This window comes from Heterodontus francisci, chromosome 16 (assembly GCF_036365525.1).
Source record: "Heterodontus francisci isolate sHetFra1 chromosome 16, sHetFra1.hap1, whole genome shotgun sequence".
Classification (NCBI taxonomy): domain Eukaryota; kingdom Metazoa; phylum Chordata; class Chondrichthyes; order Heterodontiformes; family Heterodontidae; genus Heterodontus; species Heterodontus francisci.
Genome location: NC_090386.1, coordinates 14,890,130 through 14,961,816, shown reverse-complemented (window position 1 = coordinate 14,961,816; position 71,687 = coordinate 14,890,130).

Genomic DNA, 71,687 nt, shown 5'->3' with positions numbered 1-71,687 from the left:
GCGGCCCCTCAAACTAAGGCAACCTCTCAAACTAAGGCAACCGCTCAAACTGAGGCAGCCGCTCAAACTAAGGAAGCTGCTCAAACTAAAGCAACCGCTGAAACTACGGCAGCCACTCAAACTAAGGCAGCCGCTCAAACTAAGGCAGCCCCTCAAACTAAGGCAGCCGCTCAAACTAAGGCAACCCCTCAAACTAAGGCAGCCCCTCAAACTAAGGCAGCCGCTCAAACGAAGGCAACCCCTCAAACTAAGTCAACCGCTCAAACTAAGGCAACCCCTCAAACTAAGTCAACCCCTCAAACTAAGGCAGCCGCTCAAACTAAGGCAACCCCTCAAACTAAGGCAACCGCTAAAATTAAGGCATCCGCTCTAACTAAGGGAACCCGTCAAACTAAGTCAACCCCTCAAACTAAGGCAACCCCTCAAACTAAGGCAGACTCTCAAACTAAGGCAACCGCTCAAACTAAGGAAGCCGCTCAAACTAAGGCAACCCCTCAAACTAAGGAAGCCGCTCAAACTAAGGCAACCGCTCAAACTAAGGCAGCCGCTCAAACTAAGGAAGCCGCTCAAACTAAGGCATTCCCTCAAACTAAGGCAGCCTCTCAAACGAAGGAAGCCTCTCAAACTAAGGGAACCCCTCAAACTAAGGCAACCCCTCAAACTAAGGCAGCCCCTCAAACTAAGGCAACCGCTCAAACTGTGGCAGCCGCTCAAACTAAGGAAGCCGCTCAAACTAAGGCAACCCCTCAAACTAAGGCAGCCGCTCAAACTAAGGCAGCCCCTCAAACTAAGGCAGCCGCTCAAACTAAGGCAACCCCTCAATCTAAGGCAACCGCTCAAACTAAGGCAGCCGCTCAAACTAAGGCAACCCGTCAAACTAAGGCAACCGAAACTAAGGCAGCCGCTCAAACTAAGGCAACCCCTCAATCTAAGGCAACCGCTCAAACTAAGGCAGCCCCTCAAAGTAAGGCACCCCTCAAATTAAGGCAGCCCCTCAACCTGAGGCAACGGCTCAAACTGAGGCAGCCGCTCAAACTAAGGAAGCTGCTCAAACTTAGGCAACCGCTCAAATTAAGGCAGCCCCTCAAACTAAGGCAGCCGCTCAAACTAAGGCAGCCCCTCAAACTAAGGCAGCCGCCCAAACTAAGGCAGCCCCTCAAACTAAAGCAGCCGCTCAAACAAAGGCAACCCCTCAAACTAAGGCTGCCCCTCAAACGAAGACAACCCCTCAAACTAAGGCAACCGCTCAAACTGAGGCAGCCGCTCAAACTAAGGAAGCTGCTCAAACTAAGGCAACCGCTCAAACTAAGGCAGCCCCTCAAACTAAGGCAGCCCCTCAAACTAAGGCAGCCGCTCAAACTAAGGCAACCCCTCAAACTAAGTCAACCGCTCAAACTAAGGCAGCCGCTCAAATTAAGGCAGCCGCTCAGACAAAGGCAACCGCTCAAACTAAGGCAGCCCCTCAAACCACGGCAACCCCACAAACTTAAGGAATCCTTCAAACTAAGGCCACCGATCAAACTAAGGCATTCGCTCAAACTAAGGCAGCCGCTCAAACTAAAGCAACCACTCAAACTAAGGCCGCCGCTCAAACTAAGGCAACCCCTAAAACTTAGGCAACCGCTCAAACTAATGCAACCCGTCAAACTAAGTCAACCCCTCAAACTAAGGCATCCCCTCAAACTAAAGCAACCGCTCAAACTCAGGCAACCCCTCAAACTAAGGCAACCCCTCAAACTGAGGCAGCCGCTCAAACTAAGGCAACCCCTCAAACTGAGGCAGACTCTCAAACTAAGGCAACCGCTCAAACTAAGGAAGCCGCTCAAACTAAGGCAACCCCTCAAACTAAGGCAGCCGCTCAAACTAAGGAAGCCGCTCAAACTAAGGCAAACCCTCAAACTAAGGCAACCGCTCAAACTAAGGCAACCCCTCAAACTAAGGCAGCCGCTCAAACTAAGGCAACCGCTCAAACTAAGGCAGCCGCTCAAACTGAGGCAGTCGCTCAAACTAAGGCAACCGTTCAAACTAAGGCAGCCGCTCAAACTAAGGCAGACTCTCAAACTAAAGCAGCCGCTCAAACTAAGGCAACCACTCAAACTAAGGCTGCCCCTCAAACTAAGGCAACCCCTCCAACTAAGGCAACCGCTCAAACTGTGGCAGCTGCTCAAACTAAGGCAACCGCTGAAAATAAGGCAGCCCCTCAAACTAAGGCAGCCGCTCAAACTAAGGCAGCCCCTCAAACTAAGGCAGCCGCTCAAACTAAGGCAACCCCTCAAACTAAGTCAACCGCTCAAACTAAGGCATCCGCTCAAACTGAGGCAACCCATCAAACTAAGTCAACCCCTCAAACTAAGGTAGACTCTCAAACTAAGGCAGACTCTCAAACTAAGGCAACCGCTCAAACTAAGCCAACCCCTCAAACTATGGCAAACCCTCAAACTAAGGCAACCGCTCAAAATAAGGCAGCACTTCCACCTGAGGCAACACCTCAAACTAAGGCAACCGCTCAAACTAAGGCAACCACTCAAACTAAGGCAACCGCTCAAACTAAGGCAGCCCTTCAAACTAAGGCAACCGCTCAAACTAAAGCAACCCCACAAACTAAGGCAGCCCCTCAAAATAAGGGAACCGCTCAAACTAAGGCATCCGCTCAAACTAAGGCAGCCGCTCAAACTAAGGCAGCCCATCAAACTAAGGAAGCCCCTCAACCTGAGGCAACCCCTCAAACTAAGGCAACCCCTCAAACTAAGGCAACCACTCAAACTAAGGCAATCGCTCAAACTAAGGCAGCTCCTCAAACTAAGGCAACCGCTCAAACTAAAGCAACCCCACAAACTAAGGCAGCTCCTCAAACTAAGGGAACCGCTCAAACTAAGGCAGCCGCTCAAACTAAGGCAACCCTGCAAACTAAGGCAGCCCCTCAAACTAAGGCAGCCGCTCAAACTAAGGCTACTGCTAAAACTAAGGCAGCTGCTCAAACTTAGGCAGCCGCTCAAACTAAGGCAACCGCTCAAACTAAGGAACCCCCTCAAACTAAGCAGAATATCAAACTAAGGGAACCGCTCAAACTAAGGCATACGCTCAAACTGAGGCAGACGCTCAAACTAAGGCAACCACTCAAACTAAGGCAGACTCTCAAAATAAGGCAACCGCTCTAACTGAGGCAACCGCTCAAACTAAGGGAGCCCCTCAAACTAAGGCAACCCCTGAAATTAAGGCAACCGCTCAAACTAAGGCAGACACTCAAAAAAAAGCAACCGTTCAAAGTAAGGCTACCCCTCAAACTAAGGCAACCCCTCAAATTAAGGCAACCGCTCAAACTAAGGCAGACCATCAAACTAAAGCAAAGGTTCAAACTAAGGCAACCCCTCAAACTAAGGCAACCCCTCAAATTAAGGCAACCGCTCAAACTAAGGCAGACTATCAAACTAAAGCAACCGTTCAAACTAAGGCAACCCCTCAAACTAAGGCAACCCCTCAAACTAAGGCAACCCCTCAAACTAAGGCAACCGCTCAAACTCAGGCAGCCCCTCAAACTAAGCAGAATCTCAAACTCAGGCAAACCCTCAAACTAAGGCAACCGTTCAAACTATGGCAGCCCCTCAAACTAAGGCATCCGCTCAAACTAAGGCAGACCCTCAAACTAAGGCAGCCGCTCAAACGAAGGGAACCGCTCAAACTAAGGCAAACCCTCAAACTCAGGCAACCTTTCAAACAAAGGCAACCCCTCAAACTAAGGCAAACCCTGAAACTGAGGCAACAGTTCAAACTAAGGCAAACCCTCAAACTAAGGCAACCGTTCAAACTAAGGCAACCCCTCAAATTAAGGCAAACCCTCAAACTCAGGCAACCCCTCAAACTAAAGCAAACCATCAAACTAAGGCAACCGTTCAAACTAAGGCAACCCCTCAAACTGAGGCAAACCCTTAAACTGAGGCAACCGTTCAAACTAAGGCTGCCGCTCAAACTAAGGGAACCCCTCAAACTAAGGCAGCCCCTCAAAATAAGGCAACCGCTCTAACGAAGGCAGTCCCTCAAACTAAGGCAGCCGCTCAAACTGAGGCAGCTGCTCCAACTAAGGCAACCCCTCAAACTAAGGCAGCCCCTCAAACTAAGGCAACCGCTCAAACTAATGCAGCAGCTCAAACTAAGGCAGACTCTCAAACTAAAGCAAGCGCTCAAAGTAAGGCAACCCCTCAAACTAAGGCAGCCCCTCAAACTAAGGCAACCCCTCAAACTAAGGCAACCGCTCAAACTAAGGCAGCCCCTCAAACTAAGGCAGCCCCTCAAACTGAGGCAGCCGCTAAAACTAAAGCAGCCCCTCAAACTAAGGCAGCCCCTCAAACTGAGGCAGCCGCTCAAACTAAAGCAGCCCCTCAACGAAGGCAGCCGCTCAAACTAAGGCAACCCCTCAAACTAAGGCAACCGCTCAAACTAAGGCAGACCCTCAAACTAAGGCAGCAGCTCAAACTCAGGCAACCGCTCAAACTAAGGCAGACCCTCAAACTAAAGCAGCCCCTCAAACTAAGGCAACCGCTAAAACTAAGGCAGCCGCTCAAACTGAGGCAGCCGCTCAAACTAAGGCAACCGTTCAAACTAAGGCAGCCGCTCAAACTAAGGCAGACTCTCAAACTAAAGCAGCCGCTCAAACTAAGGCAACCACTCAAACTAAGGCTGCCCCTCAAACTAAGGCAACCCCTCCAACTAAGGCAACCGCTCAAACTGAGGCAGCCGCACAAACTAAGGAAGCTGCTCAAACTAAGGCAACCGCTGAAAATAAGGCAGCCCCTCAAACTAAGGCAGCCGCTCAAACTAAGGCAGCCCCTCAAACTAAGGCAGCCGCTCAAACTAAGGCAACACCTCAAACTAAGTAAACCGCTCAAACTAAGGCAGCCGCTCAAAATAAGGCAACCCCTAAAACTAAGGCATCCGCTCAAACTGAGGCAACCCGTCAAACTAAGTCAACCCCTCAAACTAAGGCAGACTCTCAAACTAAGGCAGACTCTCAAACTAAGGCAACCGCTCAAACTAAGCCAACCCCTCAAACTGAGGCAACCCCTCAAACTAAGGCAACCGCTCAAAATAAGGCAGCACTTCCACCTGAGGCAACACCTCAAACTAAGGCAACCGCTCAAACTAAGGCAACCACTCAAACTAAGGCAACCGCTCAAACTAAGGCAGCCCTTCAAACTAAGGCAACCGCTCAAACTAAAGCAACCCCACAAACTAAGGCAGCCCCTCAAAATAAGGGAACCGCTCAAACTAAGGCATCCGCTCAAACTAAGGCAGCCGCTCAAACTAAGGCAGCCCATCAAACTAAGGAAGCCCCTCAACCTGAGGCAACCCCTCAAACTAAGGCAACCCCTCAAACTAAGGCAACCACTCAAACTAAGGCAATCGCTCAAACTAAGGCAGACCCTCAAACTAAGGCAACCGCTCAAACTAAAGCAACCCCACAAACTAAGGCAGCTCCTCAAACTAAGGGAACCGCTCAAACTAAGGCAGCCGCTCAAACTAAGGCAACCCTTCAAACTAAGGCAGCCCCTCAAACTAAGGCAGCCGCTCAAACTAAGGCTACTGCTAAAACTAAGGCAGCTGCTCAAACTAAGCAGAATCTCAAACCAAGGCAGCCCCTCAAAATAAGGCAACCGCTCTAACTAAGGCAACCCCTCAAACTAAGGCAGCCGCTCAAACTTAGGCAGCCGCTCAAACTAAGGCAACCGCTCAAACTAAGGAACCCCCTCAAACTAAGCAGAATATCAAACTAAGGGAACCGCTCAAACTAAGGCATACGCTCAAACTGAGGCAGACGCTCAAACTAAGGCAACCACTCAAACTAAGGCAGACTCTCAAAATAAGGCAACCGCTCTAACTGAGGCAACCGCTCAAACTAAGGGAGCCCCTCAAACTAAGGCAACCCCTGAAATTAAGGCAACCGCTCAAACTAAGGCAGACTCTCAAACTAAAGCAACCGTTCAAAGTAAGGCAACCCCTCAAACTAAGGCAACCCCTCAAATTAAGGCAACCGCTCAAACTAAGGCAGACTCTCAAACTAAAGCAACCGTTCAAACTAAGGCAACCCCTCAAACTAAGGCAATCCCTCAAATTAAGGCAACCGCTCAAACTAAGGCTGACTCTCAAACTAAAGCAACCGTTCAAACTAAGGCAACCCCTCAAACTAAGGCAACCCCTCAAACTAAGGCAACCCCTCAAACTAAGGCAACCGCTCAAACTAAGGCATCCCCTCAAACTAAGGCAGCCGCTCAAACTAAGGCAACCCTTCAATCTAAGGCAACCCCTCAAACTAAGGCAGCCCCTCCATCTAAGGCAACCGCTCAAACTCAGGCAACCTTTCAAACAAAGGCAACCCCTCAAACTAAGGCAAACCCTGAAACTGAGGCAACAGTTCAAACTAAGGCAAACCCTCAAACTAAGGCAACCGTTCAAACTAAGGCAACCCCTCAAATTAAGGCAAACCCTCAAACTCAGGCAACCCCTCAAACTAAGGCAAACCATCAAACTAAGGCAACCGTTCAAACTAAGGCAACCCCTCAAACTGAGGCAAACCATCAAACTAAGGCAACCGCTCAAACTAAGGCAACTCCTCAAACTAAGGCAGCCCCTCAAAATAAGGCAACCGCTCTAACGAAGGCAGTCCCTCAAACTAAGGCAACCCCTCAAACTAAGGCAGCCCCTCAAACTAAGGCAACCCCTCAAACTAAGGCAACCGCTCAAACTAAGGCAGCCCCTCAAACTAAGGCAGCCCCTCAAACTGAGGCAGCCGCTCAAACTAAAGCAGCCCCTCAAACTAAGGCAGCCCCTCAAACTGAGGCAGCCGCTCAAACTAAAGCAGCCCCTCAACGAAGGCAGCCGCTCAAACTAAGGCAACCCCTCAAACTAAGGCAACCGCTCAAACTAAGGCAGACCCTCAAACTAAGGCAGCAGCTCAAACTCAGGCAACCGCTCAAACTAAGGCAGACCCTCAAACTAAAGCAGCCCCTCAAACTAAGGCATCCGCTCAATCTAAGGCAGCCGCTCAAACGAAGGCAACCGTTCAAATTAAGGCAGGCCCTCAAACTAAGGCAACCGCTCAAACTAAGGCAGACCGCTCAAACTAAGGCAACCCCTCAAACTAAGGCAACCGCTCAAACTAAGGCAGACCCTCAAACTAAGGCAGCAGCTCAAACTCAGGCAACCGCTCAAACTAAGGCAGCCGCTCAAACTAAGGCAACCCCTAAAACTAAGGCATCCGCTCAAACTGAGGCAACCCGTCAAACTAAGTCAACCCCTCAAACTAAGGCAGACTCTCAAACTAAGGCAGTCTCTCAAACTAAGGCAACCGCTCAAACTAAGCCAACCCCTCAAACTAAGGCAACCCCTCAAACTAAGGCAACCGCTCAAAATAAGGCAGCACTTCCACCTGAGGCAACACCTCAAACTAAGGCAACCCCTCAAACTAAGGCAACCACTCAAACTAAGGCAACCGCTCAAACTAAGGCAGCCCCTCAAACTAAGGCAACCGCTCAAACTAAAGCAACCCCACAAACTAAGGCAGCCCCTCAAAATAAGGGAACCGCTCAAACTAAGGCATCCGCTCAAACTAAGGCAGCCGCTCAAACTAAGGCAGCCCATCAAACTAAGGAAGCCCCTCAACCTGAGGCAACCCCTCAAACTAAGGCAACCCCTCAAACTAAGTCAACCGCTCAAACTAAGGCAGCCGCTCAAACTAAGGCAACCCCTAAAACTAAGGCATCCGCTCAAACTGAGGCAACCCGTCAAACTAAGTCAACCCCTCAAACTAAGGCAGACTCTCAAACTAAGGCAGACTCTCAAACTAAGGCAACCGCTCAAACTAAGCCAACCCCTCAAACTAAGGCAACCCCTCAAACTAAGGCAACCGCTCAAAATAAGGCAGCACTTCCACCTGAGGCAACACCTCAAACTAAGGCAACCGCTCAAACTAAGGCAACCACTCAAACTAAGGCAACCGCTCAAACTAAGGCAGCCCTTCAAACTAAGGCAACCGCTCAAACTAAAGCAACCCCACAAACTAAGGCAGCCCCTCAAAATAAGGGAACCGCTCAAACTAAGGCATCCGCTCAAACTAAGGCAGCCGCTCAAACTAAGGCAGCCCATCAAACTAAGGAAGCCCCTCAACCTGAGGCAACCCCTCAAACTAAGGCAACCCCTCAAACTAAGGCAACCACTCAAACTAAGGCAATCGCTCAAACTAAGGCAGCTCCTCAAACTAAGGCAACCGCTCAAACTAAAGCAACCCCACAAACTAAGGCAGCTCCTCAAACTAAGGGAACCGCTCAAACTAAGGCAGCCGCTCAAACTAAGGCAACCCTTCAAACTAAGGCAGCCCCTCAAACTAAGGCAGCCGCTCAAACTAAGGCTACTGCTAAAACTAAGGCAGCTGCTCAAACTAAGGAGAATCTCAAACTAAGGCAGCCCCTCAAAATAAGGTAACCGCTCTAACTAAGGCAACCCCTCAAACTAAGGCAGCCGCTCAAACTAAGGCAGCCGCTCAAACTAAGGCAACCCCTAAAACTAAGGCATCCGCTCAAAATGAGGCAACCCGTCAAACTAAGTCAACCCCTCAAACTAAGGCAGACTCTCAAACTAAGGCAGTCTCTCAAACTAAGGCAACCGCTCAAACTAAGCCAACCCCTCAAACTAAGGCAACCCCTCAAACTAAGGCAACCGCTCAAAATAAGGCAGCACTTCCACCTGAGGCAACACCTCAAACTAAGGCAACCCCTCAAACTAAGGCAACCACTAAAACTAAGGCAACCGCTCAAACTATGGCAGCCCCTCAAACTAAGGCAACCGCTCAAACTAAAGCAACCCCACAAACTAAGGCAGCCCCTCAAAATAAGGGAACCGCTCAAACTAAGGCATCCGCTCAAACTAAGGCAGCCGCTCAAACTAAGGCAGCCCATCAAACTAAGGAAGCCCCTCAACCTGAGGCAACCCCTCAAACTAAGGCAACCCCTCAAACTAAGTCAACCGCTCAAACTAAGGCAGCCGCTCAAACTAAGGCAACCCCTAAAACTAAGGCATCCGCTCAAACTGAGGCAACCCGTCAAACTAAGTCAACCCCTCAAACTAAGGCAGACTCTCGAACTAAGGCAGACTCTCAAACTAAAGCAACCGCTCAAACTAAGCCAACCCCTCAAACTAAGGCAACCCCTCAAACTAAGGCAACCGCTCAAAATAAGGCAGCACTTCCACCTGAGGCAACACCTCAAACTAAGGCAACCGCTCAAACTAAGGCAACCACTCAAACTAAGGCAACCGCTCAAACTAAGGCAGCCCTTCAAACTAAGGCAACCGCTCAAACCAAAGCAACCCCACAAACTAAGGCAGCCCCTCAAAATAAGGGAACCGCTCAAACTAAGGCATCCGCTCAAACTAAGGCAGCCGCTCAAACTAAGGCAGCCCATCAAACTAAGGAAGCCCCTCAACCCAAGGCAACCCCTCAAACTAAGGCAACCCCTCAAACTAAGGCAACCACTCAACCTAAGGCAATCGCTCAAACTAAGGCAGCCCCTCAAACTAAGGCAACCGCTCAAACTAAAGCAACCCCACAAACTAAGGCAGCTCCTCAAACTAAGGGAACCGCTCCAACTAAGGCAGCCGCTCAAACTAAGGCAACCCTTCAAACTAAGGCAGCCCCTCAAACTAAGGCAGCCGCTCAAACTAAGGCGACTGCTAAAACTAAGGCAGCTGCTCAAACTAAGCAGAATCTCAAACTAAGGCAGCCCCTCAAAATAAGGCAACCGCTCTAACTAAGGCAACCCCTCACACTAAGGCAGCCGCTCAAACTTAGGCAGCCGCTCAAACTAAGGCAACCGCTCAAACTAAGGAACCCCCTCAAACTAAGCAGAATATCAAACTAAGGGAACCGCTCAATCTAAGGCATACGCTCAAACTGAGGCAGACGCTCAAACTAAGGCAACCACTCAAACTAAGGCAGACTCTCAAAATAAGGCAACCGCTCTAACTGAGGCAACTGCTCAAACTAAGGGAGCCCCTCAAACTAAGGCAACCCCTGAAATTAAGGCAACCGCTCAAACTAAGGCAGACTCTCAAACTAAAGCAACCGTTCAAAGTAAGGCAACCCCTCAAACTAAGGCAACCCCTCAAATTAAGGCAACCGCTCAAACTAAGGCAGATTCTCAAACTAAAGCAACCGTTCAAACTAAGGCAACCCCTCAAACTAAGGCAACCCCTCAAACTAAGGCAACCCCTCAAACTAAGGCAACCGCTCAAACTAAGGCATCCCCTCAAACTAAGGCAGCCGCTCAAACTAAGGCAACCCTTCAATCTAAGGCAACCCCTCAAACTAAGGCAGCCCCTCCATCTAAGGCAACCGCTCAAACTCAGGCAGCCCCTCAAACTAAGCAGAATCTCAAACTAAGGCAAACCCTCAAACTAAGGCAACCGTTCAAACTATGGCAGCCCCTCAAACTAAGGCATCCGCTCAAACTAAGGCAGACCCTCAAACTAAGGCAGCCGCTCAAACGAAGGGAACCGCTCAAACTAAGGCAAACCCTCAAACTAAGGCAACCTTTCAAACAAAGGCAACCCCTCAAACTAAGGCAAACCCTGAAACTTAGGCAACAGTTCAAACTAAGGCAAACCCTCAAACTAAGGCAACCGTTCAAACTAAGGCAACCCCTCAAATTAAGGCAAACCCTCAAACTCAGGCAACCCCTCAAACTAAGGCAAACCATCAAACTAAGGCAACCGTTCAAACTAAGGCAACCCCTCAAACTGAGGCAAACCCTTAAACTGAGGCAACCGTTCAAACTAAGGCTCACGCTCAAACTAAGGCAACCCCTCAAACTAAGGCAGCCCCTCAAAATAAGGCAACCGCTCTAACTAAGGACGCCGCTCAAACTAAGGCAACCCCTCAAACTAAGGCAGCCGCTCAAACTAAGGAAGCCGCTCAAATTAAGGCATTCCCTCAAACTAAGGCAGCCTCTCAAACGAAAGAAGCCTCTCAAACTAAGGGAACCCCTCAAACTAAGGCAACCCCTCAAACTAAGGCAGTCCCTCAAACTAAGGCAGCCGCTCAAACTAAGGCAACCCCTCAAACTAAGGCAGACGCTCAAACTAAGGAAGCCGCTCAAATTAAGGCATTCCCTCAAACTAAGGCAGCCTCTCAAACGAAAGAAGCCTCTCAAACTAAGGGAACCCCTCAAACTAAGGCAACCCCTCAAACTAAGGCAGCCCCTCAAACTAAGGCAACCGCTCAAACTGTGGCAGCCGCTCAAACTAAGGAAGCCGCTCAAACTAAGGCAACCCCTCAAACTAAGGCAGCCGCTCAAACTAAGGCAGCCCCTCAAACTAAGGCAGCCGCTCAAACTAAGGCAACCCCTCAATCTAAGGCAACCGCTCAAACTAAGGCAGCCGCTCAAACTAAGGCAACCCGTCAAACTAAGGCAACCGAAACTAAGGCAGCCGCTCAAACTAAGGCAACCCCTCAATCTAAGGCAACCGCTCAAAGTAAGGCGGCCCCTCAAAGTAAGGCACCCCTCAAATTAAGGCAGCCCCTCAACCTGAGGCAACGGCTCAAACTGAGGCAGCCGCTCAAACTAAGGAAGCTGCTCAAACTTAGGCAACCGCTCAAATTAAGGCAGCCCCTCAAACGAAGGCAGCCGCTCAAACTAAGGCAGCCCCTCAAACTAAGGCAGCCGCCCAAACTATGGCAGCCCCTCAAACTAAGCAGCCGCTCAAACAAAGGCAACCCCTCAAACTAAGGCTGCCCCTCAAACGAAGACAACCCCTCAAACTAAGGCAACCGCTCAAACTGAGGCAGCCGCTCAAACTAAGGAAGCTGCTCAAACTAAGGCAACCGCTCAAACTAAGGCAGCCCCTCAAACTAAGGCAGCCCCTCAAACTAAGGCAGCCGCTCAAACTAAGGCAACCCCTCAAACTAAGTCAACCGCTCAAACTAAGGCAGCCGCTCAAATTAAGGCAGCCGCTCAGACAAAGGCAACCGCTCAAACTAAGGCAGCCCCTCAAACCACGGCAACCCCTCAAACTTAAGGTACCCTTCAAACTAAGGCCACCGATCAAACTAAGGCATTCGCTCAAACTAAGGCAGCCGCTCAAACTAAAGCAACCACTCAAACTAAGGCCGCCGCTCAAACTAAGGCAACCCCTAAAACTAAGGCAACCGCTCAAACTAATGCAACCCGTCAAACTAAGTCAACCCCTCAAACTAAGGCATCCCCTCAAACTAAAGCAACCGCTCAAACTCAGGCAACCCCTCAAACTAAGGCAACCCCTCAAACTAAGGCAGTCGCTCAAACTAAGGCAACCCCTCAAACTGAGGCAGACTCTCAAACTAAGGCAACCGCTCAAACTAAGGAAGCCGCTCAAACTAAGGCAACCCCTCAAACTAAGGCAACCGCTCAAACTAAGGCAACCCCTCAAACTAAGGCAGCCCCTCAAACTAAGGCAACCGCTCAAACTAAGGCAGCCGCTCAAACTGAGGCAGCCGCTCAAACTAAGGCAACCGTTCAAACTAAGGCAGCCGCTCAAACTAAGGCAACCCCTCAAACTAAGTCAACCGCTCAAACTAAGGCAGCCGCTCAAACTAAGGCAACCCCTAAAACTAAAGCATCCGCTCAAACTGAGGCAACCCGTCAAACTAAGGAAGCTGCTCAAACTAAGGCAGCCGCTCAAACTAAGGCAGCCCCTCAAACTAAGGCAGCCGCTCAAACTAAGGCAACGCCTCAAACTAAGTCAACCGCTCAAATTAAAGCAGCCGCTCAAACTAAGGCAACCCCTAAAACTAAGGCATCCGCTCAAACTGAGGCAACCCGTCAAACTAAGGCAACCGAAACTAAGGCAGCCGCTCAAACTAAGGCAACCCCTCAATCTAAGGCAACCGCTCAAACTAAGGCAGCCCCTCAAAGTATGGCAACCACTCAAACTAAGGCTGCCCCTCAAACTAAGGCAACCCCTCCAACTAAGGCAACCGCTCAAACTGAGGCAGCCGCTCAAACTAAGGAAGCTGCTCAAACTAAGGCAGCCGCTCAAACTAAGGCAGCCCCTCAAACTAAGGCAGCCGCTCAAAATAAGGCAACCCCTCAAACTAAGTCAACCGCTTAAACTAAGGCAGCCGCTCAAACTAAGGCAACCCCTAAAACTAAGGCATCCGCTCAAACTGAGGCAACCCGTCAAACTAAGGCAACCGAAACTAAGGCAGCCGCTCTAACTAAGGCAACCCCTCAATCTAAGGCAACCGCTCAAACTAAGGCAGCCCCTCAAAGTATGGCACCCCTCAAATTAAGGCAGCCCCTCAACCTGAGGCAACGGCTCAAACTGAGGCAGCCGCTCAAACTAAGGAAGCTGCTCAAACTTAGGCAACCGCTCAAATTAAGGCAGCCCCTCAAACTAAGGCAGCCGCTCAAACTAAGGCAGCCCCTCAAACTAAGGCAGCCGCCCAAACTAAGGCAGCCCCTCAAACTAAAGCAGCCGCTCAAACAAAGGCAACCCCTCAAACTAAGGCTGCCCCTCAAACGAAGACAACCCCGCAAACTAAGGCAACCGCTCAAACTGAGGCAGCCGCTCAAACTAAGGAAGCTGCTCAAACTAAGGCAACCGCTCAAACTAAGGCAGCCCCTCAAACTAAGGCAGCCCCTCAAACTAAGGCAGCCGCTCAAACTAAGGCAACCCCTCAAACTAAGTCAACCGCTCAAACTAAGGCAGCCCCTCAAACCACGGCAACCCCTCAAACTTAAGGAACCCTTCAAACTAAGGACACCGATCAAACTAAGGCATTCGCTCAAACTAAGGCAGCCGCTCAAACTAAAGCAACCACTCAAACTAAGGCCGCCGCTCAAACTAAGGCAACCCCTAAAACTAAGGCAACCGCTCATACTAATGCAACCCGTCAAACTAAGTCAACCCCTCAAACTAAGGCATCCCCTCAAACTAAAGCAACCGCTCAAACTCAGGCAACCCCTCAAACTAAGTCAACCCCTCAAACTAAGGCATCCCCTCAAACTAAAGCAACCGCTCAAACTCAGGCAACCCCTCAAACTAAGGCAACCCCTCAAACTAAGGCAGCCGCTCAAACTAAGGCAACCCCTCAAACTGAGGCAGACTCTCAAACTAAGGCAACCGCTCAAACTAAGGAAGCCGCTCAAACTAAGGCAACCCCTCAAACTAAGGCAGCCGCTCAAACTAAGGAAGCCGCTCAAACTAAGGCAAACCCTCAAACTAAGGCAACCGCTCAAACTAAGGCAACCCCTCAAACTAAGGCAGCCCCTCAAACTAAGGCAACCGCTCAAACTAAGGCAGCCGCTCAAACTGAGGCAGCCGCTCAAACTAAGGCAACCGTTCAAACTAAGGCAGCCGCTCAAACTAAGGCAGACTCTCAAACTAAAGAAGCCGCTCAAACTAAGGCAACCACTCAAACTAAGGCTGCCCCTCAAACTAAGGCAACCCCTCCAACTAAGGCAACCGCTCAAACTGAGGCAGCCGCTCAAACTAAGGAAGCTGCTCAAACTAAGGCAACCGCTGAAACTAAGGCAGCCCCTCAAACTAAGGCAGCCGCTCAAACTAAGGCAACCCCTCAAACTAAGTCAACCGCTCAAACTAAGGCAGCCGCTCAAACTAAGGCAACCCCTCAAACTAAGGCATCCGCTCAAACTGAGGCAACCCGTCAAACTAAGTCAACCCCTCAAACTAAGGCAGACTCTCAAACTAAGGCAACCCTTCAATCTAAGGCAACCCCTCAAACTAAGGCAGCCCCTCCATCTAAGGCAACCGCTCAAACTCAGGCAGCCCCTCAAACTAAGCAGAATCTCAAACTAAGGCAAACCCTCAAACTAAGGCAACCGTTCAAACTATGGCAGCCCCTCAAACTAAGGCATCCGCTCAAACTAAGGCAAACCCTCAAACTAAGGCAACCGCTCAAACTAAGGCAACCCCTCAAACTAAGGCAGCCCCTCAAACTAAGGCAACCGCTCAAACTAAGGCAACCGCTCTAACTAAGGCAACCCCTCAAACTAAGGCAGCTGCTCAAACTTAGGCAGCCGCTCAAACTAAGGCAACCGCTCAAACTAAGGAACCCCCTCAAACTAAGCAGAATCTCAAACTAAGGCAACCGCTCAAACTAAGGCATACGCTCAAACTGAGGCAGACGCTCAAACTAAGGCAACCACTCAAACTAAGGCAGACTCTCAAAATAAGGCAACCGCTCTAACTAAGGCAACCGCTCAAACTAAGGGAGCCCCTCAAACTAAGGCAACCCCTGAAATTAAGGCAACCGCTCAAACTCAGGCAGACTCTCAAACTAAAGCAAACGTTCAAAGTAAGGCAACCCCTCAAACTAAGGCAACCCCTCAAATTAAGGCAACTGCTCAAACTAAGGCAGACTCTCAAACTAAAGCAACCGTTCATACTAAGGCAACCCCTCAAACTAAGGCAACCCCTCAAATTAAGGCAACCGCTCAAACTAAGGCAGACTCTCAAACGAAAGCAACCGTTCAAACTAAGGCAACCCCTCAAACTAAGGCAACCCCTCAAACTAAGGCAACCCCTCAAACTAAGGCATCCCCTCAAACTAAGGCAGCCGCTCAAACTAAGGCAACCCTTCAATCAAAGGCAACCCCTCAAACTAAGGCAGTCCCTCCATCTAAGGCAACCGCTCAAACTCAGGCAGCCCCTCAAACTAAGCAGAATCTAAAACTAAGGCAAACCCTCAAACTAAGGCAACCGCTCAAACTAAGGCAGACCCTCAAATTAAGGCAGCCGCTCAAACTAAGGCAACCCCTCAAACTAAGTCAACCGCTCAAACTAAGGCAGCCGCTCAAACTAAGGCAACCCCTAAAACTAAGGCATCCGCTCAAACTGAGGCAACCCGTCAAACTAAGTCAACCCCTCAAACTAAGGCAGACTCTCAAACTAAGGCAGTCTCTCAAACTAAGGCAACCGCTCAAACTAAGCCAACCCCCCAAACAAAGGCAACCCCTCAAACTAAGGCAACCGCTCAAAATAAGGCAGCACTTCCACCTGAGGAAACACCTCAAACTAAGGCAACCCCTCAAACTAAGGCAACCACTCAAACTAAGGCAACCGCTCAAACTAAGGCAGCCCCTCAAACTAAGGCAACCGCTCAAACTAAAGCAACCCCACAAACTAAGGCAGCCCCTCAAAATAAGGGAACCGCTCAAACTAAGGCATCTGCTCAAACTAAGGCAGCCGCTCAAACTAAGGCAGCCCATCAAACTAAGGAAGCCCCTCAACCTGAGGCAACCCCTCAAACTAAGTCAACCCCTCAAACTAAGGCAGACTCTCAAACTAAGGCAACCGCTCAAACTAAGCCAACCCCTCAAACTAAGGCAACCCCTCAAACTAAGGCAACCGCTCAAAATAATGCAGCACTTCCACCTGAGGCAACACCTCAAACTAAGGCAACCGCTCAAACTAAGGCAACCACTCAAACTAAGGCAACCGCTCAAACTAAGGCAGCCTTTCAAACTAAGGCAACCGCTCAAACCAAAGCAACCCCACAAACTAAGGCAGCCCCTCAAAATAAGGGAACCGCTCAAATTAAGGCATCCGCTCAAACTAAGGCAGCCGCTCAAACTAAGGCAGCCCATCAAACTAAGGAAGCCCCTCAACCTGAGGCAACCCCTCAAACTAAGGCAACCCCTCAAACTAAGGCAACCACTCAAACTAAGGCAATCGCTCAAACTAAGGCAGCCCCTCAAACTAAGGCAACCGCTCAAACTGAGGCAACCCGTCAAACTAAGTCAACCCCTCAAACTAAGGCAGACTCTCAAACTAAGGCAACCGCTCAAACTAAGCCAACCCCTCAAACTAAGGCAACCCCTCAAACTAAGGCAACCGCTCAAAATAATGCAGCACTTCCACCTGAGGCAACACCTCAAACTAAGGCAACCGCTCAAACTAAGGCAACCACTCAAACTAAGGCAACCGCTCAAACTAAGGCAGCCTTTCAAACTAAGGCAACCGCTCAAACCAAAGCAACCCCACAAACTAAGGCAGCCCCTCAAAATAAGGGAACCGCTCAAACTAAGGCATCCGCTCAAACTAAGGCAGCCGCTCAAACTAAGGCAGCCCATCAAACTAAGGAAGCCCCTCAACCTGAGGCAACCCCTCAAACTAAGGCAACCCCTCAAACTAAGGCAACCACTCAAACTAAGGCAATCGCTCAAACTAAGGCAGCCCCTCAAACTAAGGCAACCGCTCAAAATAAAGCAACCCCACAAACTAAGGCAGCTCCTCAAACTAAGGGAACCGCTCAAACTAAGGCAGCCGCTCAAACTAAGGCAACCCTTCAAACTAAGGCAGCCCCTCAAACTAAGGCAGCCGCTCAAACTAAGGCGACTGCTAAAACTAAGGCAGCTGCTCAAAATAAGCAGAATCTCAAACTAAGGCAGCCCCTCAAAATAAGGCAACCGCTCTAACTAAGGCAACCCATCACACTAAGGCAGCCGCTCAAACTTAGGCAGCCGCTCAAACTAAGGCAACCGCTCAAACTAAGGAACCCCCTCAAACTAACCAGAATATCAAACTAAGGGAAACGCTCAAACTAAGGCATACGCTCAAACTGAGGCAACCGCTCAAACTAAGGGAGCCCCTCAAACTAAGGCAACCCCTGAAATTAAGGCCACCGCTCAAACTAAGGCAGACTCTCAAACTAAAGCAACCGTTCAAAGTAAGGCAACCCCTCAAACTAAGGCAACCCCTCAAATTAAGGCAACCGCTCAAACTAAGGCAGATTCTCAAACTAAAGCAACCGTTCAAACTAAGGCAACCCCTCAAACTAAGGCAACCCCTCAAATTAAGGCAACCGCTCAAACTAAGGCAGACTCTCAAACTAAAGCAACCGTTCAAACTAAGGCAACCCCTCAAACTAAGGCAACCCCTCAAACTAAGGCAACCCCTCAAACTAAGGCAACCGCTCAAACTAAGGCATCCCCTCAAACTAAGGCAGCCGCTCAAACTAAGGCAACCCTTCAATCTAAGGCAACCCCTCAAACTAAGGCAGCCCCTCCATCTAAGGCAACCGCTCAAACTCAGGCAGCCCCTCAAACTAAGCAGAATCTCAAACTAAGGCAAACCCTCAAACTAAGGCAACCGTTCAAACTATGGCAGCCCCTCAAACTAAGGCATCCGCTCAAACTAAGGCAGACCCTCAAACTAAGGCATCCTTTCAAACGAAGGGAACAGCTCAAACTAAGGCAAACCCTCAAACTAAGGCAACCTTTCAAACAAAGGCAACCCCTCAAACTAAGGCAAACCCTGAAACTGAGGCAACAGTTCAAACTAAGGCAAACCCTCAAACTAAGGCAACCGTTCAAACTAAGGCAACCCCTCAAATTAAGGCAAACCCTCAAACTCAGGCAACCCCTCAAACTAAGGCAAACCATCAAACTAAGGCAACCGTTCAAACTAAGGCAACCCCTCAAACTGAGGCAAACCCTTAAACTGAGGCAACCGTTCAAACTAAGGCTCGCGCTCAAACTAAGGCAACCCCTCAAACTAAGGCAACCCCTCAAACTAAGGCAGGCCCTCAAAATAAGGCAGCCGCTCAAACTAAGGAAGCCGCTCAAACTAAGGAAGCCGCTCAAACTAAGGCAACCCCTCAAACGAAGGCAGTCCCTCAAACTAAGGCAGCCGCTCAAACTAAGGAAGCCGCTCAAACTAAGGCAGCCCCTCAAAATAAGGCAACCGCTCTAACGAAGGCAGTCCCTCAAACTAAGGCAGCCGCTCAAACTAAGGCAACCCCTCAAACTAAGGCAGCCCCTCAAACGAAGGAAGCCTCTCAAACTAAGGGAACCCCTCAAACTAAGGCAACCCCTCAAACTAAGGCAGCCCCTCAAACTAAGGCAACCGCTCAAACTGTGGCAGCCGCTCAAACTAAGGAAGCCGCTCAAACTAAGGCAACCCCTCAAACTAAGGCAGCCGCTCAAACTAAGGCAGCCCCTCAAACTAAGGCAGCCGCTCAAACTAAGGCAACCCCTCAATCTAAGGCAACCGCTCAAACTAAGGCAGCCCCTCAAACTAAGGCAACCCGTCAAACTAAGGCAACCGAAACTAAGGCAGCCGCTCAAACTAAGGCAACCCCTCAATCTAAGGCAACCGCTCAAAGTAAGGCAGCCCCTCAAAGTAAGGCAACCCTCAAATTAAGGCAGCCCCTCAACCTGAGGCAACGGCTCAAACTGAGGCAGCCGCTCAAACTAAGGAAGCTGCTCAAACTTAGGCAACCGCTCAAATTAAGGCAGCCCCTCAAACTAAGACAGCCGCTCAAACTAAGGCAGCCCCTCAAACTAAGGCAGCCGCCCAAACTATGGCAGCCCCTCAAACTAAAGCAGCCGCTCAAACAAAGGCAACCCCTCAAACTAAGGCTGCCCCTCAAACGAAGACAACCCCTCAAACTAAGGCAACCGCTCAAACTGAGGCAGCCGCTCAAACTAAGGAAGCTGCTCAAACTAAGGCAACCGCTCAAACTAAGGCAGCCCCTCAAACTAAGGCAGCCCCTCAAACTAAGGCAGCCGCTCAAACTAAGGCAACCCCTCAAACTAAGTCAACCGCTCAAACTAAGGCAGCCGCTCAAATTAAGGCAGCCGCTCAGACAAAGGCAACCGCTCAAACTAAGGCAGCCCCTCAAACCACGGCAACCCCTCAAACTTAAGGAACCCTTCAAACGAAGGCCACCGATCAAACTAAGGCATTCGCTCAAACTAAGGCAGGCGCTCAAACTAAAGCAACCACTCAAACTAAGGCCGCCGCTCAAACTAAGGCAACCCCTAAAACTAAGGCAACCGCTCAAACTAATGCAACCCGTCAAACTACGTCAACCCCTCAAACTAAGGCATCCCCTCAAACTAAAGCAACCGCTCAAACTCAGGCAACCCCTCAAACTAAGGCAACCCCTCAAACTAAGGCAGCCGCTCAAACTAAGGCAACCCCTCAAACTGAGGCAGACTCTCAAACTAAGGCAACCGCTCAAACTAAGGAAGCCGCTCAAACTAAGGCAACCCCTCAAACTAAGGCAACCGCTCAAACTAAGGCAACCCCTCAAACTAAGGCAGCCCCTCAAATTAAGGCAACCGCTCAAACTAAGGCAGCCGCTCAAACTGAGGCAGCCGCTCAAACTAAGGCAACCGTTCAAACTAAGGCAGCCGCTCAAACTAAGGCAGACTCTCAAACTAAAGCAGCCGCTTAAACTAAGGCAACCATTCAAACTAAGGCTCCCCCTCAAACTAAGGCAACCCCTCCAACTAAGGCAACCGCTCAAACTGAGGCAGCCGCTCAAACTAAGGAAGCTGCTCAAACTAAGGCAGCCGCTCAAACTAAGGCAGCCCCTCCAACTAAGGCAGCCGCTCAAACTAAGGCAACCGTTCAAACTAAGGCAGCCGCTCAAACTAAGGCAGACTCTCAAACTAAAGCAGCCGCTCAAACTAAGGCAACCACTCAAACTAAGGCTGCCCCTCAGACTAAGGCAACCCCTCCAACTAAGGCATCCGCTCAGACTGAGGCAGCCGCTCAAACTAAGGAAGCTGCTCAAACTAAGGCAGCCGCTCAAACTAAGGCAACCCCTAAAACTAAGGCATCCGCTCAAACTGAGGCAACCCGTCAAACTAAGGCAACCGAAACTAAGGCAGCCGCTCAAACTAAGGCAACCCCTCAATCTAAGGCAACCGCTCAAACTAAGGCAGGCCCTCAAAGTATGGCACCCCTCAAATTAAGGCAGCCCCTCAACCTGAGGCAACGGCTCAAACTGAGGCAGCCGCTCAAACTAAGGAAGCTGCTCAAACTTAGGCAACCGCTCAAATTAAGGCAGCCCCTCAAACTAAGGCAGCCGCTCAAACTAAGGCAGCCCCTCAAACTAAGGCAGCAGCCCAAACTAAGGCAGCCCCTCAAACTAAAGCAGCCGCTCAAACAAAGGCAACCCCTCAAACTAAGGCTGCCCCTCAAACGAAGACAACCCCTCAAACTAAGGCAACCGCTCAAACTAAGGCAGCCCCTCAAACTAAGGCAGCCGCTCAAACTAAGGCAACCCCTCAAACTAAGTCAACCGCTCAAACTAAGGCAGCCCCTCAAACCACGGCAACCCCTCAAACTTAAGGAACCCTTCAAACTAAGGCCACCGATCAAACTAAGGCATTCGCTCAAACTAAGGCAGCCGCTCAAACTAAAGCAACCACTCAAACTAAGGCCGCCGCTCAAACTAAGGCAACCCCTAAAACTAAGGCAACCGCTCAAACTAATGCAACCCGTCAAACTAAGTCAACCCCTCAAACTAAGGCATCCCCTCAAACTAAAGCAACCGCTCAAACTCAGGCAACCCCTCAAACTAAGGCAACCCCTCAAACTAAGGCAGCCGCTCAAACTAAGGCAACCCCTCAAACTGAGGCAGACTCTCAAACTAAGGCAACCGCTCAAACTAAGGAAGCCGCTCAAACTAAGGCAACCCCTCAAACTAAGGCAGCCGCTCAAACTAAGGAAGCCGCTCAAACTAAGGCAAACCCTCAAACTAAGGCAACCGCTCAAACTAAGGCAACCCCTCAAACTAAGGCAGCCCCTCAAACTAAGCCAACCGCTCAAACTAAGGCAGCCGCTCAAACTAAGGCAGACTCTCAAACTAAGGCAGACTCTCAAACTAAGGCAACCGCTCAAACTAAGCCAACCCCTCAAACTAAGGCAACCCCTCAAACTGAGGCAACCGATCAAAATAAGGCAGCACTTCCATCTGAGGCAACACCTCAAACTAAGGCAATCCCTCAAACTAAGGCAACCACTCAAACTAAGGCAACCGCTCAAACTAAGGCAGCCCCTCAAGCTAAGGCAACCGCTCAAACTAAAGCAACCCCACAAACTAAGGCAGCCCCTCAAAATAAGGGAACCGCTCAAACTAAGGCATCCGCTCAAACTAAGGCAGCCGCTCAAACTAAGGCAGCCCATCAAACTAAGGAAGCCCCTCAACCTGAGGCAACCCCTCAAACTAAGCAACCATTCAAACTAAGGCAACCACTCAAACTAAGGCAATCGCTCAAACTAAGGCAGCCCCTCAAACTCAGGCAACCGCTCAAACTAAAGGAACCCCACAAACTAAGGCAGCTCCTCAAACTAAGGGAACCGCTCAAACTAAGGCAGCCGCTCAAACTAAGGCAACCCTTCAAACTAAGGCAGCCCCTCAAACTAAGGCAGCCGCTCAAACTAAGGCTACTGCTAAAACTAAGGCAGCTGCTCAAACTAAGCAGAATCTCAAACTAAGGCAGCCCCTCAAAATAAGGCAACCGCTCTAACTAAGGCAACCCCTCAAACTAAGGCAGCCGCTCAAACTTAGGCAGCCGCTCAAACTAAGGCAACCGCTCAAACTAAGGAACCCCCTCAAACTAAGCAGAATCTCAAACTAAGGCAACCGCTCAAACTAAGGCATACGCTCAAACTGAGGCAGACGCTCAAACTAAGGCAACCACTCAAACTAAGGCAGACTCTCAAAATAAGGCAACCGCTCTAACTAAGGCAACCGCTCAAACTAAGGGAGCCCCTCAAACTAAGGCAACCCCTGAAATTAAGGCAACCGCTCAAACTAAGGCAGACTCTCAAACTAAAGCAAACGTTCAAAGTAAGACAACCCCTCAAACTAAGGCAACCCCTCAAATTAAGGCAACCGCTCAAACTAAGGCAGACTCTCAAACTAAAGCAACCGTTCAAACTAAGGCAACCCCTCAAACTAAGGCAACCCCTCAAATTAAGGCAACCGCTCAAACTAAGGCAGACTCTCAAACGAAAGCAACCGTTCAAACTAAGGCAACCCCTCAAACTAAGGCATCCCCTCAAACTAAGGCAGCCGCTCAAACTAAGGCAACCCTTCAATCTAAGGCAACCCCTCAAACTAAGGCAGCCCCTCCATCTAAGGCAACCGCTCAAACTCAGGCAGCCCCTCAAACTAAGCAGAATCTCAAACTAAGGCAAACCCTCAAACTAAGGCAGCCGCTTAAACTAAGGAAACCCTTCAATCTAAGGCAACCCCTCAAACTAAGGCAGCCCCTCCATCTAAGGCAACCGCTCAAACTCAGGCAGCCCCTCAAACTAAGAAGAATCTCAAACTTAAGCAAGCGCTCAAAGTAAGGCAACCCCTCAAACTGAGGCAAACCCTTAAACTGAGGCAACCGTTCAAACTAAGGCTGCCGCTCAAACTAAGGCAACCCCTCAAAATAAGGCAGCCCCTCAAAATAAGGCAACCGCTCTGACGAAGGCAGTCCCTCAAACTAAGGCAACCGTTCAAACTAAGGCAACCCCTCAAATTAAGGCAAACCCTCAAACTCAGGCAACCCCTCAAACTAAGGCAAACCATCAAACTAAGGCAACCGTTCAAACTAAGGCAACCCCTCAAACTGAGGCAAACCCTTAAACTGAGGCAACCGTTCAAACTAAGGCTGCCGCTCAAACTAAGGCAACCCCTCAAACTAAGGCAGCCCCTCAAAATAAGGCAACCGCTCTAACGAAGGCAGTCCCTCAAACTAAGGCGGCCGCTCAAACTGAGGCAGCTGCTCCAACTAAGGCAACCCCTCAAACTAAGGCAGCCCCTCAAACTAAGGCAACCGCTCAAACTAATGCAGCAGCTCAAACTAAGGCAGACTCTCAAACTAAAGCAAGCGCTCAAAGTAAGGCAACCCCTCAAACTAAGGCAGCCGCTCAATCTAAGGCAACCCCTCAAACTAAGGCAACCGCTCAAACTAAGGAAGCCCCTCAAACTAAGGCAGCCCCTCAAACTGAGGCAGCCGCTCAAACTAAAGCAGCCCCTCAAATTAAGGCAGCCCCTCAAACTGAGGCAGCCGCTCAAACTAAGGCAGACCCTCAAACTAAGGCAGCAGCTCAAACTCAGGCAACCGCTCAAACTAAGGCAGACCCTCAAACTAAAGCAGCCCCTCAAACTAAGGCATCCGCTCAATCTAAGGCAGCCGCTCAAACGAAGGCAACCGTTCAAATTAAGGCAGGCCCTCAAATTAAGGCAGCCGCTCAAACTAAGGCAACCCCTCAAATTAAGGCAGCCGCTCAAACTAAGGCAACCGCTCAAACTAAGGCAGACCCTCAAATTAAGGCAGCCGCTCAAACTAAGGCAACCCCTCAAACTAAGTCAACCGCTCAAACTAAGGCAGCCGCTCAAACTAAGGCAACCCCTAAAACTAAGGCATCCGCTCAAACTGAGGCAACCCGTCAAACTAAGTCAACCCCTCAAACTAAGGCAGACTCTCAAACTAAGGCAGACTCTCAAACTAAGGCAACCGCTCAAACTAAGCCAACCCCTCAAACTAAGGCAACCCCTCAAACTAAGGCAACCGCTCAAAATAAGGCAGCACTTCCACCTGAGGCAACACCTCAAACTAAGGCAACCCCTCAAACTAAGGCAACCACTCAAACTAAGGCAACCGCTCAAACTAAAGCAACCCCACAAACTAAGGCAGCCCCTCAAAATAAGGGAACCGCTCAAACTAAGGCATCCGCTCAAACTAAGGCAGCCGCTCAAACTAAGGCAGCCCATCAAACTAAGGAAGCCCCTCAACCTGAGGCAACCCCTCAAACTAAGGCAATCGCTCAAACTAAGGCAACCACTCAAACTAAGGCAATCGCTCAAACTAAGGCAGCCCCTCAAACTGAGGCAACCGCTCAAACTAAAGCAACCCCACAAACTAAGGCAGCTCCTCAAACTAAGGGAACCGCTCAAACTAAGGCAGCCGCTCAAACTAAGGCAACCCTTCAAACTAAGGCAGCCCCTCAAACTAAGGCAGCCGCTCAAACTAAGGCTACTGCTAAAACTAAGGCAGCTGCTCAAACTAAGCAGAATCTCAAACTAAGGGAGCCCCTCAAAATAAGGCAACCGCTCTAACTAAGGCAACCCCTCAAACTAAGGCAGCCGCTCAAACTTAGGCAGCCGCTCAAACTAAGGCAACCGCTCAAACTAAGGAACCCCCTCAAACTAAGCAGAATCTGAAACTAAGGCAACCGCTCAAACTAACGCATACGCTCAAACTGAGGCAGACGCTCTAACTAAGGCAACCGCTCAAACTAAGGGAGCCCCTCAAACTAAGGCAACCCCTGAAATTAAGGCAACCGCTCAAACTAAGGCAGACTCTCAAACTAAAGCAACCGTTCAAAGTAAGGCAACCCCTCAAACTAAGGCAACCGCTCAAATTAAGGCAACCGCTCAAACTAAGGCAGACTCTCAAACTAAAGCAACCGTTCAAACTAAGGCAACCCCTCAAACTAAGGCAACCCCTCAAACTAAGGCAACCGCTCAAACTAAGGCATCCCCTCAAACTAAGGCAGCCGCTCAAACTAAGGCAACCCTTCAATCTAAGGCAACCCCTCAATCTAAGGCAGCCCCTCCATCTAAGGCAACCGCTCAAACTCAGGCAGCCCCTCAAACTAAGCAGAATCTCAAACTAAGGCAAACCCTCAAACTAAGGCAACCGTTCAAACTATGGCAGCCCCTCAAACTAAGGCATCCGCTCAAACTAAGGCAGACCCTCAAACTAGGGCAGCCGCTCAAACGAAGGGAACCGCTCAAACTAAGGCAAACCCTCAAACTAAGGCAACCCCTCAAACTAAGGCAAACCCTGAAACTGAGGCAACAGTTCAAACTAAGGCAAACCCTCAAACTAAGGCAACCGTTCAAACAAAGGCAACCCCTCAAATTAAGGCAAACCCTCAAACTAAGGCAACCCCTCAAACTAAGGCAAACCATCAAACTAAGGCAACCGTTCAAACTAAGGCAACCCCTCAAACTGAGGCAAACCCTTAAACTGAGGCAACCGTTCAAACTAAGGCTGCCGCTCAAACTAAGGCAACCCCTCAAACTAAGGCAGCCCCTCAAAATAAGGCAACCGCTCTAACGAAGGCAATCCCTCAAACTAAGGCAGCCGCTCAAACTGAGGCAGCTGCTCAAACTAAGGCAACCCCTCAAACTAAGGCAGCCCCTCAAACTAAGGGAACCGCTCAAACTAATGCAGCAGCTCAAACTAAGGCAACCCTTCAAACTAAGGCAGCCCCTCAAACTAAGGCAGCCGCTCAAACTAAGGCTACTGCTAAAACTAAGGCAGCTGCTCAAACTAAGCAGAATCTCAAACTAAGGCAGCCCCTCAAAATAAGGCAACCGCTCTAACTAAGGCAACCCCTCAAACTAAGGCAGCCGCTCAAACTTAGGCAGCCGCTCAAACTAAGGCAACCGCTCAAACTAAGGAACCCCCTCAAACTAAGCAGAATCTCAAACTAAGGCAACCGCTCAAACTAAGGCATACGCTCAAACTGAGGCAGACGCTCAAACTAAGGCAACCACTCAAACTAAGGCAGACTCTCAAAATAAGGCAACCGCTCAAACTAAGGGAGCCCCTCAAACTAAGGCAACCCCTGAAATTAAGGCAACCGCTCAAACTAAGGCAGACTCTCAAACTAAAGCAAACGTTCAAAGTAAGGCAACCCCTCAAACTAAGGCAACCCCTCAAATTAAGGCAACCGCTCAAACTAAGGCAGACTCTCAAACTAAAGCAACCGTTCAAACTAAGGCAACCCCTCAAACTAAGGCAACCCCTCAAATTAAGGCAACCGCTCAAACTAAGGCAGACTCTCAAACGAAAGCAACCGTTCAAACTAAGGCAACCCCTCAAACTAAGGCATCCCCTCAAACTAAGGCAGCCGCTCAAACTAAGGCAACCCTTCAATCTAAGGCAACCCCTCAAACTAAGGCAGCCCCTCCATCTAAGGCAACCGCTCAAACTCAGGCAGCCCCTCAAACTAAGCAGAATCTCAAACTAAGGCAAACCCTCAAACTAAGGCAGCCGCTTAAACTAAGGAAACCCTTCAATCTAAGGCAACCCCTCAAACTAAGGCAGCCCCTCCATCTAAGGCAACCGCTCAAACTCAGGCAGCCCCTCAAACTAAGAAGAATCTCAAACTTAAGCAAGCGCTCAAAGTAAGGCAACCCCTCAAACTGAGGCAAACCCTTAAACTGAGGCAACCGTTCAAACTAAGGCTGCCTCTCAAACTAAGGCAACCCCTCAAAATAAGGCAGCCCCTCAAAATAAGGCAACCGCTCTGACGAAGGCAGTCCCTCAAACTAAGGCAACCGTTCAAACTAAGGCAACCCCTCAAATTAAGGCAAACCCTCAAACTCAGGCAACCCCTCAAACTAAGGCAAACCATCAAACTAAGGCAACCGTTCAAACTAAGGCAACCCCTCAAACTGAGGCAAACCCTTAAACTGAGGCAACCGTTCAAACTAAGGCTGCCGCTCAAACTAAGGCAACCCCTCAAACTAAGGCAACCCCTCAAACTGAGGCAAACCCTTAAACTGAGGCAACCGTTCAAACTAAGGCTGCCGCTCAAACTAAGGCAACCCCTCAAACTAAGGCAGCCCCTCAAAATAAGGCAACCGCTCTAACGAAGGCAGTCCCTCAAACTAAGGCAGCCGCTCAAACTGAGGCAGCTGCTCCATCTAAGGCAACCCCTCAAACTAAGGCAGCCCCTCAAACTAAGGCAACCGCTCAAACTAATGCAGCAGCTCAAACTAAGGCAGACTCTCAAACTAAAGCAAGCGCTCAAAGTAAGGCAACCCCTCAAACTAAGGCAGCCGCTCAATCTAAGGCAACCCCTCAAACTAAGGCAACCGCTCAAACTAAGGAAGCCCCTCAAACTAAGGCAGCCCCTCAAACTGAGGCAGCCGCTCAAACTAAAGCAGCCCCTCAAATTAAGGCAGCCCCTCAAACTGAGGCAGCCGCTCAAACTAAGGCAGACCCTCAAACTAAGGCAGCAGCTCAAACTCAGGCAACCGCTCAAACTAAGGCAGACCCTCAAACTAAAGCAGCCCCTCAAACTAAGGCATCCGCTCAATCTAAGGCAGCCGCTCAAACGAAGGCAACCGTTCAAATTAAGGCAGGCCCTCAAACTAAGGCAACCGCTCAAACTAAGGCAGACCCTCAAATTAAGGCAGCCGCTCAAACTAAGGCAACCCCTCAAACTAAGTCAACCGCTCAAACTAAGGCAGCCGCTCAAACTAAGGCAACCCCTAAAACTAAGGCATCCGCTCAAACTGAGGCAACCCGTCAAACTAAGTCAACCCCTCAAACTAAGGCAGACTCTCAAACTAAGGCAGACTCTCAAACTAAGGCAACCGCTCAAACTAAGCCAACCCCTCAAACTAAGGCAACCCCTCAAACTAAGGCAACCGCTCAAAATAAGGCAGCACTTCCACCTGAGGCAACACCTCAAACTAAGGCAACCCCTCAAACTAAGGCAACCACTCAAACTAAGGCAACCGCTCAAACTAAAGGAACCCCACAAACTAAGGCAGCCCCTCAAAATAAGGGAACCGCTCAAACTAAGGCATCCGCTCAAACTAAGGCAGCCGCTCAAACTAAGGCAGCCCATCAAACTAAGGAAGCCCCTCAACCTGAGGCAACCCCTCAAACTAAGGCAACCCCTCAAACTAAGGCAACCACTCAAACTAAGGCAATCGCTCAAACTAAGGCAGCCCCTCAAACTGAGGCAACCGCTCAAACTAAAGCAACCCCACAAACTAAGGCAGCTCCTCAAACTAAGGGAACCGCTCAAACTAAGGCAGCCGCTCAAACTAAGGCAACCCTTCAAACTAAGGCAGCCCCTCAAACTAAGGCAGCCGCTCAAACTAAGGCTACTGCTAAAACTAAGGCAGCTGCTCAAACTAAGCAGAATCTCAAACTAAGGGAGCCCCTCAAAATAAGGCAACCGCTCTAACTAAGGCAACCCCTCAAACTAAGGCAGCCGCTCAAACTTAGGCAGCCGCTCAAACTAAGGCAACCGCTCAAACTAAGGAACCCCCTCAAACTAAGCAGAATCTGAAACTAAGGCAACCGCTCAAACTAACGCATACGCTCAAACTGAGGCAGACGCTCTAACTAAGGCAACCGCTCAAACTAAGGGAGCCCCTCAAACTAAGGCAACCCCTGAAATTAAGGCAACCGCTCAAACTAAGGCAGACTCTCAAACTAAAGCAACCGTTCAAAGTAAGGCAACCCCTCAAACGAAGGCAACCCCTCAAATTAAGGCAACCGCTCAAACTAAGGCAGACTCACAAACTAAAGCAACCGTTCAAACTAAGGCAACCCGCTCAAACTAAGGCAACCGCTCAAATTAAGGCAACCGCTCAAACTAAGGCAGACTCTCAAACTAAAGCAACCGTTCAAACTAAGGCAACCCCTCAAACTAAGGCAACCCCTCAAACTAAGGCAACCCCTCAAACTAAGGCAACCGCTCAAACTAAGGCATCCCCTCAAACTAAGGCAGCCGCTCAAACTAAGGCAACCCTTCAATCTAAGGCAACCCCTCAATCTAAGGCAGCCCCTCCATCTAAGGCAACCGCTCAAACTCAGGCAGCCCCTCAAACTAAGCAGAATCTCAAACTAAGGCAAACCCTCAAACTAAGGCAACCGTTCAAACTATGGCAGCCCCTCAAACTAAGGCATCCGCTCAAACTAAGGCAGACCCTCAAACTAAGGCAGCCGCTCAAACGAAGGGAACCGCTCAAACTAAGGCAAACCCTCAAACTAAGGCAACCTTTCAAACTAAGGCAACCCCTCAAACTAAGGCAACCCCTCAAATTAAGGCAAACCCTCAAACTAAGGCAACCCCTCAAACTAAGGCAACCCCTCAAACTAAGGCAACCGCTCAAACTAAGGCAGACCCTCAAACTAAGGCAGCAGCTCAAACTCAGGCAACCGCTCAAACTAAGGCAGACCCTCAAACTAAAGCAGCCCCTCAAACTAAGGCATCCGCTCAAACTAAGGCAGCCGCTCAAACTAAGGCAACCGCTCAAACTAAGGCAAACCCTCAAACTAAGGCAAACTTTCAAACTGAGGCAAACCCTCAAACTTAGGCAAACCCTGAAACTAAGGCAACCGTTCAAACTAAGGCAAACCCTCAAAATAAGGCAACCGTTCAAACTAACGCAACCCATCAAACTCAGGCAAACCCTCAAACAAAGGCAACCGTTCAAACTAAGGCAACCCCTCAAACTAAGGCAAACCCTCAAACTAAGGCAACCGTTCAAACTAAGGCAAACCCTAAAACTAAGGCAACCGTTCAAACTATGGCATCCGCTCAAACTGAGGCAGCCGCTCAAACTGAGGCAGCAGCTCAAACTTAGGCAGCCCCTCAAACTGAGGCAACCCCTCAAACTAAGGCAAACCCTCAAACAAAGGCAACCGTTCAAACTGAGGCAACCCCTCAAACGAAGGCAAACCCTCAATCTAAGGCAACCATTCAAACTAAGGCAAACCCTAAAACTAAGGCAACCGTTCAAACTATGGCAACCGCTCAAACTGAGGCAGCCGCTCAAACTGAGGCAGCCGCTCAAACTAAGGCAGCCGCTCAAACTGAGGCAGCCGCTCAAACTAAGGCAACCGCTCAAACTATGGCAGCCGCTCAAACTAAGGCAGCCCCTCAAACTAAAGCAGCCACTCAAACTAAGGCAACCCCTCAAACTAAGCTGCCCCTCAAACGAAGGAAACCCCTCAAACTAAGGCAGCCCCTCAAACTAAGGCAACCGTTCAAACTAAGGCAGCCCCTCAAACTAAGGCAGCCGCTCAAACTAAGGCAACACCTCAAACTAAGTCAACCGCTCAAACTAAGGCTGCCGCTCAAACTAAGGCAGCCTCTCAAACTAAGGCAACCGCTCAAACTAAGGCAGGCCCTCAAACTAAGGCAGCCCCTCAAACTTAAGGAACCCCTCAAACTAAGTCAACCGCTCAAACTAAGGCTGCCGCTCAAACTAAGGCAGCCTCTCAAACTAAGGCAACCGCTCAAACTAAGGCAGGCCCTCAAACTAAGGCAGCCCCTCAAACTAAGGCAACTGATCTAACTAAGGCATTCGATCAAACTAAGGCAGCCGCTCAAACTAAAGCAACCCCTCAAACTAAGGCAGCCGCTCAAACTAAGGCAACCCCTAAAACTAAGGCAACCGCTCAAACTAAGGAAACCCGTCAAACTAAGTTAACCCCTCAAACTAAGGCAACCCCTCAAACGAAGGCAAACGCTCAAACTAAGGCAGCACCTCAACCTAAGGCAACCACTCACACTAAGGCAACCCCTCAAACTAAGGCAACCACTCAGACTAAGGCAACCCCTCCAACTAATGCAACACCTCAAACTAAGGCAGCCCCTCAAAATAGGGCAACCGCTCTAACTAAGGCAGCCGCTCAAACTCAGCAGACTCTCAAAATAAGGCAACTGCTCTATCTAAGGCAGCCGCTCAAACTGAGGCTGCCGCTCAAACTAAGGCAACCCCTCAATCTAAGGCAGCCCCTCAAAATAAGGCAACCGCTCTAACCAAGGCAGCCCCTCAAACAAGGCAGCCGCTCAAACTGAGGCAGCTGCTCAAACTAAGGCAACCCCTCAAACTAAGGCAGCCCCTCAAACTAAGGCAACCGCTCAAACTAATGCAGCAGCTCAAACTAAGGCAGACTCTCAAACTGAAGCAACCGCTCAAACTAAGGCAACCCCTCAAACTAAGGGAACCCCTCAAACTAAAGCAGCCGCTCAAACTAAGGCAACCCCTCAAACTAAGGCAACCGTTCAAACTAAGGCAGCCCCTCAAACTAAGGCTGCCCCTCAAACTAAAGCAGCCCCTCAAACTGAGGCAGCCGCTCAAACTAAGGCATCCGCTCAAACTGAGGCAGCTGCTCAAACTAAGGCAACCCCTCAAATTAAGGCAGCCCCTCAAACTAAGGCAACCGCTCAAACTAATGCAGCAGCTCAAACTAAGGCAGCCCCTCAAACTAAGTCTGCCCCTCAAACTAAATCAGCCCCTCAAACTGAGGCAGCCGCTCAAACTAAGGCATCCGCTCAAACTGAGGCAGCTGCTCAAATTAAGGCAACCCCTCAAACTAAGGCAACCACTCAAACTAAGGCAGCCGCTCAAACTATGGCAACCCCTCAAACTAAAGCAACGCCTCAAACTAAAGCAACCCCTCAAACTAAGGCAACCCCTCAAACTAAGGCAACCCCTCAAACTCAGGCAGCCGCACAAACTAAGCCAACCTCTCAAACTAAGGCCACCCCTCAAGCTAAGGCAACCGCTCAAAATAAGGCAGCCCTTCAACCTAAGGAAACCCCTCAAACTAAAGCAACCCCTCAAACTAAGGCAACCACTCAAACTAAGTCACCCGCTCAAACTAAGGCAGCCCCTCAAAATAAGGCAACCGCTCAAACTAAAGCAACCCCACAAACTAAGGCAGACCCTCAAACTAAGGGAACCGCTCAAACTAAGGCAGCCGCTCAAACTAAGGCAGACGCTCAAACTAAGTCAGACCCTCAAACTAAGGCAGCCCCTCAACCTAAGGCAACCCCTCAAACTAAGGCAACTCCTCAAACTAAGGCAACCACTCAAACTAAGGCAACCGCTCAAACTAAGGCAGCCCCTCGTACTAAGGCAACCGCTCAAACTAAAGCAACCCCACAAACTAAGGCAGCCCCTCAAACTAAGGGAACCGCTCAAACTAAGGCAGCCGCTCAAACTAAGGCAATCCCTCAAACTAAGGCAGCCCCTCAAACTAAGGCAGCCGCAGAAACTAAGGCAACCGCTAAAACTAAGGCAGCCGCACAAACTAATCAGAATCTCAAACTAAGACAGCCCCTCAAAATAAGGCAACCGCTCTAACTCAGGCAACCCCTCAAACTAAGGCAGCCGCTCTAACTTTGGTAGCCGCACAAACTAAGGCAACCGCTCAAACTAAGGCAGCCCCTCAAACGAAGCAGAATCTCAAACTAAGGCAACCGCTCAAACTAAGGCAGTCCCTCAAACTGAGGCAGACGCTCAAACTAAGGCAACCCCTCAAACTAAGGCAGACTCTCAAAATAAGGCAACCGCTCAAACTAAGGCAACCCCTCAAATTAAGGCAACCGCTCAAACTAAGGCAGACTCTCAAACTATAGCAACCGTTCAAACTAAGGCAACCCCTCATACTAAGGCAACCCCTCAAACTAAGGCAGCTGCTCAAATTAAGGACAACCCCTCAAACTAAGGCAACCGCTCAAACTAAGGCAACCCCTCCAATTAAGGCAACCGCTCAAACTAAGGCAGACTCTCAAACTATAGCAACCGTTCAAACTAAGGCAACCCCTCATACTAAGGCAACCCCTCAAACTAAGGCAGCCGCTCAAATTAAGGACAACCCCTCAAACTAAGGCAACCGCTCAAACTAAGGCGAACCCTCAAACTAAGGCAACCGTTCAAACTAAGGCAGCTCCTTAAACTAAGGCAACCCCTCAAACTAAGGCAACCCCTCAAACTAAGGCAAACCCTCAAACTAAGGCAACCGTTCAAACTATGGCAACCCCTCAAACTAAGGCAACCCCTCAAACTAAGGCAACCCCTCAAACTAAGGCAAACCCTCAAACTAAGGCAACCGTTCAAACTATGGCAACCCCTCAAACTAAGGCAACTCCTCAAACTAAGGCAACCACTCAAACTAAGGCAACCGCTCAAACTAAGGCAGCCCCTCGTACTAAGGCAACCGCTCAAACTAAAGCAACCCCACAAACTAAGGCAGCCCCTCAAACTAAGGGAACCGCTCAAACTAAGGCAGCCGCTCAAACTAAGGCAATCCCTCAAACTAAGGCAGCCCCTCAAACTAAGGCAGCCGCAGAAACTAAGGCAACCGCTAAAACTAAGGCAGCCGCACAAACTAATCAGAATCTCAAACTAAGACAGCCCCTCAAAATAAGGCAACCGCTCTAACTCAGGCAACCCCTCAAACTAAGGCAGCCGCTCTAACTTTGGTAGCCGCACAAACTAAGGCAACCGCTCAAACTAAGGCAGCCCCTCAAACGAAGCAGAATCTCAAACTAAGGCAACCGCTCAAACTAAGGCAGTCCCTCAAACTGAGGCAGACGCTCAAACTAAGGCAACCCCTCAAACTAAGGCAGACTCTCAAAATAAGGCAACCGCTCAAACTAAGGCAACCCCTCAAATTAAGGCAACCGCTCAAACTAAGGCAGACTCTCAAACTATAGCAACCGTTCAAACTAAGGCAACCCCTCATACTAAGGCAACCCCTCAAACTAAGGCAGCTGCTCAAATTAAGGACAACCCCTCAAACTAAGGCAACCGCTCAAACTAAGGCAACCCCTCCAATTAAGGCAACCGCTCAAACTAAGGCAGACTCTCAAACTATAGCAACCGTTCAAACTAAGGCAACCCCTCATACTAAGGCAACCCCTCAAACTAAGGCAGCCGCTCAAATTAAGGACAACCCCTCAAACTAAGGCAACCGCTCAAACTAAGGCGAACCCTCAAACTAAGGCAACCGTTCAAACTAAGGCAGCTCCTTAAACTAAGGCAACCCCTCAAACTAAGGCAACCCCTCAAACTAAGGCAAACCCTCAAACTAAGGCAACCGTTCAAACTATGGCAACCCCTCAAACTAAGGCAAACCCTGAAACTAAGGCAACCGTTCAAACTAAGGCAAACCCTCAAACGAAGGCAACCGTTCAAACTAAGGCAAACCCTCAAACTAAGGCAAACCCTCAAACTAAGGCAACCCCTCAAACTAAGGCAAACCCTCAAACTAAGGCAACCGTTCAAACTAAGGCAACCCCTCAAACTAAGGCAAACCCTCAAACTAAGGCATCCGTTCAAACTAAAGCAAACCCTCACACTAAGGCAACCGTCAAACTAAGGCAACCGCTCAAACTGAGGCAGCCGCACAAACAAAGCAGAATCTCAAACTAAGACAGCCCCTCAAAATAAGGCAACCCCTCAAACTAAGGCAGCCGCTCAAACTTTGGCAGCCGCACAAACTAAGGCAACCGCTCAAACTAAGGCAGCCCCTCAAACTAAGCAGAATCTCAAAAGAAGGCAACCACTCAAACTAAGGCATACGCTCAAACTGAGGCAGACGCTCAAACTAAGGCAACCACTCAAACTAAGGCAGCCGCTCAAACTAAGGCAACCCCTCAAAATAAGGCAACGCCTCAAACTAAGGCAAACCCTCAAACTAAGGCAACCGTTCTAACTAAGGCAGCCCCTCAAACTAAGGCAACCCCTCAAACTAAGGCAACCCCTCAAACTCAGGCAACCGTTCAAACTAAGGCAACCCCTCAAACTAAGGCAAACCCTGAAACTAAGGCAACCGTTCAAACTAGGCAAACCCTGAAACTAAGGTAAACCCTCAAACTGAGGCAACCCCTCAAATTAAGGCAAACCCTCAAACTAAGGCAACCGTTCAAACTAAGGCAACCCCTCAAACGAAGGCAAACCCTCAAACTAAGGCATCCGTTCAAACTAAGGCAAACCCTCAAACTGAGGCAGCCGCTCAAACTAAGGCAACCGCTCAAACGAAGGCAGCCGCTCAAACTGAGGCAGCCGCTCAAACTAAGACAGCCCCTCAACTAAAGCCGCCGCTCAAACTAAGGCAACCCCTGAAACGAAGGCAACCCCTCAAACTAAGGAAACCGCTCCAACTGAGGCAGCCGCTCAAACGAAGGAAGCTGCTCAAACTAAGGCAACCGCTCAAACTAAGGCAGCCCCTCAAACTAAGGCAGCCGCTCAAACTAAGGCAGCCCCTCAAACTAAGGCAGGAGCTCAAACTAAGGCAGCCCCTCAAACTAAGTCAACCGCTCAAACTAAGGCAGCCGCTCAAACTAAGGCAACCGCTCAAAATAAGGCAGCCCCTCAAACTAAGGCAGCCCCTCAAACTTAAGGAACCCCTCAAACTAAGGCAACCGATCAAACTAAGGCAGCCGCTCAAAATAAGGCAACCGGTCAAACTAAGTCAACCTCTCAAAGTAAGGCAAACGCTCAAACTAAGGCAGCTCCTCAACCTAAGGCAACCACTCAGACTAAGGCAAACCCTCAAACTAAGGAAACCACTCAGACTAAGGCAACCCCCCAAACTAAGGCAACACCTCAAACTAAGGCAACCCCTCAAACTGAGGCAACCGCTCAAACTAAGGCAGCCGCTCAAACTAAGGTAACCCCTCAAAGTAAGGCAACCCCTCAAACTAAGGCATCCCCTCAAATTAAGGCAGCCATTCAAACTAAGGCAACCCCTCAAACTAAGGCAACCCCTCAAACTAAGGCAAGCGCTCAAACTAAGGCAACCCCTCAAACCAAGGCAACAGCTCAAACTAAGGCAACCCCTCAAACTAAGGCAACCCCTCAAACTAAGGCAACCCCACAAACTAAGGGAACCGCTCAAGCTAAGACAAACCCTCAAACTAAGGCAACCGCTCAAACGAAGGCAACACCTCAAACTAAGGCAGACTCTCAAGCTAAGTCAACCGCTCAAATTAAGGCAGCCCCTCAAACTAAGGCAACCGCTCAAACTAAGGCAGCCCCTCAAACTAAGGCAACCGCTCAAACTAAGGCAGACCCTCAAACTAAGGCAACCCCTCAAACTAAGGCAGACTCTCAAACTAAGGCAACCGCTCAAATTAAGGCAGCCCCTCAAACTAAGGCAACCGCTCAAACGAAGGCAGCCCCTCAAACTAAGGCAACCGCTCAAACTAAGGCAACCCCTCAAACTAAGGCACACTCTCAAACGAAGGCAACAGCTCAAATTAAGGCAGCCCCTCAAACTCAGGCAACTGCTCAAACCAAGGCAAGCGCTCAAATTAAGGCAACCCCTCAAACTATGGCAGCCCCTCAAAATAAGGTAACCGCTCAAACTAAGGCAACCCCTCAAAATAAGGCAGCCGCTCAAACTGAGGCAGCCGCTCAAACTAAGGCAACCCCTCAAAATAAGGCAGCCCCTCAAGCTAAGGAGCCGCTCAAACTTAGGCAGCCGCTCAAACTAAGGCAGCCCCTCAAACTGAGGCAGCCGCTCAAACTAAGGCAGACTCTCAAACAAAAGCAACCCCTCCAACTTAGGCAACACCTCAAACTAAGGCAGCCCCTCAAAATAGGGCAACCGCTCTAACTAAGGCAGCCGCTCAAACTCAGCAGACTCTCAAAATAAGGTAACCGCTCTAACCAAGGTAGCCACTCAAACTGAGGCAGCCGCTCAAACTAAGGCAACCCCTCAAACTAAGGCAGCCCCTCAATATAAGGCAACAGCTCTAACTAAGGCAGCCCCTCAAACTAAGGCAGCCGCTCAAACTGAGGCAGCTGCTCAAACTAAGGCAACCCCTCAACCTAAGGCAGCCCCTCAAACTAAGGCAACCGCTCAAACTAAGGCAGCCCCTCAAACTAAGCAGAATCTCAAAAGAAGGCAACCACTCAAACTAAGGCATACGCTCAAACTGAGGCAGACGCTCAAACTAAGGCAACCCCTCAAAATAAGGCAACGCCTCAAACTAAGGCAAACCCTCAAATTAAGGCAACCGTTCTAACTAAGGCAGCCCCTCAAACTAAGGCAACCCCTCAAATTAAGGCAACCCCTCAAACTAAGGCAAACCCTCAAACTAAGGCAACCGTTCAAACTAAGGCAACCCCTCAAACTAAGGCAAACCCTGAAACTAAGGCAACCGTTCAAACAAGGCAAACCCTGAAACTAATGCAACCGTTCAAACTAAGGCAACCCCTCAAACTAAGGCAAACCCTCAAACTAAGGCAACCGTTCAAACTAAGGCAACCCCTCAAACTAAGGCAAACCCTCAAACTAAGGCATCCGTTCAAACTAAGGCAAACCCTCAAACTGAGGCAGCCGCTCAAACTAAGACAGCCCCTCAAACTAAAGCAGCCGCTCAAACTAAGGCAACCCCTGAAACGAAGGCAACCCCTCAAACTAAGGAAACCGCTCCAACTGAGGCAGCCGCTCAAATTAAGGAAGCTGCTCAAACTAAGGCAACCGCTCAAACTAAGGCAGCCCCTCAAACTAAGGCAGCCGCTCAAACTAAGGCAGCCCCTCAAACTAAGGCAGGAGCTCAAACTAAGGCAGCCCCTCAAACTAAGTCAACCCCTCAAAGTAAGGCAAACGCTCAAACTAAGGCAGCTCCTCAACCTAAGGCAACCACTCAGACTAAGGCAACCCCTCAAACTAAGGAAACCACTCAGACTAAGGCAACCCCCCAAACGAAGGCAACACCTCAAACTAAGGCAACCCCTCAAACTGAGGCAACCGCTCAAACTAAGGCAGACGCTCAAACTAAGGTAACCCCTCAAAGTAAGGCAACCCCTCAAACTAAGGCAACCCCTCAAACGAAGGCAAACGCTCAAACTAAGGCAGCACCTCAACCTAAGGCAACCACTCACACTAAGGCAACCCCTCAAACTAAGGCAACCACTCAGACTAAGGCAACCCCTCCAACTAAGGCAACACCTCAAACTAAGGCAGCCCCTCAAAATAGGGCAACCGCTCTAACTAAGGCAGCCGCTCAAACTCAGCAGACTCTCAAAATAAGGCAACTGCTCTATCTAAGGCAGCCGCTCAAACTGAGGCTGCCGCTCAAACTAAGGCAACCCCTCAAACTAAGGCAGCCCCTCAAAATAAGGCAACCGCTCTAACCAAGGCAGCCCCTCAAACAAGGCAGCCGCTCAAACTGAGGCAGCTGCTCAAACTAAGGCAACCCCTCAAACTAAGGCAGCCCCTCAAACTAAGGCAACCGCTCAAACTAATGCAGCAGCTCAAACTAAGGCAGACTCTCAAACTGAAGCAACCGCTCAAACTAAGGCAACCCCTCAAACTAAGGGAACCCCTCAAACTAAGGCAGCCGCTCAAACTAAGGCAACCCCTCAAACTAAGGCAACCGTTCAAACTAAGGCAGCCCCTCAAACTAAGGCTGCCCCTCAAACTAAAGCAGCCCCTCAAACTGAGGCAGCCGCTCAAACTAAGGCATCCGCTCAAACTGAGGCAGCTGCTCAAACTAAGGCAACCCCTCAAACTAAGGCAGCCCCTCAAACTAAGGCAACCGCTCAAACTAATGCAGCAGCTCAAACTAAGGCAGCCCCTCAAACTAAGTCTGCCCCTCAAACTAAATCATCCCCTCAATCTGAGGCAGCCGCTCAAACTAAGGCATCCGCTCAAACTGAGGCAGCTGCTCAAACTAAAGCAACCCCTCAAACTTAGGCAACCCCTCAAACAAAGGCAGCCGCTGAAACTATGGCAACCCCACAAACTAAAGCAACGCCTCAAACTAAGGCAACCCCTCAAACTAAGGCAACCCCTCAAACTCAGGCAGCCGCACAAACTAAGCCAACCTCTCAAACTAAGGCCACCCCTCAAGCTAACGCAACCGCTCAAAATAAGGCAGCCCTTCAACCTAAGGAAACCCCTCAAACTAAGGCAACCCCTCAAACTAAGGCAACCACTCAAACTAAGTCACCCGCTCAAACTAAGGCAGCCCCTCAAAATAAGGCAACCGCTCAAACTAAAGCAACCCCACAAACTAAGGCAGACCCTCAAACTAAGGGAACCGCTCAAACTAAGGCAGCCGCTCAAACTAAGGCAGACGCTCAAACTAAGGCAGACCCTCAAACTAAGGCAGCCCCTCAACCTAAGGCAACCCCTCAAACTAAGGCAACTCCTCAAACTAAGGCAACCACTCAAACTAAGGCAACCGCTCAAACTAAGGCAGCCCCTCGTACTAAGGCAACCGCTCAAACTAAAGCAACCCCACAAACTAAGGCAGCCCCTCAAACTAAGGGAACCGCTCAAACTAAGGCAGCCGCTCAAACTAAGGCAATCCCTCAAACTAAGGCAGCCGCACAAACTAAGGCAACCGCTAAAACTAAGGCAGCCGCACAAACTAAGCAGAATCTCAAACTAAGACAGCCCCTCAAAATAAGGCAACCGCTCTAACTCAGGCAACCCCTCAAACTAAGGCAGCCGCTCTAACTTTGGTAGCCGCACAAACTAAGGCAACCGCTCAAACTAAGGCAGCCCCTCAAACGAAGCAGAATCTCAAACTAAGGCAACCGCTCAAACTAAGGCAGACCCTCAAACTGAGGCAGACGCTCAAACTAAGGCAACCCCTCAAACTAAGGCAGACTCTCAAAATAAGGCAACCGCTCTAACTAAGGCAACCGCTCAAACTAAGGCAACCCCTCAAATTAAGGCAACCGCTCAAACTAAGGCAGACTCTCAAACTAGAGCAACCGTTCAAACTAAGGCAACCCCTCATACTAAGGCAATCCCTCAAACTAAGGCAGCCGCTCAAATTAAGGCAACCCCTCAAACTAAGGCAACCGCTCAAACTAAGGCAGCCCCTTAAACTAAGGCAACCCATCAAACTAAGGCAACCCCTCAAACTAAGGCAAACCCTCAAACTAAGGCAACCGTTCAAACTATGGCAACCCCTCAAACTAAGGCAAACCCTGAAACTAAGGCAACCGTTCAAACTAAGGCAAACCCTCAAACGAAGGCAACCGTTCAAACTAAGGCAACCCCTCAAACTAAGGCAAACCCTCAAACTAAGGCAACCCCTCAAACTAAGGCAAACCCTCAAACTAAGGCAACCGTTCAAACTAAGGCAACCCCTCAAACTAAGGCAAACCCTCAAACTAAGGCAACCGTCAAACTAAGGCAACCGCTCAAACTGAGGCAGCCGCACAAACAAAGCAGAATCTCAAACTAAGACAGCCCCTCAAAATAAGGCAACCCCTCAAACTAAGGCAGCCGCTCAAACTTTGGCAGCCGCACAAACTAAGGCAACCGCTCAAACTATGGCAGCCCCTCAAACTAAGCAGAATCTCAAAAGAAGGCAACCACTCAAACTAAGGCATACGCTCAAACTGAGGCAGACGCTCAAACTAAGGCAACCACTCAAACTAAGGCAGCCGCTCAAACTAAGGCAACCCCTCAAAATAAGGCAACGCCTCAAACTAAGGCAAACCCTCAAACTAAGGCAACCGTTCTGACTAAGGCAGCCCCTCAAACTAAGGCAACCCCTCAAACTAAGGCAACCCCTCAAACTAAGGCAAACCCTCAAACTAAGGCAACCGTTCAAACTAAGGCAACCCCTCAAACTAAGGCAAACCCTGAAACTAAGGCAACCGTTCAAACTAGGCAAACCCTGAAACTAAGGTAAACCCTCAAACTGAGGCAACCCCTCAAACTAAGGCAAACCCTCAAACTAAGGCAACCGTTCAAACTAAGGCAACCCCTCAAACTAAGGCAAACCCTCAAACTAAGGCATCCGTTCAAACTAAGGCAAACCCTCAAACTGAGGCAGCCGCTCAAACTAAGGGAACCGCTCAAACGAAGGCAGCTGCTCAAACTGAGGCAGCCGCTAAAACTAAGACAGCCCCTCAAACTAAAGCAGCCGCTCAAACTAAGGCAACCCCTGAAACGAAGGCAACCCCTCAAACTAAGGAAACCGCTCCAACTGAGGCAGCCGCTCAAACTAAGGAAGCTGCTCAAACTAAGGCAACCGCTCAAACTAAGGCAGCCCCTCATACTAAGGCAGCCGCTCAAACTAAGGCAGCTCCTCAAACTAAGGCAGGAGCTCAAACTAAGGCAGCCCCTCAAACTAAGTCAACCGCTCAAACTAAGGCAGCCGCTCAAACTAAGGCAACCGCTCAAAATAAGGCAGCCCCTCAAACTAAGGCAGCCCCTCAAACTTAAGGAACCCCTCAAACTAAGGCAACCGATCAAACTAAGGCAGCCGCTCAAAATAAGGCAACCGGTCAAACTAAGTCAACCCCTCAAAGTAAGGCAAACGCTCAAACTAAGGCAGCTCCTCAACCTAAGGCAACCACTCAGACTAAGGCAAACCCTCAAACTAAGGAAACCACTCAGACTAAGGCAACCCCCCAAACTAAGGCAACACCTCAAACTAAGGCAACCCCTCAAGCTGAGGCAACCGCTCAAACTAAGGCAGCCGCTCAAACTAAGGTAACCCCTCAAAGTAAGGCAACCCCTCAAACTAAGGCATCCCCTCAAATTAAGGCAGCCATTCAAACTAAGGCAACCCCTCAAACTAAGGCAACCCCTCAAACTAAGGCAACCGCTCAAACTAAGGCAACCCCTCAAACCAAGGCAACAGCTCAAACTAAGGTAACCCCTCAAATTCAGGCATCCGCTCAAACTAAGGCAGCCCTTCAATCTGAGGCAACCACTCAAACTAAGACAACCCCTCAAACTAAGGCAACCCCTCAAACTAAGGCAAATCCTCAAACTAAGGCAACCGCTCAAACTGAGGCAACCCCTCAAACTAAGGCAACCCCTCAAACTAAGGCAACCCCTCAAACTAAGGGAACCGCTCAAGCTAAGGCAAACCCTCAAACTAAGGCAACCGCTCAAACGAAGGCAACACCTCAAACTAAGGCAGACTCTCAAGCTAAGTCAACCGCTCAAATTAAGGCAACCCCTCAAACTAAGGCAACCGCTCAAACTAAGGCAGCCCCTCAAACTAAGGCAACCGCTCAAACTAAGGCAGACGCTCAAACTAAGGCAACCCCTCAAACTAAGGCAGACTCTCAAACTAAGGCAACCGCTCAAATTAAGGCAGCCCCTCAAACTAAGGCAACCGCTCAAACGAAGGTAGCCCCTCAAACTAAGGCAGCCGCTCAAACTAAGGCAGCCCCTCAAACTAAGGCAGGAGCTCAAACTAAGGCAGCCCCTCAAACTAAGTCAACCGCTCAAACTAAGGCAGCCGCTCAAACTAAGGCAGCCGCTCAAAATAAGGCAGCCCCTCAAACTAAGGCAGCCCCTCAAACTTAAGGAACCCCTCAAACTGAGGCAACCGATCAAACTAAGGCAGGAGCTCAAAATAAGGCAACCGGTCAAACTAAGTCAACCCCTCAAAGTAAGGCAAACGCTCAAACTAAGGCAGCTCCTCAACCTAAGGCAACCACTCAGACTAAGGCAAACCCTCAAACTAAGGAAACCACTCAGACTAAGGCAACCCCCCAAACGAAGGCAACACCTCAAACTAAGGCAACCCCTCAAACTGAGGCAACCGCTCAAACTAAGGCAGCCGCTCAAACTAAGGTAACCCCTCAAAGTAAGGCAACCCCTCAAACTAAGGCAACCCCTCAAACGAAGGCAAACGCTCAAACTAAGGCAGCACCTCAACCTAAGGCAACCACTCACACTAAGGCAACCCCTCAAACTAAGGCAACCACTCAGACTAAGGCAACCCTTCCAACTAAGGCAACACCTCAAAATAAGGCAGCCCCTCAAAATAGGGCAACCGCTCTAACTAAGGCAGCCGCTCAAACTCAGCAGACTCTCAAAATAAGGCAAATGCTCTATCTAAGGCAGCCGCTCAAACTGAGGCTGCCGCTCAAACTAAGGCAACCCCTCAAACTAAGGCAGCCCCTCAAAATAAGGCAACCGCTCTAACCAAGGCAGCCCCTCAAACAAGGCAGCCGCTCAAACTGAGGCAGCTGCTCAAACTAAGGCAACCCCTCAAACTAAGGCAGCCCCTCAAACTAAGGCAACCGCTCAAACTAATGCAGCAGCTCAAACTAAGGCAGACTCTCAAACTGAAGCAACCGCTCAAACTAAGGCAACCCCTCAAACTAAGGGAACCCCTCAAACTAAGGCAGCCGCTCAAACTAAGGCAACCCCTCAAACTAAGGCAACCGTTCAAACTAAGGCAGCCCCTCAAACTAAGGCTGCCCCTCAAACTAAAGCAGCCCCTCAAACTGAGGCAGCCGCTCAAACTAAGGCATCCGCTCAAACTGAGGCAGCTGCTCAAACTAAGGCAACCCCTCAAACTAAGGCAGCCCCTCAAACTAAGGCAACCGCTCAAACTAATGCAGCAGCTCAAACTAAGGCAGCCCCTCAAACTAAGTCTGCCCCTCAAACTAAATCAGCCCCTCAAACTGAGGCAGCCGCTCAAACTAAGGCATCCGCTCAAACTGAGGCAGCTGCTCAAACTAAAGCAACCCCTCAAACTAAGGCAACCCCTCAAACTAAGGCAGCCGCTCAAACTATGGCAACCCCACAAACTAAAGCAACGCCTCAAACTAAGGCAACCCCTCAAACTAAGGCAACCCCTCAAACTCAGGCAGCCGCACAAACTAAGCCAACCTCTCAAACTAAGGCCACCCCTCAAGCTAAGGCAACCGCTCGAAATAAGGCAGCCCTTCAACCTAAGGAAACCCCTCAAACTAAGGCAACCCCTCAAACTAAGGCAACCACTCAAACTAAGTCACCCGCTCAAACTAAGGCAGCCCCTCAAAATAAGGCAACCGCTCAAACTAAAGCAACCCCACAAACTAAGGCAGACCCTCAAACTAAGGGAACCGCTCAAACTAAGGCAGCCGCTCAAACTAAGGCAGACGCTCAAACTAAGGCAGACCCTCAAACTAAGGCAGCCCCTCAACCTAAGGCAACCCCTCAAACTAAGGCAACTCCTCAAACTAAGGCAACCACTCAAACTAAGGCAACCGCTCAAACTAAGGCAGCCCCTCGTACTAAGGCAACCGCTCAAACTAAAGCAACCCCACAAACTAAGGCAGCCCCTCAAACTAAGGGAACCGCTCAAACTAAGGCAGCCGCTCAAACTAAGGCAATCCCTCAAACTAAGGCAGCCGCACAAACTAAGGCAACCGCTAAAACTAAGGCAGCCGCACAAACTAAGCAGAATCTCAAACTAAGACAGCCCCTCAAAATAAGGCAACCGCTCTAACTCAGGCAACCCCTCAAACTAAGGCAGCCGCTCTAACTTTGGTAGCCGCACAAACTAAGGCAACCGCTCAAACTAAGGCAGCCCCTCAAACGAAGCAGAATCTCAAACTAAGGCAACCGCTCAAACTAAGGCAGACCCTCAAACTGAGGCAGACGCTCAAACTAAGGCAACCCCTCAAACTAAGGCAGACTCTCAAAATAAGGCAACCGCTCTAACTAAGGCAACCGCTCAAACTAAGGCAACCCCTCAAATTAAGGCATCCGCTCAAACTAAGGCAGACTCTCAAACTAGAGCAACCGTTCAAACTAAGGCAACCCCTCATACTAAGGCAACCCCTCAAACTAAGGCAGCCGCTCAAATTAAGGCAACCCCTCAAACTAAGGCAACCGCTCAAACTAAGGCAAACCCTCAAACTAAGGCAACCGTTCAAACTAAGGCAGCCCCTTAAACTAAGGCAACCCCTCAAACTAAGGCAAACCCTCAAACTAAGGCAAACCCTCAAACTAAGGCAACCGTTCAAACTATGGCAACCCCTCAAACTAAGGCAAACCCTGAAACTAAGGCAACCGTACAAACTAAGGCAAACCCTCAAACGAAGGCAACCGTTCAAACTAAGGCAACCCCTCAAACTAAGGCAAACCCTCAAACTAAGGCAACCCCTCAAACTAAGGCAAACCCTCAAACTAAGGCAACCCCTCAAACTAAGGCAAACCCTCAAACTAAGGCAACCGTTCAAACTAAGGCAACCCCTCAAACTAAGGCAAACCCTCAAACTAAGGCATCCGTTCAAACTAAAGCAAACCCTCAAACTAAGGCAACCGTCAAACTAAGGCAACCGCTCAAACTGAGGCAGCCGCACAAACAAAGCAGAATCTCAAACTAAGACAGCCCTCAAAATAAGGCAACCCCTCAAACTAAGGCAGCCGCTCAAACTTTGGCAGCCGTACAAACTAAGGCAACCGCTCAAACTAAGGCAGCCCCTCAAACTAAGCAGAATCTCAAAAGAAGGCAACCACTCAAACTAAGGCATACGCTCAAACTGAGGCAGACGCTCAAACTAAGGCAACCACTCAAACTAAGGCAGCCGCTCAAACTAAGGCAACCCCTCAAAATAAGGCAACGCCTCAAACTAAGGCAAACCCTCAAACTAAGGCAACCGTTCTAACTAAGGCAGCCCCTCAAACTAAGGCAACCCCTCAAACTAAGGCAACCCCTCAAACTAAGGCAAACCCTCAAACTAAGGCAACCCCTCAAACTAAGGCAAACCCTCAAACTAAGGCAACCGTTCAAACTAAGGCAACCCCTCAAACTAAGGCAAACCCTCAAACTAAGGCATCCGTTCAAACTAAAGCAAACCCTCAAACTAAGGCAACCGTCAAACTAAGGCAACCGCTCAAACTGAGGCAGCCGCACAAACAAAGCAGAATCTCAAACTAAGACAGCCCCTCAAAATAAGGCAACCCCTCAAACTAAGGCAGCCGCTCAAACTTTGGCAGCCGTACAAACTAAGGCAACCGCTCAAACTAAGGCAGCCCCTCAAACTAAGCAGAATCTCAAAAGAAGGCAACCACTCAAACTAAGGCATACGCTCAAACTGAGGCAGACGCTCAAACTAAGGCAACCACTCAAACTAAGGCAGCCGCTCAAACTAAGGCAACCCCTCAAAATAAGGCAACGCCTCAAACTAAGGCAAACCCTCAAACTAAGGAAACCGTTCTAACTAAGGCAGCCCCTCAAACTAAGGCAACCCATCAAACTAAGGCAACCCCTCAAACTAAGGCAAACCCTCCAACTAAGGCAACCCCTCAAACTAAGGCAAACCCTCAAACTAAGGCAACCGTTCAAACTAAGGCAACCCCTCAAACTAAGGCAAACCCTCAAACTAAGGCATCCGTTCAAACTAAAGCTAACCCTCAAACTAAGGCAACCGTCAAACTAAGGCAACCGCTCAAACTGAGGCAGCCGCACAAACAAAGCAGAATCTCAAACTAAGACAGCCCCTCAAAATAAGGCAACCCCTCAAACTAAGGCAGCCGCTCAAACTTTGGCAGCCGTACAAACTAAGGCAACCGCTCAAACTAAGGCAGCCCCTCAAACTAAGCAGAATCTCAAAAGAAGGCAACCACTCAAACTAAGGCATACGCTCAAACTGAGGCAGACGCTCAAACTAAGGCAACCACTCAAACTAAGGCAGCCGCTCAAACTAAGGCAACCCCTCAAAATAAGGCAACGCCTCAAACTAAGGCAAACCCTCAAACTAAGGCAACCGTTCTAACTAAGGCAGCCCCTCAAACTAAGGCAACCCCTCAAACTAAGGCAACCCCTCAAACTAAGGCAAACCCTCAAACTAAGGCAACCCCTCAAACTAAGGCAAACCCTCAAACTAAGGCAACCGTTCAAACTAAGGCAACCCCTCAAACTAAGGCAAACCCTCAAACTAAGGTAAACCCTCAAACTGAGGCAACCCCTCAAACTAAGGCAAACCCTCAAACTAAGGCAACCGTTCAAACTAAGGCAACCCCTCAAACTAAGGCAAACCCTCAAACTAAGGCATCCGTTCAAACTAAGGCAAACCCTCAAACTGAGGCAGCCGCTCAAACTAAGGCAACCGCTCAAACGAAGGCAGCCGCTCAAACTGAGGCAGCCGCTAAAACTAAGACAGCCCCTCAAACTAAAGCAGCCGCTCAAACTAAGGCAACCCCTGAAACGAAGGCAACCCCTCAAACTAAGGAAACCGCTCCAACTGAGGCAGCCGCTCAAACTAAGGAAGCTGCTCAAACTAAGGCAACCGCTCAAACTAAGGCAGCCCCTCAAACTAAGGCAGCCGCTCAAACTAAGGCAGCCCCTCAAACTAAGGCAGGAGCTCAAACTAAGGCAGCCCCTCAAACTAAGTCAACCGCTCAAACTAAGGCAGCCGCTCAAACTAAGGCAACCGCTCAAAATAAGGCAGCTCCTCAAACTAAGGCAGCCCCTCAAACTTAAGGAACCCCTCAAACTAAGGCAACCGATCAAACTAAGGCAGCCGCTCAAAATAAGGCAACCGGTCAAACTAAGTCAACCCCTCAAAGTAAGGCAAACGCTCAAACTAAGGCAGCTCCTCAACCTAAGGCAACCACTCAGACTAAGGCAAACCCTCAAACTAAGGAAACCACTCAGACTAAGGCAACCCCCCAAACTAAGGCAACACCTCAAACTAAGGCAACCCCTCAAACTGAGGCAACCGCTCAAAATAAGGCAGCCGCTCAAACTAAGGTAACCCCTCAAAGTAAGGCAACCCCTCAAACTAAGGCATCCCCTCAAATTAAGGCAGCCATTCAAACTAAGGCAACCCCTCAAACTAAGGCAACCCCTCAAACTAAGGCAACCGCTCAAACTAAGGCAACCCCTCAAACCAAGGCAACAGCTCAAACTAAGGTAACCCCTCAAATTAAGGCATCCGCTCAAACTAAGGCAGCCCCTCAATCTGAGGCAACCACTCAAACTAAGGCAACCCCTCAAACTAAGGCAACCCCTCAAACTAAGGCAAATCCTCAAACTAAGGCAACCGCTCAAACTGAGGCAACCCCTCAAACGAAGGCAACCCCTCAAACTAAGGCAACCCCTCAAACTAAGGGAACCGCTCAAGCTAAGGCAAACCCTCAAACTAAGGCAACCGCTCAAACGAAGGCAACACCTCAAACTAAGGCAGACTCTCAAGCTAAGTCAACCGCTCAAATTAAGGCAACCCCTCAAACTAAGGCAACCGCTCAAACTAAGGCAGCCCCTCAAACTAAGGCAACCGCTCAAACTAAGGCAGACCCTCAAACTAAGGCAACCCCTCAAACTAAGGCAGACTCTCAAACTAAGGCAACCGCTAAAATTAAGGCAGCCCCTCAAACTAAGGCAACCGCTCAAACGAAGGCAGCCCCTCAAACTAAGGCAACCGCTCAAACTAAGGCAACCCCTCAAACTAAGGCACACTCTCAAACGAAGGCAACAGCTCAAATTAAGGCAGCCCCTCAAACTCAGGCAACTGCTCAAACCAAGGCAAGCGCTCAAATTAAGGCAACCCCTCAAACTATGGCAGCCCCTCAAAATAAGGTAACCGCTCAAACTAAGGCAACCCCTCAAAATAAGGCAGCCGCTCAAACTGAGGCAGCCGCTCAAACTAAGGCAACCCCTCAAAATAAGGCAGCCCCTCAAGCTAAGGAGCCGCTCAAACTTAGGCAGCCGCTCAAACTAAGGCAGCCCCTCAAACTGAGGCAGCCGCTCAAACTAAGGCAGACTCTCAAACAAAAGCAACCCCTCCAACTAAGGCAACACCTCAAACTAAGGCAGCCCCTCAAAATAGGGCAACCGCTCTAACTAAGGCAGCCGCTCAAACTCAGCAGACTCTCAAAATAAGGTAACCGCTCGAACCAAGGTAGCCACTCAAACTGAGGCAGCCGCTCAAACTAAGGCAACCCCTCAAACTAAGGCAGCCCCTCAAAATAAGGCAACTGCTCGAACTAAGGCAGCCCCTCAAACTAAGGCAGCCGCTCAAACTGAGGCAGCTGCTCAAACTAAGGCAACCCCTCTATCTAAGGCAGCCCCTCAAACTAAGGCAACCGCTCAAACTAAGGCAGCCCCTCAAACTAAGCAGATTCTCAAAAGAAGGCAACCACACAAACTAAGGCATACGCTCAAACTGATGCAGACGCTCAAACTAAGGCAACCACTCAAACTAAGGCAGCCGCTCAAACTAAGGCAACCCCTCAAAATAAGGCAACGCCTCAAACTAAGGCAAACCCTCAAACTAAGGCAACCGTTCTAACTAAGGCAGCCCCTCAAACTAAGGCAACCCCTCAAACTAAGGCAACCCCTCAAACTAAGGCAAACCCTCAAACTAAGGCAACCGTTCAAACTAAGGCAACCCCTCAAACTAAGGCAAACCCTGAAACTAAGGCAACCGTTCAAACTAGGCAAACCCTGAAACTAAGGCAACCGTTCAAACTAAGGCAACCCCTCAAACTAAGGTAAACCCTCAAACTGAGGCAACCCCTCAAACTAAGGCAAACCCTCAAACTAAGGCAACCGTTCAAACTAAGGCAACCCCTCAAACTAAGGCAAACCCTCAAACTAAGGCATCCGTTCAAACTAAGGCAAACCCTCAAACTGAGGCAGCCGCTCAAACTAAGACAGCCCCTCAAACTAAAGCAGCCGCTCAAACTAAGGCAACCCCTGAAACGAAGGCAACCCCTCAAACTAAGGAAACCGCTCCAACTGAGGCAGCCGCTCAAACTAAGGAAGCTGCTCAAACTAAGGCAACCGCTCAAACTGAGGCAGCCCCTCAATCTAAGGCAGCCGCTCAAACTAAGGCAGCCCCTCAAACGAAGGCAGGAGCTCAAACTAAGGCAGCCCCTCAAACTAGGTCAACCGCTCAAACTAAGGCAGCCGCTCAAACTAAGGCAGCCGCTCAAAATAAGGCAGCCCCTCAAACTAAGACAGCCCCTCAAACTTAAGGAACCCCTCAAACTAAGGCAACCGATCAAACTAAGGCAGCCGCTCAAAATAAGGCAACCGGTCAAACTAAGTCAACCCCTCAAAGTAAGGCAAACGCTCAAACTAAGGCAGCTCCTCAACCTAAGGCAACCACTCAGACTAAGGCAAACCCTCAAACTAAGGAAACCACTCAGACTAAGGCAACCCCCCAAACTAAGGCAACACCTCAAACTAAGGCAACCCCTCAAACTGAGGCAACCGCTCAAACTAAGGCAGCCGCTCAAACTAAGGTAACCCCTCAAAGTAAGGCAACCCCTCAAACTAAGGCAACCCCTCAAACGAAGGCAAACGCTCAAACTAAGGCAGCACCTCAACCTAAGGCAACCACTCACACTAAGGCAACCCCTCAAACTAAGGCAGCCCCTCAAAATAGGGCAACCGCTCTAACTAAGGCAGCCGCTCAAACTCAGCAGACTCTCAAAATAAGGCAACTGCTCTATCTAAGGCAGCCGCTCAAACTGAGGCTGCCGCTCAAACTAAGGCAACCCCTCAAACTAAGGCAGCCCCTCAAAATAAGGCAACCGCTCTAACCAAGGCAGCCCCTCAAACAAGGCAGCCGCTCAAACTGAGGCAGCTGCTCAACCTAAGGCAACCCCTCAAACTAAGGCAGCCCCTCAAACTAAGGCAACCGCTCAAACTAATGCAGCAGCTCAAACTAAGGCAGACTCTCAAACTGAAGCAACCGCTCAAATTAAGGCAACCCCTCAAACTCAGGGAACCCCTCAAACTAAGGCAGCCGCTCAAACTAAGGCAACCCCTCAAACTAAGGCAACCGCTCAAACTAATGCAGCAGCTCAAACTAAGGCAGACTCTCAAACTGAAGCAACCGCTCAAATTAAGGCAACCCCTCAAACTCAGGGAACCCCTCAAACTAAGGCAGCCCCTCAAACTAAGGCTGCCCCTCAAACTAAAGCAGCCCCTCAAACTGAGGCAGCCGCTCAAACTAAGGCATCCGCTCAAACTGAGGCAGCTGCTCAAACGAAGGCAACCCCTCAAACTAAGGCAGCCCCTCAAACTAAGGCAACCGCTCAAACTAATGCAGCAGCTCAAACTAAGGCAGACCCTCAAACTAAGTCTGCCCCTCAAACTAAATCAGCCCCTCAAACTGAGGCAGCCGCTCAAACTAAGGCATCCGCTCAAACTGAGGCAGCTGCTCAAACTAAGGCAACCCCTCAAACTAAGGCAACCCCTCAAACTAAGGCAGCCGCTCAAACTATGGCAACCCCTCAAACTAAAGCAACGCCTCAAACTAAAGCAACCCCTCAAACTAAGGCAACCCCTCAAACTAAGGCAACCCCTCAAACTCAGGCAGCCGCACAAACTAAGCCAACCTCTCAAACTAAGGCCACCTCTCAAGCTAAGGCAACCGCTCAAAATAAGGCAGCCCTTCAACATAAGGAAACCCCTCAAACTAAGGCAACCCCTCAAACTAAGGCAACCACTCAAACTAAGTCACCCGCTCAAACTAAGGCAGCCCCTCAAAATAAGGCAACCTCTCAAACTAAAGCAACCCCACAAACTAAGGCAGACCCTCAAACTAAGGGAACCGCTCAAACTAAGGCAGCCGCTCAAACTAAGGCAGACGCTCAAACTAAGGCAGACCCTCAAACTAAGGCAGCCCCTCAACCTAAGGCAACCCCTCAAACTAAGGCAACTCCTCAAACTAAGGCAACCACTCAAACTAAGGCAAACGCTCAAACTAAGGGAACCGCTCAAACTAAGGCAGCCGCTCAAACTAAGGCAATCCCTCAAACTAAGGCAGCCCCTCAAACTAAGGCAACCGCTAAAACTAAGGCAGCCGCACAAACTAAGCAGAATCTCAAACTAAGACAGCCCCTCAAAATAAGGCAACCGCTCTAACTCAGGCAACCCCTCAAACTAAGGCAGCCGCTCTAACTTTGGTAGCCGCACAAACTAAGGCAACCGCTCAAACTAAGGCAGCCCCTCAAACGAAGCAGAATCTCAAACTAAGGCAACCGCTCAAACTAAGGCAGACCCTCAAACTGAGGCAGACGCTCAAACTAAGGCAACCCCTCAAACTAAGGCAGACTCTCAAAATAAGGCAACCGCTCTAACTAAGGCAACCGCTCAAACTAAGGCAACCCCTCAAATTAAGGCAACCGCTCAAACTAAGGCAGACTCTCAAACTAGAGCAACCGTTCAAACTAAGGCAACCCCTCATACTAAGGCAACCCCTCAAACTAAGGCAGCCGCTCAAATTAAGGCAACCCCTCAAACTAAGGCAACCGCTCAAACTAAGGCAAACCCTCAAACTAAGGCAACCGTTCAAACTAAGGGAGCCCCTTAAACTAAGGCAACCCCTCAAACTAAGGCAACCCCTCAAACTAAGGCAAACCCTCAAACTAAGGCAACCGTTCAAACTATGGCAACCCCTCAAACTAAGGCAAACCCTGAAACTAAGGCAACCGTTGAAACTAAGGCAAACCCTCAAACGAAGGCAACCGTTCAAACTAAGGCAACCCCTCAAACTAAGGCAAACCCTCAAACTAAGGCAACCCCTCAAACTAAGGCAAACCCTCAAACTAAGGCAACCGTTCAAACTAAGGCAACCCCTCAAACTAAGGCAAACCCTCAAACTAAGGCATCCGTTCAAACTAAAGCAAACCCTCAAACTAAGGCAACCGTCAAACTAAGGCAACCGCTCAAACTGAGGCAGCCGCACAAACAAAGCAGAATCTCAAACTAAGACAGCCCCTCAAAATAAGGCAACCCCTCAAACTAAGGCAGCCGCTCAAACTTTGACAGCCGCACAAACTAAGGCAACCGCTCAAACTAAGGCAGCCCCTCAAACTAAGCAGAATCTCAAAAGAAGGCAACCACTCAAACTAAGGCATACGCTCAAACTGAGGCAGACGCTCAAACTAAGGCAACCACTCAAACTAAGGCAGCCGCTCAAACTAAGGCAACCCCTCAAAATAAGGCAACGCCTCAAACTAAGGCAAACCCTCAAACTAAGGCAACCGTTCTAACTAAGGCAGCCCCTCAAACTAAGGCAACCCCTCAAACTAAGGCAACCCCTCAAACTAAGGCAAACCCTCAAACTAAGGCAACCGTTCAAACTAAGGCAACCCCTCAAATTAAGGCAAACCCTGAAACTAAGGCAACCGTTCAAACTAGGCAAATCCTGAAACTAAGGTAAACCCTCAAACTGAGGCAACCCCTCAAACTAAGGCAAACCCTCAAACTAAGGCAACCGTTCAAACTAAGGCAACCCCTCAAACTAAGGCAAACCCTCAAACTAAGGCATCCGTTCAAACTAAGGCAAACCCTCAAACTGAGGCAGCCGCTCAAACTAAGGCAACCGCTCAAACGAAGGCAGCCGCTCAAACTGAGGCAGCCGCTCAAACTAAGACAGCCCCTCAAACTAAAGCAGCCGCTCAAACTAAGGCAACCCCTGAAACGAAGGCAACCCCTCAAACTAAGGAAACCGCTCCAACTGAGGCAGCCGCTCAAACAAAGGAAGCTGCTCAAACTAAGGCAACCGCTCAAACTAAGGCAGCCCCTCAAACTAAGGCAGCCGCTCAAACTAAGGCAGCCCCTCAAACTAAGGCAGGAGCTCAAACTAAGGCAGCCCCTCAAACTAAGTCAACCGCTCAAACTAAGGCAGCCGCTCAAACTAAGGCAACCGCTCAAAATAAGGCAGCCCCTCAAACTAAGGCAGCCCCTCAAACTTAAGGAACCCCTCAAACTAAGGCAACCGATCAAACTAAGGCAGCCGCTCAAAATAAGGCAACCGGTCAAACTAAGTCAAACCCTCAAAGTAAGGCAAACGCTCAAACTAAGGCAACCCCTCAAAATAAGGCAACGCCTCAAACTGAGGCAAACCCTCAAACTAAGGCAACCGTTCTAACTAAGGCAGCCCCTCAAACTAAGGCAACCCCTCAAACTAAGGCAACCCCTCAAACTAAGGCAAACCCTCAAACTAAGGCAACCGTTCAAACTAAGGCAACCCCTCAAACTAAGGCAAACCCTGAAACTAAGGCAACCGTTCAAACTAGGCAAACCCTGAAACTAAGGCAACCGTTCAAACTAAGGCAACCCCTCAAACTAAGGTAAACCCTCAAACTGAGGCAACCCCTCAAACTAAGGCAAACCCTCAAACTAAGGCAACCGTTCAAACTAAGGCATCCCCTCAAACTAAGGCAAACCCTCAAACTAAGGCATCCGTTCAAACTAAGGCAAACCCTCAAACTGAGGCAGCCGCTCAAACTAAGACAGCCCCTCAAACTAAAGCAGCCGCTCAAACTAAGGCAACCCCTGAAACGAAGGCAACCCCTCAAACTAAGGAAACCGCTCCAACTGAGGTAGCCGCTCAAACTAAGGAAGCTGCTCAAACTAAGGCAACCGCTCAAACTAAGGCAGCCCCTCAAACTAAGGCAGCCGCTCAAACTAAGGCAGCCCCTCAAACTAAGGCAGGAGCTCAAACTAAGGCAGCCCCTCAAACTAAGGCAACCCCTCAAACTAAGGCAACCTCTCAAACTAAGGCAAACCCTCAAACTAAGGCAACCGTTCAAACTAAGGCAACCCCTCAAACTAAGGCAAACCCTGAAACTAAGGCAACCGTTCAAACTAGGCAAACCCTGAAACTAAGGTAAACCCTCAAACTGAGGCAACGCCTCAAACTAAGGCAAACCCTCAAACTAAGGCAACCGTTCTAACTAAGGCAGCCCCTCAAACTAAGGCAACCCCTCAAACTAAGGCAACCTCTCAAACTAAGGCAAACCCTCAAACTAAGGCAACCGTTCAAACTAAGGCAACCCCTCAAACTAAGGCAAACCCTGAAACTAAGGCAACCGTTCAAACTAGGCAAACCCTGAAACTAAGGTAAACCCTCAAACTGAGGCAACCCCTCAAACTAAGGCAAACCCTCAAACTAAGGCAACCGATCAAACTAAGGCATCCGCTCAAAATAAGGCAACCGGTCAAACTAAGTCAACCCCTCAAAGTAAGGCAAACGTTCAAACTAAGGCAGCTCCTCAACCTAAGGCAACCACTCAGACTAAGGCAAACCCTCATACTAAGGAAACCACACAGACTAAGGCAACCCCCCAAACTCAGGCAACACCTCAAACTAAGGCAACCCCTCAAAGTAAGGTAACCCCTCAAACTAAGGCATCCCCTCAAATTAAGGCAGCCATTCAAACTAAGGCAACCCCTTAAACTAAGGCAACCCCTCAAACTAAGGCAACCGCTCAAAATAAGGCAGCCCCTCAAACTAAGGCAGCCCCTCAAACTTAAGGAACCCCTCAAACTAAGGCAACCGATCAAACTAAGGCAGCCGCTCAAAATAAGGCAACCGTTCAAACTAAGTCAACCCCTCAAAGTAAGGCAAACGCTCAAACTAAGGCAACCCCTCAAAATAAGGCAACGCCTCAAACTAAGGCAAACCCTCAAACTAAGGCAACCGTTCTAACTAAGGCAGCCCCTCAAACTAAGGCAACCCCTCAAACGAAGGCAACCCCTCAAACTAAGGCAAACCCTCAAACTAAGGCAACCGTTCAAACTAAGGCAACCCCTCAAACTAAGGCAAACCCTGAAACTAAGGCAACCGTTCAAACTAGGCAAACCCTGAAACTAAGGCAACCGTTCAAACTAAGGCAACCCCTCAAACTAAGGTAAACCCTCAAACTGAGGCAACCCCTCAAACTAAGGCAAACCCTCAAACTAAGGCAACCGTTCAAACTAAGGCAACCCCTCAAACTAAGGCAAACCCTCAAACTAAGGCATCCGTTCAAACTAAGGCAAACCCTCAAACTGAGGCAGCCGCTTAAACTAAGACAGCCCCTCAAACTAAAGCAGCCGCTCAAACTAAGGCAACCCCTGAAACGAAGGCAACCCCTCAAACTAAGGAAACCGCTCCAACTGAGGCAGCCGCTCAAACTAAGGAAGCTGCTCAAACTAAAGCAACCTCTCAAACTAAGGCAACCCCTCAAACTAAGGCAACCCCTCAAACTCAGGCAGCCGCACAAACTAAGCCAACCTCTCAAACTAAGGCCACCCCTCAAGCTAAGGCAACCCCTCAAACTAAGGCAACCACTCAAACTAAGTCACCCGCTCAAACTAAGGCAGCCCCTCAAAATAAGGCAACCGCTCAAACTAAAGCAACCCCACAAACTAAGGCAGACCCTCAAACTAAGGGAACCGCTCAAACTAAGGCAGCCGCTCAAACTAAGGCAGACGCTCAAACTAAGGCAGACCCTCAAACTAAGGCAGCCCCTCAACCTAAGGCAACCCCTCAAACTAAGGCAACTCCTCAAACTAAGGCAACCACTCAAACTAAGGCAACCGCTCAAACTAAGGCAGCCCCTCGTACTAAGGCAACCGCTCAAACTAAAGCAACCCCACAAACTAAGGCAGCCCCTCAAACTAAGGGAACCGCTCAAACTAAGGCAGCCGCTCAAACTAAGGCAATCCCTCAAACTAAGGCAGCCCCTCAAACTAAGGCAGCCGCACAAACTAAGGCAACCGCTAAAACTAAGGCAGCCGCACAAACTAAGCAGAATCTCAAACTAAGACAGCCCCTCAAAATAAGGCAACCACTCTAACTCAGGCAACCCCTCAAACTAAGGCAGCCGCTCTAACTTTGGTAGCCGCACAAACTAAGGCAACCGCTCAAACTAAGGCAGCCCCTCAAACGAAGCAGAATCTCAAACTAAGGCAACCGCTCAAACTAAGGCAGACCCTCAAACTGAGGCAGACGCTCAAACTAAGGCAACCCCTCAAACTAAGGCAGACTCTCAAAATAAGGCAACCGCTCTAACTGAGGCAACCGCTCAAACTAAGGCAACCCCTCAAATTAAGGCAACCGCTCAAACTAAGGCAGACTCTCAAACTAGAGCAACCGTTCAAACTAAGGCAACCCCTCATACTAAGGCAACCCCTCAAACTAAGGCAGCCGCTCAAATTAAGGCAACCCCTCAAACTAAGGCAACCGCTCAAACTAAGGCAAACCGTCAAACTAAGGCAACCGTTCAAACTAAGGGAGCCCCTTAAAATAAGGCAACCCCTCAAACTAAGGCAACCCCTCAAACTAAGGCAAACCCTCAAACTAAGGCAACCGTTCAAACTATGGCAACCCCTCAAACTAAGGCAAACCCTGAAACTAAGGCAACCGTTGAAACTAAGGCAAACCCTCAAACGAAGGCAACCGTTCAAACTAAGGCAACCCCTCAAACTAAGGCAAACCCTCAAACTAAGTCAACCCCTCAAACTAAGGCAAACCCTCAAACTAAGGCAACCGTTCAAACTAAGGCAACCCCTCAAACTAAGGCAAACCCTCAAACTAAGGCAACCGTCAAACTAAGGCAACCGCTCAAACTGAGGCAGCCGCACAAACAAAGCAGAATCTCAAACTAAGACAGCCCTTCAAAATAAGGCAACCCCTCAAACTAAGGCAGCCGCTCAAACTTTGGCAGCCGCACAAACTAAGGCAACCGCTCAAACTAAGGCAGCCCCTCAAACTAAGCAGAATCTCAAAAGAAGGCAACCACTCAAAATAAGGCATACGCTCAAACTGAGGCAGACGCTCAAACTAAGGCAACCACTCAAACTAAGGCAGCCGCTCAAACTAAGGCAACCCCTCAAAATAAGGCAACGCCTCAAACTAAGGCAAACCCTCAAACTAAGGCAACCGTTCTAACTAAGGCAGCCCCTCAAACTAAGGCAACCCCTCAAACTAAGGCAACCTCTCAAACTAAGGCAAACCCTCAAACTAAGGCAACCGTTCAAACTAAGGCAACCCCTCAAACTAAGGCAAACCCTGAAACTAAGGCAACCGTTCAAACTAGGCAAACCCTGAAACTAAGGTAAACCCTCAAACTGAGGCAACCCCTCAAACTAAGGCAAACCCTCAAACTAAGGCAACCGTTCAAACTAAGGCAACCCCTCAAACTAAGGCAAACCCTCAAACTAAGGCATCCGTTCAAACTAAGGCAAACCCTCAAACTGAGGCAGCCGCTCAAACTAAGGCAACCGCTCAAACGAAGGCAGCCGCTCAAACTGAGGCAGCCGCTCAAACTAAGACAGCCCCTCAAACTAAAGCAGCCGCTCAAACTAAGGCAACCCCTGAAACGAAGGCAACCCCTCAAACTAAGGAAACCGCTCCAACTGAGGCAGCCGCTCAAACTAAGGAAGCTGCTCAAACTAAGGCAACCGCTCAAACTAAGGCAGCCCCTCAAACTAAGGCAGCCGCTCAAACTAAGGCAGCCCCTCAAACTAAGGCAGGAGCTCAAACTAAGGCAGCCCCTCAAACTAAGTCAACCGCTCAAACTAAGGCAGCCGCTCAAACTAAGGCAACCGCTCAAAATAAGGCAGCCCCTCAAACTTATGGAACCCCTCAAACTAAGGCAACCGATCAAACTAAGGCAGCCGCTCAAAATAAGGCAACCGGTCAAACTAAGTCAACCCCTCAAAGTAAGGCAAACGCTCAAACTAAGGCAACCCGTCAAAATAAGGCAACGCCTCAAACTGAGGCAAACCCTCAAACTAAGGCAACCGTTCGAACTAAGGCAGCCCCTCAAACTAAGGCAACCCCTCAAACTAAGGCAACCCCTCAAACTAAGGCAAACCCTCAAACTAAGGCAACCGTTCAAACTAAGGCAACCCCTCAAACTAAGGCAAACCCTGAAACTAAGGCAACCGTTCAAACTAGGCAAACCCTGAAACTAAGGCAACCGTTCAAACTAAGGCAACCCCTCAAACTAAGGTAAACCCTCAAACTGAGGCAACCCCTCAAACTAAGGCAAACCCTCAAACTAAGGCAACCGTTCAAACTAAGGCAACCCCTCAAACTAAGGCAAACCCTCAAACTAAGGCATCCGTTCAAACTAAGGCAAACCCTCAAACTGAGGCAGCCGCTCAAACTAAGACAGCCCCTCAAACTAAAGCAGCCGCTCAAACTAAGGCAACCCCTGAAATGAAGGCAACCCCTCAAACTAAGGAAACCGCTCCAACTGAGGCAGCCGCTCAAACTAAGGAAGCTGCTCAAACTAAGGCAACCGCTCAAACTAAGGCAGCCCCTCAAACTAAGGCAGCCGCTCAAACTAAGGCAGCCCCTCAAACTAAGGCAGGAGCTCAAACTAAGGCAGCCCCTCAAACTAAGTCAACCGCTCAAACTAAGGCAGCCGCTCAAACTAAGGCAGCCGCTCAAAATAAGGCAGCCCCTCAAACTAAGGCAGCCCCTCAAACTTAAGGAACCCCTCAAACTAAGGCAACCGATCAAACTAAGGCATCCGCTCATAATAAGGCAACCGGTCAAACTAAGTCAACCCCTCAAAGTAAGGCAAACGTTCAAACTAAGGCAGCTCCTCAACCTAAGGCAACCACTCAGACTAAGGCAAACCCTCAAACTAAGGAAACCACACAGACTAAGGCAACCCCCCAAACTCAGGCAACACCTCAAACTAAGGCAACCCCTCAAACTGAGGCAACCGCTCAAACTAAGGCAGCCGCTCAAACTAAGGTAACCCCTCAAAGTAAGGCAACACCTCAAACTAAGGCATCCCCTCAAATTAAGGCAGCCATTCAAACTAAGGCAACCCCTCAAACTAAGGCAACCCCTCAAACTAAGGCAACCGCTCAAAATAAGGCAGCCCCTCAAACTAAGGCAGCCCCTCAAACTTAAGGAACCCCTCAAACTAAGGCAACCGATCTAACTAAGGCAGCCGCTCAAAATAAGGCAACCGGTCAAACTAAGTCAACCCCTCAAAGTAAGGCAAACGCTCAAACTAAGGCAACCCCTCAAAATAAGGCAACGCCTCAAACTAAGGCAAACCCTCAAACTAAGGCAACCGTTCTAACTAAGGCAGCCCCTCAAACTAAGGCAACCCCTCAAACTAAGGCAACCCCTCAAACTAAGGCAAACCCTCAAACTAAGGCAACCGTTCAAACTAAGGCAACCCCTCAAACTAAGGCAAACCCTGAAACTAAGGCAACCGTTCAAACTAGGCAAACCCTGAAACTAAGGCAACCGTTCAAACTAAGGCAACCCCTCAAACTAAGGCAAACCCTCAAACTAAAGCAACCGTTCAAACTATGGCAACCCCTCAAACTAAGGCAAACCCTCAAACTAAGGCATCCGTTCAAACTAAGGCAAACCCTCAAACTGAGGCAGCCGCTCAAACTAAGACAGCCCCTCAAACTAAAGCAGCCGCTCAAACTAAGGCAACCCCTGAAACGAAGGCAACCCATCAAACTAAGGAAACCGCTCCAACTGAGGCAGCCGCTCAAACTAAGGAAGCTGCTCAAACTAAGGCAACCGCTCAAACTAAGGCAGCCCCTCAAACTAAAGCAGCCGCTCAAACTAAGGCAGCCCCTCAAACTAAGGCAGGAGCTCAAACTAAGGCAGCCCCTCAAACTAAGTCAACCGATCAAACTAAGGCAGCCACTCAAACTAAGGCAGCCGCTCAAAATAAGGCAGCCCCTCAAACTAAGGCAGCCCCTCAAACTTAAGGAACCCCTCAAACTAAGGCAACCGATCAAACTAAGGCAGCCGCTCAAAATAAGGCAACCGGTCAAACTAAGTCAACCCCTCAAAGTAAGGCAAACGCTCAAACTAAGGCAGCTCCTCAACCTAAGGCAACCACTCAGACTAAGGCAAACCCTCAAACTAAGGAAACCACTCAGACTAAGGCAACCCCCCAAACTCAGGCAACACCTCAAACTAAGGCAACCCCTCAAACTGAGGCAACCGCACAAACTAAGGCAGCCGCTCAAACTAAGGTAACCCCTCAAAGTAAGGCAACCCCTCAAACTAAGGCATCCCCTCAAATTAAGGCAGCCATTCAAACTAAGGCAACCCCTCAAACTAAGGCAACCCCTCAAACTAAGGCAACCGCTCAAACTAAGGCAACCCCTCAAACCAAGGCAACAGCTCAAACTAAGGTAACCCCTCAAATTAAGGCATCCGCTCAAACTAAGGCAGCCCCTCAATCTGAGGCAACCACTCAAACTAAGGCAACCCCTCAAACTAAGGCAACCCCTCAAACTAAGGCAAATCCTCAAATTAAGGCAACCGCTCAAACTGAGGCAACCCCTCAAACTAAGGCAACCCCTCAAACTAAGGCAACCCCTCAAACTAAGGGAACCGCTCAAGCTAAGGCAAACCCTCAAACTAAGGCAACCGCTCAAACGAAGGCAACACCTCAAACTAAGGCAGACTCTCAAGCTAAGGCAACCGCTCAAATTAAGGCAGACCCTCAAACTAAGGCAACCGCTCAAACTAAGGCAGCCCCTCAAACTAAGGCAACCGCTCAAACTAAGGCAGACCCTCAAACTAAGGCAACCCCTCAAACTAAGGCAGACTCTCAAACTAAGGCAACCGCTCAAATTAAGGCAGCCCCTCAAACTAAGGCAAACGCTCAAACGAAGGCAGCCCCTCAAACTAAGGCAACCGCTCAAACTAAGGCAACCCCTCAAACTAAGGCAGACTCTCAAACGAAGGCAACCGCTCAAATTAAGGCAGCCCCTCAAACTCAGGCAACTGCTCAAAACAAGGCAAGCGCTCAAATTAAGGCAACCCCTCAAACTATGGCAGCCCCTCAAAATAAGGTAACCGCTCAAACTGAGGCAACCCCTCAAAATAAGGCAGCCGCTCAAACTGAGGCAGCCGCTCAAGCTAAGGCAACCCCTCAAACTAAGGCAGCCCCTCAAACTGAGGCAGCCGCTCAAACTAAGGCAACCCCTCAAACTAAGGCAACCCCTCAAACTAAGGCAACCACTCAAACTAAGGCAACCGCACAAACTAAGGCAGCCCCTCAAACTAAGGCAACCGCTCAAACTAAAGCAACCCCACAAACTAAGGCAGCCCCTCAAACTAAGGGAACCGCTCAAACTAAGGCAGCCGCTCAAACTAAGGCAACCCCTCAAACTAAGGCAGTCCCTCAAACTAAGGCAGCCGCTCAAACTAAGGCAACCGCTAAAACTAAGGCAGCCGCACAAACTAAGCAGAATCTCAAACTAAGGCAGCCCCTCAAAATAAGTCAATCGCTCTAACTAAGGCAACCCCTCAAACTAAGGCAGCCGCTCAAACTTTGGCAGCCGCACAAACTAAGGCAACCGCTCAAACTAAGGCAGCCCCTCAAACTAAGCAGAATCTCAAACTAAGGCAACCACTCAAACTAAGGCAGACTCTCAAAATAAGGCAACCGCTCTAACAGAGGCAACCGCTCAAACGAAGGCAGCCCCTCAAACTAAGGCAACCGCTCAAACTAAGGCAACCCCTCAAACTAAGGCAGACTCTCAAACGAAGGCAACCGCTCAAATTAAGGCAGCCCCTCAAACTCAGGCAACTGCTAAAAACAAGGCAAGCGCTCAAATTAAGGCAACCCCTCAAACTATGGCAGCCCCTCAAAATAAGGTAACCGCTCAAACTAAGGCAACCCCTCAAAATAAGGCAGCCGCTCAAACTGAGGCAGCCGCTCAAACTAAGGCAACCCCTCAAACTAAGGCAGCCCCTCAAACTGAGGCAGCCGCTCAAACTAAGGCAACCCATCAAACTAAGGCAACCCCTCAAACTAAGGCAACCACTCAAACTATGGCAACCGCACAAACTAAGGCAGCCCCTCAAACTAAGGCAACCGCTCAAACTAAAGCAACCCCACAAACTAAGGCAGCCCCTCAAACTAAGGGAACCGCTCAAACTAAGGCAGCTGCTCAAACTAAGGCAACCCCTCAAACTAAGGCAGCCCCTCAAACTAAGGCAGCCGCTCAAACTAAGGCAACCGCTAAAATTAAGGCAGCCGCACAAACTAAGCAGAATCTCAAACTAAGGCAGCCCCTCAAAATAAGTCAATCGCTCTAACTAAGGCAACCCCTCAAACTAAGGCAGCCGCTCAAACTTTGGCAGCCGCACAAACTAAGGCAACCGCTAAAACTAAGGCAGCCCCTCAAACTAAGCAGAATTTCAAACTAAGGCAACCACTCAAACTAAGGCAGACTCTCAAAATAAGGCAACCGCTCTAACTGAGGCAACTGCTCAAACTAAGGCAACCCCTCAAATTAAGGCAACCGCTCAAACTAAGGCAGACTCTCAAACTAGAGCAACCGTTCAAACTGAGGCAACCCCTCAAACTAAGGCAACCCCTCAAACTAAGGCAGCCGCTCAAACTAAGGCAACCCCACATACTAAGGCAACCGCTCAAACTAAGGCATCCCCTCAAACTAAGGCAAAGCCTGAAACTAAGGCAACAGTTCAAACTAAGGCAAACCCTTAAACTAAGGCAACCGTTCAAACTAAGGCAACCCCTCAAACTAAGACAACCCCTCAAAATAAGGCAACCCCTCAAACTAAGGCAACCCCTCAAACTAAGGCAAACCCTCAAACTAAGGCAACCGTTCAAACTAAGGCAGCCCCTCAAACTAAGGCAACCCCTCAAACTAAGGCAACCCCTCAAACTAAGGCAAACCCTCAAACTAAGGCAAAGCCTGAAACTAAGGCAACCGTTCAAACTAAGGCAACCCCTCAAACTAAGGCAAACCCTCAAACAAAGGCAGCCCCTCAAACTAAGGCATCCGCTCAAACTAAGGCAGCCGTTCAAACTGAGGCAGCCGCTCAAACTAAGGCAACTGCTCAAACTAAGGCTGCCGCTCAAACTGAGGCAGCCGCTCAAACTAAAGCAACCCCACAAACAAAGGCAGCCCCTCAAACTAAGGCAACCGCTCAAACTAATGCAGCAGCTCAAACTAAGGCAGACTCTCAAACTAAAGCAACCGCTCAAACTAAGGCAACCCCTCAAACTAAGGCAACCCCTCAAACTAAGGCAGCCGCTCAAACTAAGGCAACCCCTCAAACTAAGGCAACCGCTCAAACTAAGGCAGCCCCTCAAACTAAGGCTGCCCCTCAAACTAAAGCAGCCCCTCAAACTGAGGCAGCCGCTCAAACTAAGGCATCCGCTCAAACTAAGGCAGCCGCTCAAACTAAGGCAACCCCTCAAACTAAAGCAACGCGTCAAACTAAAGCAACCCCTCAAACTAAGGCAACCCCTCAAACTAAGGCAACCCCTCAAACTAAGGCAACCCCTCAAACTAAGGCAACCGCTCAAACTAAAGCAACACCACAAACTAAGGCAGAGCCTCAAACTAAGGGAACCGCTCAAACTAATGCAACCCCTCAAACTAAGGCAGCCGATCAAACTAAGGCGTACCCTCAAACTAAGGCATTTCCTCAACCTAAGGCAACCCCTCAAACTAAGGCAACCCCTCAAACTAAGGCAGCCACTCAAACTAAGGCAACCGCACAAACTAAAGCAACCCCACAAACTAAGGCAGCCCCTCAAACTAAGGGAACCGCTCAAACTAAGGCAGCCGCTCAAACTGAGCAGAATCTCAAACTAAGGCATCCACTCAAACTAAGGCATACGCTCAAACTGAGGCAGACTCTCAAACTATGGCAACCCCTCAAACTAAGGCAGACTCTCAAAATAAGGCAACCCCTCAAACTAAGGCAACCCCTCAAAATAAGGCATCCCCTCAAACTAAGGCAACCCCTCAAACTAAGGCAAACCCTCAAACTAAGGCAACCGTTCAAACTAAGGCAGCCCCTTAAACTAAGGCAACTCCTCAAACTAAGGCAACCCCTCAAACTAAGGCAAACCCTCAAACTAAGGCAACCGTTCAAACTAAGGCAACCCCTCAAACTAAGGCAAAGCCTGAAACTAAGGCAACCGTTCAAACTAAGGCAACCCCTCAAACTAAGGCAAACCCTCAAACTAAGGCAACCCCTCAAACTAAGGCAAACCCTCAAACTAAGGCAACCGTTCAAACTAAGGCAACCCCTCAAACTAAGGCAAACCCTCAAACTAAGGCATCCGTTCAAACTAAGGAAAACCCTCAAACTAAGGCAACCGTTCAAACTAAGGCAACCGCTCAAACTGAGGCAGCCGCTCAAACTGAGGCAGCCGCTCAAACTAAGGCAGCCCCTCAAACTAAGGCAGCAGCTCAAACAAAGGCAGCCCCTCAAACTAAGGCATCCGCTCAAACTAAGGCAGCCGTTCAAACTGAGGCAGCCGCTCAAACTAAGGCAGCCGCTCAAACTGAGGCAGCCGCTCAAACTAAAGCAACCCCACAAACAAAGGCAGCCCCTCAAACTAAGGCAACCGCTCAAACTAATGCAGCAGCTCAATCTAAGGCAGACTCTAAAACTAAAGCAACCGCTCAAACTAAGGCAACCCCTCAAACTAAGGCAACCCCTCAAACTAAGGCAGCCGCTCAAACTAAGGCAACCCCTCAAACTAAGGCACCAACTGAAACTAAGGCAGCCCCTCAAACTAAGGCTGCCCCTCAAACTAAAGCAGCCCCCCTCAAACTGAGGCAGCCGCTCAAACTAAGGCATCCGCTCAAACGAAGGCAGCCGCTCAAACTAAGGCAACCCCTCAAACTAAAGCAACGCCTCAAACTAAAGCAACCCCTCAAACTAAGGCAACCCCTCAAACTAAGGCAACCCCTCAAACTCAGGCAGCCGCTCAAACTAAGCCAACCCCTCAAACTAAGGCAACCACTCAAACTAAGTCAACGGCTCAAACTAAGGCAGCCCCTCAAACTAAGGCAACCGCTCAAACTAAAGCAACCCCACAAACTAAGGCAGACCCTCAAACTAAGGGAACCGCTCAAACTAATGCAGCCGCTCAAACTAAGGCAGCCGCTCAAACTAAGGCAGACCCTCAAGCTAAGGTAACCCCTCAAAGTCAGGCAACCCCTCAAACTAAGGCATCCCCTCAAATTAAGGCAGCCATTCAAACTAAGGCAACCCCTCAAACTAAGGCAACCCCTCAAACTAAGGCAACCGCTCAAACTAAGGCAACCCCTCAAACCAAGGCAACAGCTCAAACTAAGGTAACCCCTCAAATTAAGGCATCCGCTCAAACTAAGGCAGCCCCTCAATCTGAGGCAACCACTCAAACTAAGGCAACCCCTCAAACTAAGGCAACCCCTCAAACTAAGGCAAATCCTCAAACTAAGGCAACCGCTCAAACTGAGGCAACCCCTCAAACTAAGGTAACCCCTCAAACTAAGGCAACCCCTCAAACTAAGGGAACCGCTCAAGCTAAGGCAAACCCTCAAACTAAGGCAACCGCTCAAACGAAGGCAACACCTCAAACTAAGGCAGACTCTCAAGCTAAGGCAACCGCTCAAATTAAGGCAGACCCTCAAACTAAGGCAACCGCTCAAACTAAGGCAGCCCCTCAAACTAAGGCAACCGCTCAAACTAAGGCAGACCCTCAAACTAAGGCATCCCCTCAAACTAAGGCAGACTGTCAAACTAAGGCAACCGCTCAAATTAAGGCAGCCCCTCAAACTAAGGCAACCGCTCAAACGAAGGCAGCCCCTCAAACTAAGGCAAACGCTCAAACTAAGGCAACCCCTCAAACTAAGGCAGACTCTCAAACGAAGGCAACCGCTCAAATTAAGGCAGCCCCTCAAACTCAGGCAACTGCTCAAACCAAGGCAAGCGCTCAATTTAAGGCAACCCCTCAAACTATGGCAGCCGCTCAAAATAAGGTAACCGCTTTAACTAAGGCAACCCCTCAAAATAAGGCAGCCCCTCAAGCTAAGGAGCCGCTCAAACTTAGGCAGCCGCTCAAACTAAGGCAGCCCCTCAAACTGAGGCAGCCGCTCAAACTAAGGCAGACTCTCAAACAAAAGCAACCCCTCCAACTAAGGCAACACCTCAAACTAAGGCAGCCCCTCAAAATAGGGCAACCGCTCTAACTAAGGCAGCCGCTCAAACTCAGCAGACTCTCAAAATAAGGTAACCGCTCTAACCAAGGTAGCCACTCAAACTGAGGCAGCCGCTCAAACTAAGGCAACCCCTCAAACTAAGGCAGCCCCTCAAAATAAGGCAACAGCTCTAAATAAGGCAGCCCCTCAAACTAAGGCAGCCGCTCAAACTGAGGCAGCTGCTCAAACTAAGGCAACCCCTCAATCTAAGGCAGCCCCTCAAACTAAGGCAACCGCTCAAACTAAGGCAGCCGCTCAAACTAAGGCAACCCCTCAAACTAAGGCAGCCCCTCAAACTAAGGCAACCACTCAAACTAAGGCAGACTCTCAAAATAAGGCAACCGCTCTAACTGAGGCAACCGCTCAAACTAAGGCAACCCCTCAAATTAAGGCAACCGCTCAAACTAAGGCAGACTCTCAAACTAGAGCGACCGTTCAAACTAAGGCAACCCCTCAAACTAAGGCAACCCCTCAAACTAAGGCAGCCGCTCAAACTAAGGCAACCCCTCAAACTAAGGCAACCGCTCAAACTAAGGCATCCCCTCAAACTAAGGCAGCCGCTCAAACTAAGGCAACCCCTCAAAATAAGGCAACCCCTCAAACTAAGGCAAACCCTCAAACTAAGGCAACCGTTCAAACTAAGGCAGCGCCTTAAACTAAGGCAACTCCTCAAACTAAGGCAACCCGTCAAACTAAGGCAAACCCTCAAACTAAGGCAACCGTTCAAACTAAGGCAACCCCTCAAACTAAGGCAAACCCTCAAACTAAGGCAACCCCTCAAACTACGGCAAACCCTCAAACTAAGGCAACCGTTCAAACGAAGGCAACCCCTCAAACTAAGGCAAACCCTCAAACTAAGGCAACCCCTCAAACTAAGGCAAACCCTCAAACTAAGGCAACGGTTCAAACTAAGGCAACCCCTCAAACTAAGGCAAACCCTCAAACTAAGGCATCCGTTCAAACTAAGGCAAACCCTCAAACTAAGGCAACCCCTCAAACTACGGCAAACCCTCAAACTAAGGCAACCGTTCAAACTAAGGCAACCCCTCAAACTAAGGCAAACCCTCAAACTAAGGCAACCCCTCAAACTAAGGCAAACCCTCAAACTAAGGCAACGGTTCAAACTAAGGCAACCCCTCAAACTAAGGCAAACCCTCAAACTAAGGCATCCGTTCAAACGAAGGCAACACCTCAAACTAAGGCAGACTCTCAAGCTAAGGCAACCGCTCAAATTAAGGCAGACCCTCAAACTAAGGCAACCGCTCAAACTAAGGCAGCCCCTCAAACTAAGGCAACCGCTCAAACTAAGGCAGACCCTCAAACTAAGGCATCCCCTCAAACTAAGGCAGACTGTCAAACTAAGGCAACCGCTCAAATTAAGGCAGCCCCTCAAACTAAGGCAACCGCTCAAACGAAGGCAGCCCCTCAAACTAAGGCAAACGCTCAAACTAAGGCAACCCCTCAAACTAAGGCAGACTCTCAAACGAAGGCAACCGCTCAAATTAAGGCAGCCCCTCAAACTCAGGCAACTGCTCAAACCAAGGCAAGCGCTCAATTTAAGGCAACCCCTCAAACTATGGCAGCCGCTCAAAATAAGGTAACCGCTTTAACTAAGGCAACCCCTCAAAATAAGGCAGCCCCTCAAGCTAAGGAGCCGCTCAAACTTAGGCAGCCGCTCAAACTAAGGCAGCCCCTCAAACTGAGGCAGCCGCTCAAACTAAGGCAGACTCTCAAACAAAAGCAACCCCTCCAACTAAGGCAACACCTCAAACTAAGGCAGCCCCTCAAAATAGGGCAACCGCTCTAACTAAGGCAGCCGCTCAAACTCAGCAGACTCTCAAAATAAGGTAACCGCTCTAACCAAGGTAGCCACTCAAACTGAGGCAGCCGCTCAAACTAAGGCAACCCCTCAAACTAAGGCAGCCCCTCAAAATAAGGCAACAGCTCTAAATAAGGCAGCCCCTCAAACTAAGGCAGCCGCTCAAACTGAGGCAGCTGCTCAAACTAAGGCAACCCCTCAATCTAAGGCAGCCCCTCAAACTAAGGCAACCGCTCAAACTAAGGCAGCCGCTCAAACTAAGGCAACCCCTCAAACTAAGGCAGCCCCTCAAACTAAGGCAACCACTCAAACTAAGGCATACGCTCAAACTGAGGCAGACGCTCAAACTAAGGCAACCCCTCAAACTAAGGCAGACTCTCAAAATAAGGCAGACTCTCAAACTAGAGCGACCGTTCAAACTAAGGCAACCCCTCAAACTAAGGCAACCCCTCAAACTAAGGCAGCCGCTCAAACTAAGGCAACCCCTCAAACTAAGGCAACCGCTCAAACTAAGGCATCCCCTCAAACTAAGGCAGCCGCTCAAACTAAGGCAACCCCTCAAAATAAGGCAACCCCTCAAACTAAGGCAAACCCTCAAACTAAGGCAACCGTTCAAACTAAGGCAGCGCCTTAAACTAAGGCAACTCCTCAAACTAAGGCAACCCGTCAAACTAAGGCAAACCCTCAAACTAAGGCAACCGTTCAAACTAAGGCAACCCCTCAAACTAAGGCAAACCCTCAAACTAAGGCAACCCCTCAAACTACGGCAAACCCTCAAACTAAGGCAACCGTTCAAACGAAGGCAACCCCTCAAACTAAGGCAAACCCTCAAACTAAGGCAACCCCTCAAACTAAGGCAAACCCTCAAACTAAGGCAACGGTTCAAACTAAGGCAACCCCTCAAACTAAGGCAAACCCTCAAACTAAGGCATCCGTTCAAACTAAGGCAAACCCTCAAACTAAGGCAACCCCTCAAACTACGGCAAACCCTCAAACTAAGGCAACCGTTCAAACTAAGGCAACCCCTCAAACTAAGGCAAACCCTCAAACTAAGGCAACCCCTCAAACTAAGGCAAACCCTCAAACTAAGGCAACGGTTCAAACTAAGGCAACCCCTCAAACTAAGGCAAACCCTCAAACTAAGGCATCCGTTCAAACGAAGGCAACACCTCAAACTAAGGCAGACTCTCAAGCTAAGGCAACCGCTCAAATTAAGGCAGACCCTCAAACTAAGGCAACCGCTCAAACTAAGGCAGCCCCTCAAACTAAGGCAACCGCTCAAACTAAGGCAGACCCTCAAACTAAGGCATCCCCTCAAACTAAGGCAGACTGTCAAACTAAGGCAACCGCTCAAATTAAGGCAGCCCCTCAAACTAAGGCAACCGCTCAAACGAAGGCAGCCCCTCAAACTAAGGCAAACGCTCAAACTAAGGCAACCCCTCAAACTAAGGCAGACTCTCAAACGAAGGCAACCGCTCAAATTAAGGCAGCCCCTCAAACTCAGGCAACTGCTCAAACCAAGGCAAGCGCTCAATTTAAGGCAACCCCTCAAACTATGGCAGCCGCTCAAAATAAGGTAACCGCTTTAACTAAGGCAACCCCTCAAAATAAGGCAGCCCCTCAAGCTAAGGAGCCGCTCAAACTTAGGCAGCCGCTCAAACTAAGGCAGCCCCTCAAACTGAGGCAGCCGCTCAAACTAAGGCAGACTCTCAAACAAAAGCAACCCCTCCAACTAAGGCAACACCTCAAACTAAGGCAGCCCCTCAAAATAGGGCAGCCGCTCAAACTCAGCAGACTCTCAAAATAAGGTAACCGCTCTAACCAAGGTAGCCACTCAAACTGAGGCAGCCGCTCAAACTAAGGCAACCCCTCAAACTAAGGCAGCCCCTCAAAATAAGGCAACAGCTCTAAATAAGGCAGCCCCTCAAACTAAGGCAGCCGCTCAAACTGAGGCAGCTGCTCAAACTAAGGCAACCCCTCAATCTAAGGCAGCCCCTCAAACTAAGGCAACCGCTCAAACTAAGGCAGCCACTCAAACTAAGGCAACCCCTCAAACTAAGGCAGCCCCTCAAACTAAGGCAACCACTCAAACTAAGGCATACGCTCAAACTGAGGCAGACGCTCAAACTAAGGCAACCCCTCAAACTAAGGCAGACTCTCAAAATAAGGCAACCGCTCTAACTGAGGCAACCGCTCAAACTAAGGCAACCCCTCAAATTAAGGCAACCGCTCAAACTAAGGCAGACTCTCAAACTAGAGCGACCGTTCAAACTAAGGCAACCCCTCAAACTAAGGCAACCCCTCAAACTAAGGCAGCCGCTCAAACTAAGGCAACCCCTCAAACTAAGGCAACCGCTCAAACTAAGGCATCCCCTCAAACTAAGGCAGCCGCTCAAACTAAGGCAACCCCTCAAAATAAGGCAACCCCTCAAACTAAGGCAAACCCTCAAACTAAGGCAACCGTTCAAACTAAGGCAGCGCCTTAAACTAAGGCAACTCCTCAAACTATGGCAACCCGTCAAACTAAGGCAAACCCTCAAACTAAGGCAACCGTTCAAACTAAGGCAACCCCTCAAACTAAGGCAAACCCTCAAACTAAGGCAACCCCTCAAACTACGGCAAACCCTCAAACTAAGGCAACCGTTCAAACGAAGGCAACCCCTCAAACTAAGGCAAACCCTCAAACTAAGGCAACCCCTCAAACTAAGGCAAACCCTCAAACTAAGGCAACGGTTCAAACTAAGGCAACCCCTCAAACTAAGGCAAACCCTCAAACTAAGGCATCCGTTCAAACGAAGGCAAACCCTCAAACTAAGGCAACCCCTCAAACTACGGCAAACCCTCAAACTAAGGCAACCGTTCAAACTAAGGCAACCCCTCAAACTAAGGCAAACCCTCAAACTAAGGCAACCCCTCAAACTAAGGCAAACCCTCAAACTAAGGCAACGGTTCAAACTAAGGCAACCCCTCAAACTAAGGCAAACCCTCAAACTAAGGCATCCGTTCAAACTAAGGCAAACCCTCAAACTAAGGCAACCGTTCAAACTAAGGCAAC